The sequence below is a fragment of the Nilaparvata lugens genome, chromosome 9 (assembly GCF_014356525.2).
Source record: "Nilaparvata lugens isolate BPH chromosome 9, ASM1435652v1, whole genome shotgun sequence".
Classification (NCBI taxonomy): domain Eukaryota; kingdom Metazoa; phylum Arthropoda; class Insecta; order Hemiptera; family Delphacidae; genus Nilaparvata; species Nilaparvata lugens.
This window is the reverse complement of record NC_052512.1, coordinates 39,345,610-39,417,698: the sequence shown is the minus strand read 5'-3', so window position 1 is coordinate 39,417,698 and position 72,089 is coordinate 39,345,610. Positions and strand designations below refer to the sequence as shown.

Genomic DNA, 72,089 nt, shown 5'->3' with positions numbered 1-72,089 from the left:
ACTACCACCCCCGTACGGCAGCAATGGACTCATCTACGCCGAATTGTGCAGATGTTTTGGAATCGATGGAGTACAGAATATCTACATACGCTTATGCAGTGAAACAAGTGGAAGACCCCCTCAGAACCCTTGAAAGTGGGTCACATAGTGCTTATCAAGAATACGAGTACCGCGCCCACATTGTGGCCTCTAGGCATAGTCGAACAAATATTTCCCGGACAAGACCAAGTAGTAAGAGTGGCATTGATTCGCACCGCCTGCGGCCACCTCACGTGACCTGTAAACAAACTCATAGTGTTGCCAATAGCTTTATTTGGCACCCTCTCTCTGAGAGACATTTTTTGTAAATAGAGATTGAATATTATGTGTTCACCGCTTATGTGTAAAACTCATCGTAATTAATTATGTGCATTGTCTCTTCATCAAGTTTGTGCAATACTTTGTGTGTTACTTCTCATGTGCTACAGTTTCAAAATTATGAAACTCATGCTTTGTTTGGTGGGCGGAATGTTAAGAATACTCGAGAGATAAGAAAGACAGAATTGTTCATGCAGTCCCCCTTCCCCCGCTTCACCCTCATTGCTTTTGGAGAAGAAGGCTACTCCCTCCACAACCTCAGTCTTCAGCACTCGGCTGACCATAAACAACCATCTCTCGTACGTAAAGCTGAAAAGCTCTCGTTTTTGTTACCTTCACACAGCTCATATATCATACATGTTAACCAGTTCTAAATATTGCGGTCCTCCTAGCTCTCATGGAATTAACCACACAGAACTACTAGTGTTGTCAAAAAATATATATATTTTGAAAAAATATATTATGTTGTGTACTATTTCATTGGAGGCATATATTTGTCAAGTGTTGCTATAAATAGTGGTGCCAAGAAAATTTTCTGAACCACCATAGGCCTACGTAGTAGTCGTCTATAGTATTTCTCAATTTTTTGTGAGAAATGAAAATCGCTCAAACTCCGAGATCTTATGGTCTTTGATGCTAGTGTAGTTTAGCTTCTGTAGGACGATCTTTGGGGATTGGTATTGTTTTTAAGCCTAATTCTCGACAGCGATCCGCATACGCGCGAATTGGCTCATTCCGGTGTTGTTTAATCGCACTCAACGCGAATAAATGACTTTCAGGTTCTCGTAACTCTTTGAATCTTTCTAGAAGAACTTTTTCATACTCAACAAAAGTTGCTCCCTCGGATAATAATTCGGATGAGTGTTCAAACAGACAGACGCGGCCCCAGATGTTTTAAATTTGCATTATGAGCTTTTTATCGTTATCAGACCAATTACCGGACTGTGCTACAAATTTTAAATTTTGAATAAATTCCTCTACTGTTTTTCCACCTTCTTCACCTGAGAATGTTCTTACAAGTGATTGTAAACCTAAATCCTTACATATTAAAGTTGTTGGTCGAACCTGTTGACTGTTTGAAGCATTAACAGTGTCTAACTCTTGCTTTAATCTAGCTTTTTCTAAGTGTTCACGTTCTGACTGTGCCCTAAGTTGTCTCAATTGTTCTTGTAAACACTCTATTTCTGATCTATCTACATTTTGAACAGGTAGATCACGTGGTACTGGATTCATCTTGAAGGGTTGACTTGAAATCTTAAATATTTTGAATGGTTTCTCTGAAAAATCTTATTTCTATTAATCTAACAATTCTATTTCCATCTAAGATCTGATTATAATAGAGTAATCAACATTCACTTTCTCAATTAAATCTATTTTCCAATTAAAATGTTCTATTATTTTCTCGTTTCTAACAGTGAATTTTGTCCCATGACTCCGATCTGGTTCGATAGACATTTTTGCAGTCTATCCCACCGCACGCCACCAGTTTTGTAACCGCCCTTGATGGGGGTTGAAGATATCTTATTACTACTCCAAAGGAGTCATGGGAACTGGATAGACAACAACATTGTATTACCTAAAGAATTTCTCATTTATTATGTCAATTACTTGAAATTTAAAGAACGAAATATGCAGTACATTTTATCAAAATATTATTCCTACAAAAACTACCTGCCAATAAGATTCTGCTAACTAGAAATTTCACTATAACAAGAATTTTACTAATTAGGGTCTCGGCCGGGAGAAAATGTTTTATAAGGAGCTAGAAATTTTGGCACTTACCCAAAGCTATCACTCCCACCGTAATCCCAAACCACAAGACACTCAAGTATATCATAATGCCGGAAAAATAACTTAACTTTTTGCAATAAGGTATGGATTTTGATCCACTTGGTACCTCGGTTGTTTAACGACTGGAGGTTTTCCGTCCGGAAAACTTCCCCTTCTCTACGTCAGTGTGCCAGAAGGCCTAACTACTGCTAGTGGAAGAGTCGGTTCTCACGAGATTCGGCAAGCGGGTACTTGCCAGGTCTGCAGTATTCCTCTGGGAAAATATCTACAGGCTACCAAACATCAGCCTTGTCCTTGCCTCGTGGAGCCGCCTCATCCGTGAGAACTAGCAAATATCCCTGAATTTGCTGGTTCTCAGAGTAGTTTAGACATAAGTAAGCAGAATCTTATTGTCGCTGCAAAAATACTACTTACTCACTAAATTATATATTTTCTCACTAAAGTCCAACTACGAAATTATTATTCTAAATAATAATAATAATAATAAAATTATTATTCTAACACGGAAAAATCAATCAATGAATAAGTAATCAAATACTACCCATGTCACACTGGGAACACGAATCTTGAATCATATTTGCAAAATTTCTTTACCGTTCAAGAGATATGACCATTTGAAAATTCTATAATTGCTGCATCATAACTTACTCTGTATGGTATAGTAGCTGAGGGTGCCAAATTTTGTTTGGACATTTTACAGGTCCAGCTTAATCTATAGTCCAAATTTCAGCCAAATCCGAGATAATTCATGTTCCAGTGTGTATCACGATGCATAGTCAGTCTATGGTATCTCAATTTTTTGTGAAGAATAAAAATCGCTCAAACTTCGTGATCTTATGGTCTTTGATGCGAGAAACACGAATCTGGAATCATATTTTCAAAACTCCCACCGTTCAGGAGATATGACCATTTGAAAATATGCAAATTCTATGTTTGCAGCTTCATAACTCACTCTGTATAGTAGCTGAGAGTGCCAAATTTTGCTCGAAAATTTCACAGGTCAAGCTTTATCTATAGTGCAAATTTCAGCCAAATCTGAGATAATTCATGTTCCAGTGTGTTTCACGATGGTTTTCCTCGATTTTTTGTGAAAAATAAAAATCGCTCAAACTTCGTGATGGTCTTTGATGCCAGAAACACGAATCTGGAATCATATTTGCAAAATTCCTTAGAGTTCAAGAGATATGACCATTTGAAAATTTCAAAATTCCATGATTGCTGCATCATAACCCACTTTGTATAGAAGCTGAGGATGCCAAATTTGGCACGACATTTCTCAGGTCTAGCTTTATGTATAGTGTAAATTTCAGCCAAATCTGAGATAATTTATGTTCCAGTGTATTTCACGATGGTGTTAGTCCATAGTTTTTCTTAATTTTTAATAAAATATGAAAATTGCTCAAACTTCGTGACTATATGCTCTTTGATGTGAGTAACAAGAATGTGGAAACAGATTTGCAAAATTCCTTACCGCTCATTAGATATGGGCGTTTGAAATTTTAAAATTGTATGTTTGAAGCTGCATAACTCACCATGTATAGTAGCTGAGCGTGCCAAATTTGGCTCCGACATTTCTCAGGTCAGGCTCTATCTATGGTGCAAATATCAGTCGAATATGAGATAAATTTTGTTTCTGAAAACGCACGATTGTTTTTAGTCCATGGTTTTTTCATTTCTCTGGATCATCCAGCCGGGGGTGCAGGGGGCGGAGCCTGTCTATAGTGAGTTCCACGTTATAATGGCTGGGTTCTATTAGCAATGGTATTGTTATCCTTGTCTATCTTTCAACAAAGCGGATAGCGATATCTCTTCCTAGCTATGCTCTGGTGCCAAATCGGCTTTTGCCAATGTAGTAATGAATTAACAAAATATTTCATCCTTATTATAAAAATTCATTATGAGATTATTGAAAAATATAATTTCTTGCCCAATAGAATATAATCGATCATTTTAAACTAGAATGGACAATCTTCTTCTTCTTACAAAACAAGGATTAGGCTTTAACCTGTTCTGACTCACATCTAGCCAATTATTCAAATAAACATAAAAAAATCCTATTATTGCCAACGCTTGCGTGGTCTGCCAACATCTCTTTTGCCTACTGGCTGATAATTATAGACTTTTAATGGTATTCTTTCAGCTGACATTCTTTGAACATGCTCCCTCCATTGATGCTGATTCTCCTTAACTCTTTCATTCATGCTGCAGATTTTCAATTCTTTCCTAATATCTTCATTCCTGAAATGATCTCTTCTGTCACATCCCTTGGTTCTTCGGGGAAATCTCATCTCGGCTGCCTGCACTCTACTTTCAAGTGGCTTTGTAGTAACCCATGATTCACTACCATAGAGGAGGACTGGAGCGGCCATTACCTTATAAAATTTCATAATTGTATCTGTTCTAGCTTTTTTACCCAAAGTCCTGCTGATATTTCCACATATCATTTGGAACTTTCCTATTTTCTTCTCAATATCCAATTCATCTTTGTAACTAATGTCACTTCCTAGATATGTATATTGAGAAACTTGTTCCAAAACTGTATTATTAATAACAATTTTTGATCTGACCGGATATTTGCCTCTGAATGCCATAATTTTTGTTTTCTTATTTGATATTTTTAAATTATATTTCTGACCTATTTTATTGAGGATATGGACTGATCTTTGGAGGTCATTTTCATTGTCCTGCACTATCCAGAAATCATCAGCAAATAACAATGCATTCAGGTGAACGTTCTTTTCAAGTTCTATTCCTAAACCTACTCTACATTTCCATTTTTGGAAAATGTGGTTAAGATATATATTGAATAAAGTGGGTGATAAACTACACCCTTGTCTCACTCCTTGGTTGACTACCATTTCGTCCAGTCGTTTATCACCTGTATTGATTATTATTTGTGTATCATGGTACAGTGATCTTATAGCATTCACGAGATGGAAAGGATAACCTCTTTTAATCAAAATCTTCCACATGATACTTCTATTCACTCTATCAAAAGCCTTTTCGAAATCAATGAAAGCCATATGCGTTTCAAGATTAAACTCTCTCCTTTTCTCTATCACTCTTTTTATGGAGAAAATGTTGTCTGAACATGAGCGACCTTTTCTGAATCCACATTGTTCTTCATTCAAAACTGCCTCAGCGATATTTTTAACTTTACAATTCAGTATTCAATTGACAATTATTACATTATTACAATTATTACATCTGAATGGACAATTATTACATTAATTAACCTGTATCAGCTACCATCTACAGAAGGCATTGACAAGACAGAGGATCGGCAACGTTGTTTTCCTATCTCTCTCCACTGTCATTATAACGTGGACCTCACTATAGGCAGATAAGGCGAGTGAAGCGGATATGATAATACAGTGACTGGACCAGTAACTTCCAAGGAGCTCCAATAAAACTCAATGCTTGAAACTTGGTCAATTTGTAGCTACAATGTTGAAAATTGGTGTAATTTGAAAAGTGACAAATATACTAGATACCTACATTTGGACTATTCTATAAATCATTATTGGGACAGTTTTTGGCTGAAGCCCATCTGTATAAATTAATAAAAAATTGTATAATTGAATAAATAAATAAAAGCTGGACTGTATGAATTTACATGAATACATTATAATTATTATTGAACGAAAATCCCAATTAAATGCTGTAAATCACCCAGAAGACTTCAAGACTACAGCATTTAATTGGGAATTTTGTTTAATAATAACTAGTAGTTCTGTGTACAATAGACCTCGTGCTCAGTAAGTTACATTGATCTGTTATGTTTGCTCAAAATTAATAAATAATTTATCAATTTAAAATGTCTAAAAAATCCTACATAAACATAGAGCTTTCTGTCCTATCGTACCTTGACGTGTCATCCCGGAATGTGAGTGTGAGCGCTGTTATCAGGTCTGGCTGCCGTCGATACGCCAATCCAATCAACCCATCAGAGAACATTCTGTGTTGTCGTGCTGGCGAAAAATCGGTGTGTTGAAATTAACAAAATAATCTACCATAATTCAAATTCAAATTAATTTTACTGAGCCAAAAAAGAACATACAGGCCAAGTCAAAACATAAAAATAGACAGAATAACAATGTAAAATAAAAAATTTAAGCATATAACAATGGTAAGAATACATTTATAATACAACAGCAGAGTTCAAGTGTCATCATTCAGAAATTCATCTACACTATAGTAAGCCCTATTCACTAAGTATGCATAGAGTTCTCTTTTAAAATTTATTGATGGGGCATATAAACATTTTGGTAACTTTTTAAACAGTCTCAAACCAATTACACTAGGACTTTTGTCAGAGAATCTCAATCTGTGGTAATTAACAAACGGGTCCCCATTGCCACGAGTAGAATAACCATGAACATCACAATTCTTTTTCAATGATTTAATCTTATTAGCAATGTATAATACTACTCTGTAAATATGAATACATGGAAAAGTGAGTAATTGTAGTTCTTTGAATGCATTCCTGCACGATTGATTGTAATCCAGGTTTGCCAAATACCTTACTGCACGTTTTTGTAAAATGAATAATTTCTGACAGTTTAAACCAGACGTACTTCCCCAAAGTTCTACGCCATATACCAGGTGAGTGTAAATGAGAGAGAAGTACACACACCTAGCAATATCTCTACTCACAAATCTTACCATATACCGTAATACAAAGAGACCCCTGCTAATCTTACCAGCTACTTTATCAGCATGCTCATTCCATGACAATCTTTCGTCTACAGTCAAACCAAGTAAATTTACTGCATTAGCATTTTTAATAGCATTATCCCCTATCATGACTACAGGCTCGAAAGAAAATATTCTCCTAAAATTAAATTGTATAGCAAGGCTCTTGTCGGGATTAACGGAGAGAGCACATTCATTATAAAACTGCACAATCTCATTTGAACACAAATTGGCTTTCAGCTCCAGCTGGTCAATACTATTGCCATGGAGTAACAGAGTTGTGTCGTCAGCATACAATGTAATATCACAATCATTTGAAACAGACGACGGTAGATCATTTAAATACAAAACAAACAGTAGAGGACCGAGTATAGAGCCTTGAGGAACACCTTTTGTTACATTCAATTTCTCAGAATCTACAACTCTACCTCCATTCTTAATACTAACATACTGCATTCTCTTTGACATATACGACTCTATCAAATTATTTATAAGACCCCTCATACCAAGAGAGTGCAGTTTTTTCAGTAGAATTTCTTTATCAACACTACCAAAAGGTCGTGATAAGTCGAGCAGAACCCCCATAGCAGCTTTCCCATTGTCCATAGCCTCAATTACACTCTTAATAAATCTAGTTGCTGCTGTGATAGTGAATTTACCTTTAATGAATCCATTCTGACAATCATTTAATAAATCAAACTTTTGTAGGTGGTCAATAATTCTGTCATAAATCACCCTTTCAAAAATCTTGGATAAGACTGGCAGCACAGAAATGGGCCTATAATTTTTCATGTTTGCTCTGTTACCCTTCTTGAATAAAGGAATTATTTTTGCAATTTTCAATGCATCAGGAAACACACCACTCTGAAAGACTCCATTCAAAATGAAAACAAGAGGATCAGCAATCTCATCACTGCATGCCTTTAAAACCTTGATGGGAATATTATCGTAACCAACACTATTCTTATTTTTCAAGAATCTTTATTTTTATTTTTTAACAGTCATTAATGCTAAAGCTGACATAATGCTGATTTCCTACAAACTTCATTTCTCACTTTTCATGATTTTAGGAACCAGTTTCTTTTCAATAATATTTGTTGCAATTTTAATCATCAGATTAAAAAAGAAAAATGTAGAAAAATGTTTTCTATCAATAAATTCAAACTAGAATCATGGCCTCAGCCATTATAGCCTACTATAGAAATAGATAGTCTAAAGTAAGCCATGCCTCAGCTTATGGAAAGACAAAGTTAGTAGACAACTGTCTACGTTGATGGAAAGATACATGATGTTCAATGTTTTTGAACATGTAGTATTATAGTTCACTAGACAGCTGATTTATGATGAATAATTATTCTAAAGTCTGATTTTACGGTAATATTGGCGTTCAAAGGAGACTCCTTTTCCTTTTGTATTATCCTTAAAATGCAAAATTTCAAAAAACCGAATGTATAAGTCAACGCGTAATTCAAAAAGGATCATACCTGTCAAATTTTATGAAAATCTATTGCTGCGTTCAAATGAGGAACATAAATATAAAAATAAAGAGAAATGCAAAACCGTCGACTTGAATCTTAGACCTCACTTCGCTCGGTCAATTATTTATCAATTAGCATTTGAACAAATACATCTTCCAATTTATTTCCATCTGTAGATGAAAAACATCACTGTATATGATCAACATTTTTTAGTTTTATGGTGGTAACGGTATTGATAGAATAATTCAAATCCAAAAAATTGTAAATCGTAAGATTTATTATATTCACAAGTAACATATCCAGTGAATGAGTCACGTTATTAATGAAATTACAATAATAGTTCTTCTCACATTAAAGCGGCATTTACACCAAAGTTATTAACAAAATGATAATAACTTAATCCTAATAGGTTCTATTAGATTGAACATAACTTATCATACACATGATGAACATATGTGTTTGTCAAGTTCCATTCAATCTAATAGAACCTATAAGGATTAAGTTATTAACATTTTGCTAATAACTTTGGTGTGAACGCCGCTTATGAATAGTTTTGTTCAACGATGATTTCTCCAACAATATATCGGCTATATTGTAATAAAACATGATTAGTGTATGAAAATATTAAAGTAATAGATTTATTGAAATTAATCTACTTTTGGAAATATACAACAATATTAACGTCATACAGTCCTAGTCGAAGTGTGATAATGTGATTATTTATTCACCTAATTTATGTAGAATTACAATTTCGATGGAAAATGAACACCCTATAGTGAGGTTCATGTTATAATGACAGTATTTGATCAACTTTGGTTTTGCTATCCTAGTCTATCATTCGACAAAGACGGTGGTACTATCCTTTTCTAGGTCCTCAATGATGCCAATTATGTTTTTATGTGTAGAAATATAATTAATTAATACAGAGAATCGGCATCGCTATTCTTCTATCTTTATCCACTGCCATTATAACGTGGACCTCACTATAGACAATTATTGGTTGCCATGGAAAAAATTGTAATGTGAAATTTTCAGTTCAATATTATCATCAAAATGTTTATAGCTTTTGCTTCTTAAATGAGATTTTGTGTTTGAAAATAGTTTTCTTGATTTTAAAATTCATAAAATAGAAACTCAGGAAGTGAAAGTGCAAATTTTTAGTGAGAATAAACATGAAGAACCCATGACATAACCTATAATCTTGAGTGTTGATAGGAAATGACATTGGGTAATACAGCGAGGCAGAACATCCGAAAGGATCTCTCTGCCGATAAAAGCCATAAGAACAAATAAATAATATCGATGATAAAAGATGAAGCACCTCTCCTAAATGCTTCCTTCCTGAATAGCTTGAGTTTTTACATTCAACCTTAACTAAAAATGGACAATTTTTACAAGTTTCAACTAATTTTAAACACTATTTCAGTGAAGTATCAGTGTGAACAAATGTATTGAAATTAATGCACTTCATAAACATCCTTTACACCAGAGTTATTAACAAAATGTTAAATCTAAATCCTTATAGGTTCTATTAGATTGAACGGAACTTGACAGACACATATGTTCATCATGTGTATGATAAGTTATGTTCAATCTAAAGGTGCGTACAGCTTAGACCATTTTTATAGAGTAGACACGCTGGGAAGTCTAGCCTCTGTAGCCAACATCTACTACCAAATCCACCCATCTTGACGTCACAACCAAGCTAACAACAATGCATTGTTCAACAACAATGTAAGTTAAACACCACAAACGCTTACACAACAAACTATTGTGACGTCAACGTGGGCGAATTTGGCAGTAGAGATGTTGGCTTCAACGACTTTTAGTATGAATATACAATTGGCCGTGTCTACTCTATAAATGGTCTAAGACATACAGATATATGCGCCGCGAACATGAGCAATTCACTTTTAATCAGCTGATGCCAAGCTTTTTATATCTTACCGTTTCTGTAAAAATACAGATATAGTCAGCTGATTAAAAGTGAATTGCTCAAGTTTGCGGCGCGTAAATCTGTACGCACCTTGATAGAATCTATAAGGATTAAGTTACGGTATTAAAATTTTGTTGATAACTTTGGTGTAAACGCAGCTTTAAACACTATTTCAGTGAAGTATCAGATTGGACAAATGGATTAAAATTAATACACTTCTGGGTAAATACGTTTTTGGATGAAAATTGATTTAGAAAAACCATCCACTGAATAACAATGTGATTATTTTGGCGTGAATGTGTTTTTATACGAATTTACTTTTGATTGATTCTTTTTGGTTAATAGCCTACAATGAATACATAATCAAATGATAGGGAGAGAAAAATAAGGTACCGGTAACCTTGTGCTATTCCTCTCCCAAATTTAGTCAAGGCAAGACAAGACATGATCAGACACGTTTAGTCACAATACTTCACATAGTTGCTTATGACGCAACACACACTGATTAGTCATTGCAATTAGACATGTCTTCATAAGCAGCTATGTGAAGTATTGTGACTGGACGTGTCTGATCATGTCTAGACTTGACTAACTGGTTTGCGCCTGGCCTCAAGGACTTGATAAGTTAGGCTAGGCGCACACCAGTTAGTCACATGATCAGACACGTTTAGTCACAATACTTCACATAGCTGCTTATGACGCAACACACACTGATTAGTCATTGCAATTAGACATGACTACATAAGCAGCTAAGTGAAGAACTATTGAGACTAAACGTGTCTGATCATGTCTTGTCTTGTCTTGCCTTGTTAGGCTAGTGCCTAGCCTTAAGCTTGGCGCACACCAGTAAGTCAAGGATACCACCAGTAACAGCACAGTAACAGCACACCAGTAAGTCAAGAATAGCCTTGTTAGGCTAGTGCCTAGCCTTAAGCTTGGCGCACACCAGTAAGTCAAGGCAAGACAAGACATGATCAGACACGTTTAGTGTCTGACTTACTGGTGTGCGCCAAGCTTAAGGCTAGGCACTAGCCTAACAAGGCAAGACAAGACAAGACATGATCAGACACGTTTAGTCACAATACTTCACATAGCTGTTTATGATGCAACACACACTGATTAGTCATTGCAATATTGGACATTGTAATGTTAGTTTGTTGATTGTATAGCAATGTCAATAATAATATATAAATACTAGCCGTCAGGCTCGCTTCGCTCGCCATATCCGTCAAGCCAGAGGGCTCCGCCCCCTGGACCCCCGACTGGATCGTCCAAAAATGAGTTCAGCAGGCTCGCTTCGCTCGCCTGCATTTTTCATTTGAACATTTTTATCATAAGTTAGGACGATCCAGTCGGGGGTCCAGACTAAACGGATATGGCGAGCGAAGCGAGCCTGACGGCTAGTAATAAAATATTCCCAGGAATAGCTCTGATTGAAGTAGCAGTGCCCAATCAATTTTTCCGCGATAAATGCATTCCAATCTTCAACTTGGTGCCAACCTAACAAAGTCAACTCAACTTAATGCCAACCTGACAAAATTATTAATTTAGTTACCAGTTAACAACTGTTTCGAAGAGGTACTCTCTCTAGATTATAGTTCTATATTAACATATTATGGTATGGCCTTTTTTGAATTATAATTAAGAGAATAAGAAGAATATACATGCTAAAAGACGAAATTTAAACCCTTAAAAATCACCCTTAGAGTTAAAATATTGCCAAAAGATTTCTTAGTGCGCCTCTAAAGGGCCAACTGAACATACCAACCAAATTTGAACGTTTTTGGTCCGGTAGATTTCTAGTCCTGCGAGTGAGTGAGTGCCATTTCACTTTTATATATATAGACTGTTGTATCGATGGTAATATCAATATTATATATCGATTAATATCGACATTGGAATTATCAAGTAAACAGGTGGTTTGTCTGATTGAATTTATAAAACATTAAAATGCAATAATTGTTTCAAACATTTGGATTTGATTGCAAAACGCTGTAATCTATATTTGATGTTCCTGAATCCAATTGTAATAATAATTGATAATAGAAATTAAGTTTCAAAAAAAGAGTAACGTCTCAACATGTCTTCATAAGCAACTATGTGAAGTACTGTGACTGAACGTGTCTGATCATGTCTTGTCTTGCCTTGACTAACTGGTGTGCGCCAAGCTTTAACTTTAATCTTTTATAGCAGCAATATTTCTTCCATGGTCTATTCTAATCTTGATCCAAGATATTTAAAAACCTCAAGGACCCTGTTCCATAAAACTTATAAGTCACGTGATACAGGAGAATCACCATTCCAATTACATGCTCAATATAGCCGATAAAATCAGCTGTTCCTGTATTAAAGGACTTCTACGTTTTTATGAAACAGGGGCTTGGGGATGAATAATTTTTAAGGGCCGGTTTCCGAGCTCGGGATTTAGCTAAGTCCTAGACTTTAAACAGCAGGAGTCAGAAAATTAGCTTTCCAAAACGGGGCGTAGTCGCAGCTTTTATAACAGTAGTCGTAGTTTTTATTTTCTCATTTCTATAATTGGAAACGTTTTTCCTTGACAAAATAAGACATTCCTAAATAATTCAAAATAGCTGAAACTTTACAATATTTTCTCTTTATTTTCTTTTGTGTTCTATTTTCTAGTTTTTCGAAATTCAATTCAAACGTGACTATGACAATGACTGCGACTACGCCTCGTTTCGGAAAGCCAATTTTCTGACTCCAGCTGTTTAAAGTCTAGGACTTAGCTAAATCCCGAGCTCGGAAACCGGCCCTTATAGCAGCAATAATCCATTTTTAGTACTACATTTTATCAAAAACCTCCATGGAACGAATCAAAGTTTTTAGTTCCTAAATTCTACAAACTTTTCACTGTTTTGTATAAAAACATCTGAACAAAATTGAACCTACATCATCTTTTTCATCAAAGTTTTTAATTCCTACAAAGTTTGAACTTTTTTCAAAGTTTTGAAACTACATCATCTTCTTCATCAAAGTTTTTAATTCCTACATCATCTTCATCAAAGTTTTTAATTCCTAAATTCTACAAACTTTTCACTGTTTTGTATAAAAACATCTGAACAAAATTGAACCTACATCATCTTTTTCATCAAAGTTTTTAATTCCTACAAAGTTTGAACTTTTTTCAAAGTTTTGAAACTACATCATCTTCTTCATCAACGTTTTTAATTCCTACATCATCTTCATCAAAGTTTTTAATTCCTAAATTCTACAAACTTTTCACTGTTTTGTATTAAAACGTGTTAACAAAATTGAACCTACATCACCTTCTTCATCAAAGTTTTTAATTACTACATCATCTTCTCCATCAAAGTTTTCAATGTCTAAATTCTACAAACTTTTCACTGTTTTGAGTTAAAACATCTCAACAAATTCAACCTACATCATCTTCTTCTATGTCGTGAACCTAGTCTAATATTGTCAGTCTTGTCAGAATTTCTGCGCACCGGTTGAAAATGCATGTGGTCAACTGGAACAGGTCTCTTCTCCACGTTGTCACGTCTCTCTGCCACGTTGTCACGTCTCTCTGCGACGTTGCTACGTCTCTCTGCGACGTTGCTACGTCTCTCTGCGACGTTGCCGAGTTGCCGCTCTACTGGATCTCTCCTCGGAGGCGAATTGGATTTGACAACTTTCGATTCGATGGGAAACCGAATCGGAGATATCCTACGTTTCTTTTCGTCTCCTTTTCTCGAATTTTCTTCTTCCTTTTCCTGTCTCACATTGGACTTGGGTCTCTTCAATGGAATGGCTGCCACTTTAGTGGTTATCTTTGAATCTACCTCCTCACTCTTACCAACATGCATTCTCTTCGTTTTGTCTTTTCTCTCTTTCTTACTCTTCTTCTTCTTTTCACGGTCTTTGCTCTTCTTGTGGTGTTGCTTCCTATCGGAGGTTTGAATAGTTTCAACAGTGCCAATCTGTTTGTCACCTGCTTGAGCATCTGTGGTACTATCAGCAACTGTCGCCACTCTAGGACAGGCCTGCTGTTTCCGAGATCCCTCCCACGATCGGGATCTAGACCGACCGGCCACTGTGTTCAGTTTGTGACTGGGTTCTCTTTGATCGTTGCATTTTGACCGACCGGCAACTGGTGGGTCTGTGTTCAGTTTGGGACTGGTTTCTCGTTGATCGTTGCGATTTGCAGGCTGTTGAGGTGGTGATTTGGAGCGTGAAGACCACGCCCTTGAGTTGCCACGTCGCGATCTTGAACTGCTTCTGGACCATGAGCCACGTTTACGAGGTGGCTTTGACTTACTACTTGATCTGGAACGGTTTCTTGGTGACTTAGACCTAATCTTAGTATGATTTCTTGGCGACTTTGACCTACTTTTAGACCGATTTCTTGGTGACTTTGACCTACTTGTGGTACGATTTCTTGGTGACTTTGACCTAATCTTAGTATGATTTCTCGGCGACTTTGACCTAATCTTAGTACGATTTCTTGGTGACTTTGACCTACTTGTATTACGATTTCTTGGTGACTTTGACCTAATCTTAGTACAATTTCTTGGCGACTTTGACCTACTTGTATTACGATTTCTTGGCGACCTACTTCTAGTACGATTTCTTGGGGACTTTGACCTACTTTTAGAAAGATTTCTTGGTGACTTTGACCTACTTTTAGACCGTTTTCTTGGTGACTTTGACCTACTTTTAGAAAGATTTCTTGGTGACTTTGACCTACTTTTAGTACGATTTCTCGACGACCTCGACCTACTTCTAGACCTTGAATGCTTTCTTGGTGACTTTGACCTTGAATAATGCTTCCGGGAAGATTTCGACCGGCTTCTTGTTCTGGAAGAGTGAATTCGTGACCTTGAGCGATTTCTTGACCTTGACCGACTCCCCGACCTGCTACGTCTCCTGGACCTTGAACGTGATCTACTTCCAGAGCTCCATCTTCTTCTAGACCTTGACCTTGATCGAGAGTAGGAGCGTGACCTTGAACGTGAGTATGACCTTGACTTTGACCTTGACGTCCGGCCATGTGTCAACTTTTGAAAGTATTTATAGTACTGATGGTTAACGTCCATGTATGATGGATCCATATAGGGATGAAAGAAGCCTCCGCCACGTCCCCGATGAGGGAACCTTGGCCACCTGAATCCTCGTCGGCGTGGGAAGAATCCTCTGCCTCCTCGATCCACCATCATCTGCGGTGGCATCATTCTCCCGAACGGAAATCCAAAATGGCCGCCGCCACCTCGTCCACCTCGGCCGCCATTGAAGGGAGTGCCGTACCATTGGTTGGGTGGCATTCCAAACTGGGGAGCCATTCCCACTTTGGGAGCCATTTGTTCACCTGTATCCACTTCGTTGGCGTTTCTTAGTTTTGTCACTGCAAATAAAAAAATCATATATCAGTATATAATAGGAAAACAAACATTTCAAAATGCACAACTTATATCCTATAAAACATCAACTATATACAGGGTGTTAACGAACTCTTATACTAGTAGTTCTGTGAACAGTAGACCTCGCGATCAGTGAATTACATTGACCTGTTGTTATGTTTTCTCAAAAATTAATAAACAATTTATCAATTAAAAATGTCTAGAAAAAATCCTAAATAAACATAGAGCTTTCTGTCCAATATCGTACTGTGACGTGTCGTCCCGGAATGTGAGTGTGAGCGCTGTTATCAGCTCTGGCTGCAACTGTCTACAACGTTGATGGAAAGATACATTTTCAAGATGTTCGATGTTTTTGAACGGGTACTATTATAGTCCACTAGACAGCTGATTTATGATGAATAATTTTATAGTCTTATTTGTACGGTAATATTGGCGAATGAAGGAGGCTCCTTTTTCCTTTTATATTATCCTTGAAATGCAAAATTTCCAAAAACCTTGTATACACGTCGACGCGCAATTTAAAAAGGAACATACCTGTCAAATTTCATGAAAATCTATTACCGCGTTTCGCCGTAAATGCGCAACATAAAAACATATAAACATTAAGAGAAATGCCAAACCGTCGACTTGAATCTTAAGGTGCGTACAGACTTTCGCTCTGCTCCGCAACCGAACGTCACTCGAGCAGATCGATTGATGATCGACCGGGGAGCAAGAGTGGTTTGACCGGGGAATGCGAGAAGATCGAACATCTTCCGTTCATGATCGGTGCGACTGGAAAGCGGGAGCGGAGCGACTGCGGAGCGATGGAGGAACGAGGGCGGAGCCGGCGCGGAGCGTGTTGGAGGCAGCTGTACGCAGCTCACTTCGCTCGGTCAAAAAAGTCAAGTATATACAGGTTGTTATACTGCAAGTAAGGAAGCTGGTCTAAGTCTCAATGACAAGAAGACAAAGTACATGGTATTCACTAAAAATGCACCTCCTTTGGATGATCTCTCTGCTGGAGATGAGAGATTGGAGTGGGTGGATGCATACACATATCTTGGGGCCTGGGTAACTAACGCTGATCACTGAAATTTAAATTAGGATAGAGAAGGCACGTGCTGCATTCATCAAATTGAAGAGTTTACTTATATCAAGAGATATAAAAATGGATCTCTGAATTCGTCTCCTCAAGTGTTTCGTGTTTCCAGTTCTGTTATATGGCATGGAAGCATGGACCTTGAATAAATTATCTGAAAAGAGAATACAAGCCTTTGAGTTTTGGACCTACCGCAGAATGCTGAGAATCTCATATTCAGACCATGCAACAAATGAAGAGGTTCTCAGAAGAATGGAGAAAAGGCCAGAGCTTATGGGTGGAATTAAGGAACGGAAATTAAAGTACCTAGTCACATAATGACAGCTGTGCTGAATAATAAGTTCTATTTTTCCGGCTCTAAATTTTGTAAAATTATGTGAAAATGTTTCAATTATGAATGATTTGAGTGTAATATTTTTGTTTCCTATCCAGTTCCTCAACCTTCAAAATTCTTAGTTTTAGTTGTTTTTGAGTGAAAAAGAACTAAATTTCAGAAAAGTGGAATCATAACCTCATTTCGGACTTTTAAATTATTATCTAAATTTGGGAGAGAAATAGTACAAGGAGTATCCTTAGTTTTTCTCTCCCAATCAGTGTTTTCTTGTAAAAATTATAATAATAAAATAAAATAATAATAATAAATAATGAGGGGAACGAAATATGAAATATTGCACCTCATTATGCAATGAAAAATAACTGGCAAGAGATCAGTGGGCAGAAGACGAATATCTTGGTTGTGCAACTTAAGGAATTGGTTTCAGCAAAGACCTTTAAGAGATAGACCCACAATGCCTAAGCCTTCCCAATGATAGCTCTTACTTGAAATTGAAGCCCGACATTGGGGTATTTTATTATTTAATATTTAATAATATAAGGCATTGGTATGTAATAATCTTATAGGTTGCCCCCTCAATGGCCGATTTCAATTCCAAGTACGACACTAGCGCTGCATGTGAGTCTATGCATCTTTAAGGTCTTTGGGTTTCAGTGTACATCCAAAGACCTATTCAGAGCAGCTGTAAATAAAATAAAAATCGCCATCATGATAGCCAACCTTCGTACATGAAGAAGAAGTGTACAGGTTGTTAAACCTGTTCCAATAAGTCTAGGGCATTGTTCCTGGGTAAGAAAACAATCTAAATATCATATTTAAATTGTCCGGAAGTTTTCAGTTACTCACACAGCGGCCATTTTGCTTTTTCCACTCATTATTTTTTTTCTAAATAATGGTTAAAGATACGAAATTGATACTTTGCACAATCATTTATAACAAATAGACAAAGCTTCAAGAAAATTATGATAATTTTTCAAATTCATTCAACAAAATGGCAGCAATTTAAAAATTTTGTTTCTTAGATAACTCAGAAACCGTTGACTTTACAAAAAATAACAAAAATAACTTTTTTTAGTAAATTCAATTACCTATCGATTGGTACCTGATTTTTTGAGATTGGACCAATATTATCTGAGATATGACAGGTTTAGTGACAGGACACCACTGGGGGTTAGTTGCAGTTGCAGTGCATGCCAAGGCATGCGGCTAAAGTCTGCCACAACAATGCAACAATAACTTTAGTTGAGTTACTTTTGGAGAATTAAAAAACTTTCTTAAAAATTTATATTTTCCAAAAAAAATGTTTTATTCAATCAACAATACGATGAAAAATGTATCCTTTGAATCTCATGGATTTATCTCTAAGGATAGCCACACACCAGTTAGTCAAGACAAGACAAGACATGATCAGACACATTCAGTCACAATACTTCACATTGTTGCTTATGACGCAACACACACTGATTAGTCATTGCAATTAGACATGTCTTCATAAGCAACTATGTGAAGTACTGTGACCGAATGTGTCTGATCATGTCTTGTCTTGACGAACTAGTGTGTGGCAGCCTTAATGGATTTGAAATGTTCTGTCCCAAAAATTTAAACTTTAGGCGCTCATATCTCAAAAAGTAATGATCAGAAAAAAATGATTTCCTGAGAAAAGGTTTTCTATTTTTTCTTTTCTTTTCTATTTTGATAGCTTGATGATATACAAATCGAAAAACGTTGGAAAATATCCCCAGTAGAAAGTTTATTTTTAGCCTTTGCACAGCCTTAATACAATTTGAAAGGGTACTGACATAGCCTACTATAGATAGAAGGCCTGAACATGTTCAATATGGCAACGTGTGGTTCAGGTCGACCATGCTTTATTTGATATGCATAGATTCATTACTCATTTGATATTCATAGATTCATACACGATTGGAAAAATTGTATTTTGTAGAATCATTTGTATTATTGTATATTGTGAAATCATTTGCATTTGTTAGTAGGAATAGTCTGTATTTGATTTATGTCAATAATCTATATATATATATATATATATATATATATAATATATATATATATAATATATATATATATATATATATATAAAAGCGAAATGGCACTCACTCACTGACTGACTGACTGATTGACTGACTATCACTCACTCACTCACTCACTCGCAGAACTAAAAATCTACCGGACCTAAAACGTTCAAATTTGGTAGGTATGTTCAGTTGGCCCTTTACAGGCGCACTAAGAAATCTTTTGGCAATATTTTAACTCGAAGGGTTGTTTTTAAGGGTTTAAAGTTCGTCTTTTAGCATGTATATTCTTCTTCTCCCAATCTCTTAATTATAATTGAAATCTCCATATCACATGTTACTATAGAACTATAATCTAGATAGAGTACCTCTTCGAAACAGTTGTTAACTGGCAACTAAATTAATAATTTTGTCAGGTTGGCATTAAGTTGAGTTGACTTTGTTAGGTTGGCACAAAGTTGAAGATTGAAATTCATTAATCGCGGAAAAATTGATTGGGCACTGCTACTTCAATCAGAGCTATTCCTGGGAATATTATATTACTAGCCTTCAGACTCGCTTCGCTCGCCATATCCGTTTAGCCAGACGTTTAGTCTGGACCCCCGACTGGATTGTCCTAACATATGGTAAAAATGCTCAAATTAAAAATGCAGGCGAGCGAAGCGAGCCTGCTGATCTCATTCTTGGACGATCCAGTCGGGGGTCCAGGGGGCGGAGCCACCTGGCTAGACAGATATGGCGAGCGAAGCGAGCCTGACGGCTAGTGTGATTATAAATCCACAGAGATATGTAAAGATAGATTAAACTATTGCTATTGGATATCAATTCTTCTGTGATTTTTTGTATACTATTATGCCTAGATATAATTGAGTTAATGAACAAAGTTGAATGAATTATCATTATTCCAGAAATTTATTCATTCAATAACCTATTAATTCATTAGTAATATGAATTATCACTTCTCTTTATAAGGCCACTTTGAAATTATTAAACATGATATGAATCTTCAAGTACCGTACTCTTTATATTTTTTCTTCCAAAACACGACTAGTTCCAACTCATCTAAAGCCATTTTTCCTAAATAAAAAAGATGAGTTGGTACAAGTCTTGTTTTAAAAGAAAAAAGAATAAAAAAGGGTAGGATACTTGATGATGTGTTTTAATATAGATTGATGGATATTATTACGAACAAAAACTAAATGGTAGTAGAATATATTCCCTTTGATAAATATTATTGAACTATCGATTATCATTACGGTGTATTGTTAGTTATAGATGCACAAAAGCGAATGCATTAAATTCAGAAGTTTCTTAAAAAGAAGACTTTCTTAAAAAGAAGAATTTCTCAGTATTGGTATTTGATAAAGGGCGTAAAGCTGGTAGTTAATCGGGAGTCTACCCAAGTGAATTCACTTTTCTCGGCCTGAAGCTGAGCTTGACTGCGACGTTGCCAAGTTGTGCGCTCCAGCCTTTATCTAAAGTATGCCATGGTACTGATGATTTTCATTTTATTTCAATCCATTCCCACCAAGAAGAAGAAGGAGAAGAAGAAGAAGAAGGAAGAAGAAGGAGAAGAACCCACCTTTATCTTTAGCGAGATGATCTTCAATGTCACCGTCAGAAATGCTGAGCAGAGACGATTCAGATGAAGAAATTGAAGAGGTGGCCAAATTCAGCAGATTTGTATCCAAGGTATTTGCTGCAGTTCCAAGCGCATTTTTTGATCTCGATTCTGCAAATCAATTAGAATCTCTAAACATTTTGCACTGTAATCCATGAATTTGGCTGATTGAAGTTTTAGTTTTTAAGGAAATGAGGGGTAACTCAAACATTTTAAATGTTAACAACCATTGTGTGATACATAATTTTGAATGTCTTTCTGAAACAAAACAAAAAACATCAACAAAAATGTTCTATGATACTTTTATCCAAAATGGCGGCTGATTGAAGTTTTAGTTTTTAAAGAAATAATTGATAGAGTTCAATCAGCCGCCATTTTGGATAAAAGTATCATAGACCATTTTTATTGATGTCATCTTTCTTGTTCTAAAAAGGCCTTTGAAATGATGTACTACACAATGGGTGTTTACATTTAAAATATTTGAGTTACAACCCCTCATTTCCTTAAAAACTAAAACTTCAATTAGCCGCCATTTTGGATACAAGTATCATAGACCATTTTTATTGATGTCATCTTTCTAGTTTTGAAAAGGCCTTTGAAATGATGTATCACACAAAAGGTATTTACATTAAAAATATTCGAGTTACAACCCCTAAGTCACCCCCTTATGAGTGGTTGAAATTCAGTTGTACATCAAAAAGTAGAGTATTTTACTTAACCAATAACTTATCCTATAGGTTACAGTATTATATCTACAACAGTCTCCAACATATTGAAGGGTTCCCATACATATGATTCACTCTGTATAGATAATGCACAATAATTTCAAGATAATTAGAGATAACAGAAATTAGAATAATACTTCGAGTAAAAACAGAATTTACTCACTTCTATCTCTTTCAATCTTCAATTTCTTCACCAGTTTCTGTTTCAATTCAAGTTCCTTGAGCATTGCTACATCGTCTTGTGTCCTGGTATATGTACCCTGAAGAACAATGAAAAACAAAATGAATTGCGGGACAAGTATACTACATTAAGATAGACTGTGATCAAACATTAAGATGGACTGTGATATAGATATACAGAGTGTTCTAAAAAAAGGTTCCAATACGTGAGAGCGTGATTTCTCACATCAAAAGAAGAAAAAAGTTCTAATTAACATAGGTCCGAAAATGCTTAGTTACCAAGTTAAACAGGGTGAAAGATTTCGTCTGTATTTCAGTTCCCCTGTCCTACGGGTATTTGTTGGCTGTTGATTAAGATGTTAAATTCAGCGTACTTTATGTAAAATGAACTGAAAAATTGGATAGAATCGTTTCCAGACCTGTAGCTACAGTAATTTTCAAGATATGTTACGGAAAACGCGAAACTTGGTCCCGAAAAACAAGTTTGCCTTCAAGGTTTGAAATAGATTTACTATGTTAAATGTGCAATAAACACAAAATATTTTTACAGAACTTGTAGAAAATTTAATTTCGAAGAGAAAGATGTAGAATAAGTCTATAATAGACGAACGCAACCTTGGAAAAATAATCCTTAATTACATACAGAACGTATGAAAAATAGAGAGCTTAACAAATTTTGTCTATTTTTCACTCCCGTATGGGCACCTTTTTTCAGAACATTCTGTATAAAAGCAAAATGGCACTGATTCATTCACTCACTCACTCACACATTCATAATCAACAGAAATAAAAATCTACTTGACCAAATACGTTCAAATTTGGCAGGTTTGTTCAGTTGACCATCTAGAGGCGCACCAAGATCGGATTTGAAAAAAAAAATCCAAAGATACACCCAAAATCTGCGTTTTTCCAGCATTTTCAAGAACTAACTGGCAAAAATGTTCAAACTTGGTACATAGGCTCAACTGATGTATAAAAATCTGGTGTGGCGCACTCACACAACTTTCCTTGCCGTTAAGAAAATTGATCACCTGACGCTAGTGTTCACGCGCATTTCAAGTCTACTATTCTAGGATCTGAGCCAGCTGGTGGCAGGACTATTAACGCTGGAGACACACGAGGTCTGCTATCTCTTGATAGTGAATGATTTAATAGAATCAACAGTTGCCAACAGTTTGGAATTGAATAATCACATTTTCTCGAATTTCGAGCTTATTTTAAATTTTAAGTGAAAATGTTACTGAACATTAATTGTAGAGATTTTTATGCTCAATCTTTTCCAGAGATTTTTTGTTTAAATTGTATCTGAAGACTGATAATTGGGAATCTAAAATCAAACTTTGCATAGATGGGGCGAAGCTCCTGAAATTTTTACACATATGGAACTTGTGGCAGTTGATAGAGATTATCAATGACTATTCTAGGTATAAATTTGATCAAAATCGTTGGAGCCATTTTCGAGAAAATCTCGAGAAACCCTGTTTTTGACAACATTTTCGCCATTTTAGCCGTCATCTTGAATTGCATTTGATTGAAATTGTTCGTGTCGGATACTTCTAGTATAATGACTTTAAGTTCCAAATTTCAAGTCATTCCGTTGATTGGGAGACGAGATATCGTGTAAACAGACGCACATACACTCATACATACAGACACACACATACAGACCAATACACAAAAACCATTTTTTTGGACTCAGGGGACCTTGAAACGTATAGAGATTTAGAAATTGGGGTACCTTATTTTTTTTGGAAAGCAATACTTTCCTTACCTATGGTAATAGGGCAAGGAAAGTAAAAATGTTGTATTGGAAGTTAAGCCCCGCCCAATATCAGCGGTTTTTGTGTGTTTTCCCTGCGTTTTCTAGACCTTCTCAAGAACTAATTGACAGGTCATGTTCAAATTTCGTATAGAAGTTCAGCAAGGTTCTATATTTCTTAAGCAAATACATACTTGAGAGGGTTGAATATGGATGTCTGTTAAGTTCTCTATATCATTCCTGTTTCTTATGACGCAACTCACACCGATCAGGCTAGGCACAGACCAGTTAGTCAAGACAAGACAAGACATTATCAGACACAATAGGCCATATGAATAAAGTTGAGCATTTGCTTATACTTCTAGAATAAGGAGCATTTGCTTCATTTTCTATGAATAAACGTGAGCAAAACCTTTTGCTCATGCTCATCAAAAAAATAGTTTGTGCATTTGCTCAAAAGTAAAAGCTTTTGCTCAAAATTGTATGAATAAACTAGAGCATTTGCTCAAATTTAGAAGCAAATGCTTCAAAAAAGGTGAGTCTAGTCTAGAGCAGCTTATCACCTTTTGCTCATAGTAAAATGGCTCAACTAATTCTAATTCGTATGAGGAAGAGGAAACTATACCAGATACGATCACAACCAATTGTTGAGAACTATAAAGCTCTTATTAGATTCAACCATGATATATATCACCATTATCCATACAAAAGAATAAATAATACAAAAGATCACAACCAATAGTTGAGAACTATAAAGCTCTTGTTAGATTCAACCATGATATATATCACCATTATCCCTATAAAAGAATAAATAATACAAAAGATAGCTATCTGTTATAAAGATAGCCATCACAAAATAGGAGATAGGCATTAAAGAAGATGAGAGTGTGGACGATTATAAGAAGGCTATTGATATTATAAGAATATGCTGAAGATTGTTATAGAGATGGCATTTTTTCACGCTATTATTTCAAAATTATAAACTCAACTAACCTAAAACTCTATTCATAAATAGAAAACAGAGCAGACGACGCAAATACAAGCGGTGCACCTTACTTGCATATTTAGCGCTTCCCTGAGCTATAAAAACAAACTAAGGCTACAAAAGCGAATCAGCTGATGAAAAATCTCTAAAATACGTGAGCATTTGCTCCAGAGTTCAGGAGCATAAGCTAAGAGTATAAGGTAAAGCTTATTCCAAAGACCTTAAAGAGATATCTTTAAGGTCTTTGGCTTATTCATATAAAATGAGCAAATGCTTTTGCTTCTACCTTTTGCTCATGAGCAAAACCTTATGCTCCATGCTCTTGCTCATGAGCATTTGCTCTGGTTTTATTCATATGGGCCAATAATTTACATAGTTGCTTACGAAGACATGTCCAATTGCAATGATATGACTAATCAGTGTGTGTTGCGTCATAAGCAACAATGTGAAGTATTGTGACTAAACGTGTCTGATCATGTCTTGTCTTGGCTAACTGGTTTGCGCCTAGCCTTAGTTACAGTACCTTATGAAATCAGAGATTTGTATATTTTGAGAAAAGCAACTCTTACTGCATGTTAGAATCATGTCTGGTTATCGGTTTGAAAGTACTACTCGAAGTTTTGTATTATCCTATTAGCAGTTAAAGAATTCATGGAAATTTTTCAAAATATCTTCACATCTTCAGAAATAAAGATATTAACTTATTTGTGCCCGGTTGCAGAGTCGTTACATAAAATCAAACATAGCTATGTGAGACATAGTTTAAAATCACTGACATAAATGGTTGGTCGTTGCACAGTCGTTTGCCGAAGCCCATTTAGCTATATCTCGAATTAGCATCACACATAAGTCACACTGCAGCTCTATTCACTTTTTCCGTACATGCTTCTATCCAACCAATGTCTTGGCATCGGGCAAAGTTTCAATCGACATCACTGTGAACAGACCTGGAAGACCTCACATAAAATTGATAAACCATATGGCGACTCTTGGCTTTTGGCGAGATTTCTCACCATATTTAGCGATAATATTACAGATGGTTTTTAATAAACATTTTTCAAAAAAAGCTATAACAACGTTTAAAATGCATTTGGCGAGTGTAGATATTGGATTTAACAGCATGACTTCGGGCCCATAACTTAAATGACCGTTTTTAGCTATTGGAGACATAAATAAACTCTATTTCACGACTGTGCAACGAAATCATGTGTTTAATTGGGCGTTTTTAGTTTTATGGGAGCTATAGTTTACTTTGACATCTGTGCAACGAAAAGTGGAGTAATGGCTTCATAAATAAGTTAAATAACTGATTTTAACTTTATGTGACGATTCTGCAACCGGGCAATAGTATATCATTCTAAATAGAGTTCATAGTTGACCGAGCAAAGTGAAGTCTAAGATTCAAGTCGACAGTTTGGCATTTCTCTTAATGTTAAATGTTTATATGTCTATATGTTGCGCATTTACGGTGGAACGCGGTAATAGATTTCCATGAAATTTGACAGGTATGTTCCTTTTTAAATTGCGCGTCGACGTATATACAAGGTTTTTGGAAATTTTGCATTTCAAGGATAATATAAAAGGAAAAAGGAGCCTCCTTCATACGCCAATATTAGAGTAAAAATCATACTATAGAATTATTCATAATAAATCAGCCGACAAGTGATTACACAGATGTGTGGAGAAGCCAGTCTAATGCTGTATTTCCATAAGGTCAATAGCTGTTTCAATCAGGTACTTGTGGATGAGAAGGCGTGAGGTCTACAGTTCACAGAACTACTAGTATATCTATTTGTAATTGATGTTTTTTTAAAGTTAGAATAAATTTTTATTTTGATGAGTGATAGTAGCTTAACCTAGATTTTGATTTGGACTGTAGTATAAATTTGAAAAGGGACAGTTTTGGGCATACGCCTGTTGTGCCTCCTCATATAACTGTAAAAATAATTGTACGACTGAGAAAATGAATACTAATAGTTATGTGAACAGTAGACCTCGCGCAGTTATAAACCGCAGCCACCTCTTATACTGTCCATCAGAGTAAATCCTGTCTGTATGTCGTGTTGGCGAGATATCGGTGTGTAAACGGCTAATGGCTATCGGGGTTGGTGTATGAAAAATGTTAACATCAAAAGCTAATCTCCTTCAAGACATACTGGCAACAGGACAGCCCAAGTTCAAAGCAGAGAAAGTTCGAGAGACAATACTATGTTATTTTAGTTATTAATTGCATGCGCTATTGCACGCAATCAATAGTTCATATATTTATTTATTTATTTATTCACAATGGAGACAACGGGTTTCCCCAAATATGTCTCCTTAACAATAAAAATTGTACAGATAGAAATAAAAAAATAAAAATAATACGAACTTATGCAATAATAAATAATACAAACAACAATAATACCACCTAATTCAAAAATACAAAGATTTCAAATACTAATGAAAAAAGTTAAAATAAAACAAATTGGGAATTCAGAATTTATAAAAATTGAAGAATATAGCCTAATAACAAATAATAAACAAAAAAATTATCAATAGAATAAATAACATTTAAAACTGAACGACGTCTCAAACCATAAGCACATCCACACTGATACACCAACTATTTATTTGATCAGATCATGCTTACACAAGATTTAATTATCATATAACGCTTTCCGGAATTTAGCGCGAGAAAACCAGAAGACATCTAGGCGCCCAGACAAGCTGTTATATTAAGTTCTTTGCATCCTATTATTATTAATAATACATAAAAATTGTATTCAATGAGGCATGCAATGAGGCATGCGATTTATAGTCTACACAGCTGTTTATTTTATACCAAGTTACATTGAGATATTGAATTGCATGCGTCATGGCATGCAATTTATAATCAACGCGACAGCTGATTTATGATAATTCTATAGTCTGATTTTTACTCTAATATTGACGTATGAAGGAGGCTCCTTTTTCCTTTCATATTATCCTCGAAATGCAAGATTTCCAAAAACCTTGTATATACGTCGACGCGCAATTTAAAAAGGAACATACCTGTCAAATTTCATGAAAATCTATTAGCGCGTTTCACCGTGAATGCGCAACATATAAACATTTAAACATTGAGAGAAATGCCAAACTGTCGACTTGAATCTTAGACCTCACTTTGCTCGGTCAATAAACTATAAATTCTATCTTTCGTTACACATGCCTTTAAGGACTCGCCACACCAAGCTCGCCAGTACCGCCGAGGTAGTACCGCTGGTGGTAGTTTTCTCGGCTGAGCACGCCACACCGAAAAACGTTCGCTAGCGGTAGTCTCCGAGTAGTGAGTCTAGTAGTGGGGGGAGGGCGTGACTACAGCACTCAGCACTGCGCTACCTCTTCGAATCGCCTGCCATGTATTCAGGTTGAGCGCGCCACACTGAGCTCGCTTTGTCCGCCGTACTACCTCTCAGCGAACTTTTGTTGAATCGCCTAGCAGGCGGTCGTAGGTGGTAGTTCGCCGTACTACCGCCGCGGTAGCGAACTCGGTGTGGCGCGCTCAACCTGAATACATGGCTAGCGATTTTTAAAACTTCGCTACCGCCGCGGTAGCGAGCTTGGTGTGGCGTGCCCTTTACACTCCAGAGCGAAGCTCGGTCCCTCGATATTTAGCGGTTAAAGAATTTTGAATGTAAAAGACCAAGAAATTGTCAAAAAACCACAGATAAGGACAATAAATCTGTAAGATATACCTTAAATCTATAAGACAATAAATATGTGGTTTTTTGACAATTTCTTAGTCTTTTTCATTTAATATGAATAATTACCACATTATCAACTTCTCAACTACACAAAAAGGTTAAAGAATTCATAGAAATTTTTAGAATATCTTCACATCTTTAGAAATAAACATAATAATTTATTCAGACTTACTTTGTAAGGTCTAGATTTCGCCGATTTTCCAGATGCCTCCTGCAGTTTTAGTTTTGAGTCCTCCTGAAAAAAGAATTAAAAGAAAATATCAAGGAAAAAAATCTTGACAGAAAATGAAAACTAAAATTTTGATATCCCATAAACTTACAGATGGTGGTGTTAAATACTTAAAAAAAGTAAAAAGTTTTATTTTATAACATTGGAGACTGACATAGGAACTTATCAGTCATTAGCAAATTTTCACTGATAAAAACATGATGCCGACAAAGTTCTGATAATTAAATTACAAACTAGTGAAATAAATCTAATATCAAAGACGATTATGAATATGATATTGCTATTGGTCAATTGCTAATAAGTGAACTATAATATTATTATTGAGCGAACATCCGAATTAACATGCAATCAACTACCCAAAAAATGTTGTGCCGAAATTTCTTTTTTTTCGAAATTATAACTTTTCCAAGATAAAATTTTATTAGAGTGCTGGATTAACGTTGTGATTTTCTCACGGTATCGGAGTAGTTTCATGATGTCATTCCGCGCATTACGTAATTAAATTCTAATATTTCCTCTATTGTTTTCCAACGTTTTCCTAGAGTACTTAGAATTGTTGTAGACGCAAAATCATCATATAATGGAGTGAGTGGCCGTAGTCGAGTGGATCAGATGCTGGCTTTATGATTCAGAGGCCCGGGTTCAAATCCCGGCCCGGGCAAGATATTTATCTCGGGCCACTCCCGTGTTTCGGATGGACACGTTAAGCCGTCTGTCCCGGCTGCCTAAAAAGCAGTCGTTAGGTCATGTCAGAGGCCCTGAAATTGATCAGTTGCGACCTGAAAACTCTGACACCAGACCTGAGCCAGCCAGGTCACTCGATATTATTATTATTATTATCATAAAAAATCAGTTGAACGTCCATTCTATTGCTGAGTCTTCTACTTTGACTGAGGGAATTTAACTGTATTCTGTCCTTGTTAGTTTTATTCCTTTCTCGTTCTATTGAGGAAAATTATTGTTGTCCCCACCACGTCCTTTGTAATTTGGTATTTTTCAATGCATAATATTGCCAGCCCTGATACCTATTTTTGAGCCTGATTCGGTCGACTTGGAGACCTGAACAGGAGACCGATTTTAGATTCTGTGGAGTACAGGCATTATTTTCTGAGCTGATTTAATCATGACATATTCGTCTTGTTTTTCATTCTCTCCTGGAGACTAAAATTATATAATCGGGAATCATGTATTCTATCAGTTTTTATCGCTTATCTTTTCTCCAATAACTTATTTATGAAGTATTTTATTTAATTCAGAGCGGTTGACTGCTGCACTTTATTATTATTGTAGGCTATGGATTAGTGACAGTCGAAAACCCATTTAAGGGTGATTAATGAATATTTTATAGTATTGTTGTATTGTCTTTATTTTGATGATTCTACTTGTATGTATGTATTGTATTCATTAGATGATTTCATGAGAAATCATTCATTGAATACAATATTTAGTATGTTATTTATTTTAGCATTACTAAGTAGTTGTGACTTGTGTTGCAGGTTTTGTGTGTGTGTGTGTATTCTTGAATACTCATTCGAGGATCGTGCTGTAAATATGCCTTGCATTCGAACGAGGGCTTACGAATTCGCCGACCGAGATGGCCGGTGATATCGGACATCTGACCTTGCCGTGCGGGGCTGAAAGACGATCTTCGATCTGACGCCACTAGCCCGATGCCTGGAGGCCATCACCCTTCATCCTCATCCATCACCCTTTGGACACCGGACTCGAGGACGACAGATCTTAGATAAGTACTTGATACCCCCACTACAATATCAGATGTGCCCGCGTATATATGGTCTCTTAAAGACGTATTGTATTTGGTCTCTTAAAGACATGTGTATTCGGTCTCTTAAAGACAGGAATATCTGGTCTCTTAAAGACGTATTGTATTTGGTCTCTTATAGACATGAGTATTTGGTCTCTTAAAGACATGAGTATTTGATCTCTTAAAGACAGATTGATTATTAGATTATCCATGTAAAGATGTATTTTGTAATATTCTCTATATTATTCTCATTAATAATAATAATTTATTCTTTGCATGTACATATTTTACAATGTTTGGCAGTTCGTCAAAACAATAAAAACAACAATAAAAACAATAAATTGTTCATAAATATAAACAACAACAAAAAATACAAGAAGAAGAACAAGTCAATCAATCAATCAATTAAAAACAACCTGTATGAAATGAAAATTCAGGTGAAATGCTGTAAAATTAGATATGTAAGTTAGTTAAGAATAATATCATTATTAAATAAAGTCCAAAACAAATGCTGTACATTTCCTCATTGCTGTAAATTAGTTGAGATTTATGATATGACAGATATGGCAGAACCCCCCAAGAACTCTTCCAAACTATAAAATTCCCTGTTCATCAGCCAGTTTCCCAGGCATTCCTTGAATTCCCTTTTATTCTTCAAATTTGTGATTTCTTTAGGGAGAGCATTTAAAATCTTTTTAATCATATACTGAGGGCTTGTCTCAAAAAATTTAGTTCTATGGGTCTGAATTCTCAATTCTCTATTATTTCTGGTATTGTGTCTGTGGATAGATGCCCCAGTGAGCCAGGACTCTCGCAATTTGAATCCATACATTGCACATTCTTGAATATAGAGGCTAGGAAGAGTAAGCATTTTTAAACTTTTAAATGACCCTCTACAGGAGGTTCTTGGAGATTTCTTCAAAATCATCCTGACAACTCTCTTCTGCATCCTGAATACCCTTATTGAGTCCTGTGAAATCCCCCAAAACATTAAGCCATAGGTCAGGAGAGGCTGGAAGTATCCATAGTAGGCAGTCAAGCTCACTTTCTGACTCATTATTTTTGCTAGCCTTGATATTGCAAAGACAGCTTTACTCAGCTTTTTGATGAGGCATTCAATGTGCATCTTCCATTTAAGCCCAGAATCCACTTTTATGCCCAGAAACCCACACACCGCCGTAGACAAAACCTCTTCAGCCTCAATCCGAAAATTCATACATGGAGGAGTGCTTTGGCGTTGCAAGGAGAAATCGATGTAACAGGTCTTTCTCACATTAACTGACAAACGATTTGCCGTGCACCAATCCTGGATATTACCAATAACTATCTCTCCTTGAGTCTGCAGTTCTCTTATGTCCCCTCCCACGAGTAAAAAGTTTGCATCATCTGCAAAAAGGACAGTGCTTGCCTGTGTTATATTCTTTGGCAAATCATTGATGTACAAGGAGAATAGTATTGGCCCTAAAACTGTACCTTGAGGTACTCCTCTGGTCAGTTGCCTGTCTTGGGATCTGTATTTATAGTTCTTCACGTGACCATTTTCTGCTACAATTTCAACAACCTGTGATCTGTTACTGATGAACGACTTTAGCCATTTCAGAACTGGTCCCCTGAATCCATAGTATACCAATTTCTCAAAGAGCACATCATGATCCAAACTCTCAAATGCTTTTCTCAGATCCACAAACAACCCCAAAGCCTTCTTGCCTTCATCCAATGCATCATATACTTTGGATATGAGACTATTCATGGCATCTGTTGTTGACCTCTCAGACCGAAATCCAAACTGGCAGGGTGAGAGTAGCTTATTCTCACTCAGGTATTCTGTAATCGCCTTCTGGGCTAGCAGCTCATGTATCTTTGAGAATGAGTTCTGAACCGATATTGGTCTGAAATTGGCCAGCTCATTACATTTACCCTTTTTATACACAGGAATGACTCTACCCTGCTTCAATTTGTTTGGGTAAATGCCGGTGCTGAATGAAAGATTCACAAGTTCGGTCATTATCCTCCTGATTGGTTCAAAACACTCCTTCAGGATGCAGGTAGGAATATCGTCCAATCCACTTGTCATTTTGCTTTTGATCTTTCCTACAACAACTGACACCTGGTTTTCGGTGAAGACAGGGAACTTTTCTAAGGTAGTAGTAGTCTCTCCATTTTTCATAATCATATCTCTAAAAGAGTTTGACTTATCAAAATTTCCATCACAGCAACTCACGAAGTATTCATTAAAGGCATCCGCCATCTCTTCAAAAGTACCAAATGGAGATCCATTCACTTCAGTTGGATAAGTCCTTGTAGGCATGCTGGGGACAGTTTCCTTTCTTATCAATTTCCATATCAGCTTCGATTTATTGTCAGATGATGACATTACATTTTCTGCATGAGCACACCTTAATAGAGCTATTTGATGTCTGATCAATCTCTTCAAAGCTTTCAGCTCATTTTTGTAGGCATCATCCCTAGGGAAATACTTTGCAAAGAGGTAAAGATCTCTTCTAGCTTGGCAGAGGTCTCTGAGCAATGGTGATGGCCACCTCAATCTACCATTGGTCTTGATTTTCTTATTAACAATAGTAAATGAGTCATTGAATGCCTTGCAATATAATCTCAGGAATATGTTGAATTTATCATCCAATGAACCTTCAACTTGAAGAGCTCTCGACCAATCAATACTCATTAGTCTTTCCTTAAATACTCTTTTTTTGTGCTCCGAAAAGACTCTTACAGAATTAAATTTATCACACGCGACATCTGACATATTGAAAGAATATCTTATCAACTGTGCATAATGATCAGAAAGACCGAGCTCTATGACTTTGGCCCTTGAACTCTCAATCGAATCCGATATGAAACATAAGTCTATAAGAGTTGAAGATGATGCAGTTACTCTCGTGTGATCTTTGATTATGCTTTTTAGACCATATGACTCAAAGACAGATTCCAATTCGTTTTTTCTGGACGATTCCACTGAGAAGTCCACATTAAGATCTCCCACTAACATATATGCTGCGAACCTATTCACGACTATAGACAATACTTCTTCCAGGTGGTCAACAAAACGTTTGAAGTCATTATTTGGTGCTCTATAAAGGCATATTATCGCACATTTCATGTGAACCACTACAGCCACCTCGAAATCTACCTCACATGCCTGTTCAATATCCAATCTAGTGGCCGAGACCCCCTCTCTCGCATAAATTGCAACACCGCCTCCTTCTTTGCTACTTCTATTGAAGAATGAGATTAGGTTGAAGTTTTGTATTCTAACTGTATTACAACCATGAAGCCATGTCTCTGACAGACATAAGAAGTGCATGTTGGTCAGTTTCTCATCTCTCTCGACACTCTCCAGCTGCATGACTAGTTCCTCAGTTTTATTCCTCAGGCTTCGTATGTTGTAATGGACCAGGTTGAATTCGATTTTTGACTTGTCTTGCCTGCGAGTCACTCGAGTATAGCAATTTTTAGTGGAGGTTTTATTAGTACCATAATTGGAAATTATCTTATCAGGCGGATTAATTAGGTTTGTTTTCTTGTGGCTCGTCAAGTCTATTAGATTGTTAATGTTTCTCCCTTGCTGACCTCTGAAGGAGTTATCCAATCTGAAGAATTTCAACGTCTCAACAACGGGAATGCTATGATTACTGCCGGATAATTCATTACCTGTCACAAAGGATTTGGAGCTTCCCTTCCCACACTCAATTTCGCTCCTAAAAAACTGCCATCATGGAGAGGGATTGCTTGATCCATATTACCTGGCTTACTCATAGTATCTTTCTTATTAATCATTTCGAGAATTCTATCAGCTATGTAGTATTTCGCAAACATATTCAAGTGAAAACCATGGCGAGTGTGAAAACGCCTGCCAAGTTTACTAATCTCAATGACAGTAACATTTTTGAAATATTTACAAATCTTACGAATCTCAGTATTCACCTTTATTACAGCGTCATTAACACAAGACCATCTTGGTAGATCGTACCTAAAAGGAACATCAGTTATAAAAACTCTCGTGTGTCTCATTTGATAAAGTCTCTGACGAAGTGCTAACAAATATTTATCCATATCATTAGATCCAGATATAATTACTGCCGCATCCTGCATTACCAAATCTGAACATTCCTTGATACAATCCTTAGTAACATCCTGAAATTTAGCTCCTGGCTTGAGTATTGTTCTGATGTCATGATCACTCTTATCAGCTAATAAGTTACCTACCATTCTCCCTTGGCTACTTACAAAAAGTCTTATCTTATTCCTATATTTGGGTTTGGAGGTGTTCATATCTATTTCATTTGAAAGGCTCTTTTCATTAATTTTAGTCGGTATTTTTAATTTATTATTTTCTTTACGCTTTAGTCGACTATCAGGAAGAATACTGTTTGCAATGTGAGAATCAAATTCATTTCTTATCTTAAATGGATCTTCTAATTGACTGATACATTCTACACCCTTGAATGTTTTTTGTTTCAAATACTGAGCAATCGTGCTAAGCACTCTCCATCTAAACAATTTTGTGTCAAACTTTGTGAATTTAAGATTCAGAGCAGCACCTTTATCTTTATTTTCCATCCTCATTCTTACATACTTTTCTAGATGGAAAAGAACAAAAATTCCACAATCATGTGAATTTTCCTGCTTCAAACAGTCCATACCTGTTGCTTTTTCTACTTTTAAAGCTTGTTTCAATCTATCCAACAAAATTGACATGGGTTTTCCATTGAAGTTATTCAAAGAATCAAAATGGTAAACAGAAGAATCGGTAAAATCGTAGATAACAAGACTCCAGTGGGAGCCATTCCAACCAGAGTGCAAATTACTTTTACAGTTTAGATTATCATTGAGAATGAACGCTATATTTTTCTTTGCATATTTATCGGAATTCAGAAAAGAAGAATCAAAGTTACTATCATTAATTAAGAGTGATGTTACTACCGGATCAACAATCACAAGATCCTTGATATGAGCAAACATTTCAGAACAATAGGCATTTATGTCATTATCAGATAGAAGTTCATCATTCACAAAAGCACTCAATCTATCAATTAATGTGGACACCTGACTCTGAGCGACAGGTGAGTAGTTCCGCACAGCCGACTCCTCACTAGCAGCACCAGAAGAAGCGTTGCGACGCCGAGGCGAAAGTGGATCAGTGCCAAGAGAATTGTAAGCTGAACTGTTGTTGACTACATAGGTATTAATTGGGTCATATTCAGTTTGAGACGCCTTGTCAGCCACATTTTTTTCAGTAATACTCATTATCAGCAAATCATTTTGGATGGAGCGATCGACTGCTGCCTGCCACTCGACTCTTGAGCGTGTCAGTTGTTCCCTCAAAGAATCGTTTTCCCGCCGAAGCTCAGCAACCTCTTCACCATATTCCATATTAGGAAACTCAATGGAAGCTGGAGAACTGTGAGAGTAATATAAGCTACTATCAATATTAGACATGTTATGCATCTTTTGATCCCTAGTGGGGGTAGAAAAAGGATCCGTATCCTCTCTAGCGCTGCTATCATGTGAAACGAAATTCGAGACCTCAGATAATAATTTTTCTGTTTCATTGCTGTCTAAAGGATTGGATTTGGGAATAATTGACGATAAATGGTTGTGATGATGTGATCCTACCTTCAAAATTTTTGTTATTTGCTTATCTGTTTTCAAGGTAGCTTTACAATCTTTGTTTATACATCTCCAAGACAGATCACCTGAGACTAGAAGACGATCTTTCCTGTATGAAAACCCGTCATATTCAATTTTTTTATTACCTTTTGTAGTGTTCTTTATTTCAAATTCTATCACACTGACCATACTTGTAATCGACCCAAACGGAAAAAACTGCCGGTAATTAAACGCTAATAGTGTTCAATAGTATTGGAAGTGAAGCATAGAGAGGCAATCACAGGATAAAGCAGAATAACAACAGTTATTTATTATTGTGAATGCGGAGCTGATTATAGCATTTCAAGCCTCCCGCAATGTCCAATCAGAACTACATATAAACAATTCTACCAGTTGCTAGGATACTAGCTTTCCCGCCAAAATATTCGAAAGTACGTACAGCTGATTACACTTACTAACAGTAGAAATACAATCCAAATTCAGAAACAAACAGTCTTATCTTATCACTCGATAATGCCGAAAAGTCAATAGAATTGTCTCACCAGTGTTAAGATGGACTCACCAAGATAAGCACTCTGAAGAAATATACACTTTAATACTTTGAAGAATAACGTGCCCCGACAAACGACCGTCTACGCAGTTGAGCCGGCCAAAAACTTAGGTTAGGAAGATAGTCAGAAATGAAATCGTCCACCACCAACAATCACACACTGAGCACAGGGAATCCACTTAACAGCACAGCAGACCACCACTTAGTGATTTGTAATTTCGTAAGTAAAACTTATACATTCACAAGTAAAACTCAAATTTAACGTTTATCTACAGAGATACATGGAAGCCTGTTCACTCATCCTGCGCATGCGCAGTTCCCTCAATTATAAATTATTCCATAAATTATTATAAGAGCAGTCAGTACTCTCACATGTGATCTAAATCAGAAAATTGATTTCAGATTATGAAAACACAAATTGAAATTGTTAACCACTTTTATTATTGACCGAGCGAAGTGAGGTCTAAGATTCAAGTCGACGGTTTTGCATTTCTCTTTATGTTTATATACAAGTTCCGCATTTAAGGCGAAACGCAGCAATAGATTTTCATGAGATTTGACAAGTATGTTCCTTTTTGAATTTCGTGTCGACATAAGGTTTTTTAAATTTTGTATTTTAAGGATAATATAGAATGAGTCTCCTTTGAACGTCAATATTACCGTAAAAATCAGACTATAGAATTATTCATCATAGATCAGCTGTCGAGTGGATTATTAATTGCATGCAATTAATATCTCAATGAAACTTGGTAGAAAATAAGCGGTCGTGTGGAATATTAATTGCATGCAATTGTTAACTCGAATTATTTTCTCCCAACTTTTCTCTGCTTTCAACTCGGTAAGCTTTCAATGATAGTAGCATAGTTGTTTACAACAAATTATTAGCATTGTCGATACAACAACCCAAACAGCCATTAGTTGTTTACACACCGATATCTCGCCGACACGACAGGACAGGACAGAATTTGCTCTGATGGACAGTATTAGAGGAGGCTGAGGTTTATAACTGCGCGAGGTCTACTGTTCACTGAACTACTAGTTATTAACAGAACCTGGTTTCGTGACTTCACCAGCCAACATCTTCCTGATAATTATGGAAAGGTACTTTTTTGATCTCATTAAAAAGTTTCGATGTGTAAAGACTTTTGTAATTTTGATTTTGTTTCTAAAAACGTTTCAACATAACACAACTGTAATGATTTTAGATTACATTTTGTAGCGATATTCGTTAAGTTAATCTCTTTTAATAAGATGGAACAGCCATGCGACAAAAAGATAATCATTAGCTGCAGAACAGCGTAAGGCGTGTGTGTGTGTGTGTGTGTGTGTGTGTGTGTGTGTGGTGTGTGTGTGTGTGTGTGTGTGTGTGTGTGTGTGTGTGTGTGTTTTGTGTGTGTGTAAAATATCTTATCCTGGATAAAGATACGGTGACTTATTGCTACTGATTGTAACTTTCAAAATACTCTTGTCTGTGTCACTCTATGTATTAGTAGTTCTGTGAAAAGTAGACCTCGTGCAATTATAAACCACAGCCTCCTCTAATACTGTCCATCAGAGTGAATTCTGTCCTGTCCTGTCGTGTCGGCGAGATATCGGTGTATATATATATATATATATGCATATGCATACATAGGCCAAAATTAGAAAAAAAACATAATTTTACACTTAATATTTCAAATACCAATAGAATTTAGAATGTTCTGGAGCCACTGACACGCATCTTCTCCAGCATCATGGAGGGCCGACAGCCCTCCATGATAGGAGTGTTGTGGACACTCAGATATTAGGTGGTTCATTGATTGGATTTGTCCACATTGGCACAGAGGATCAGATGTGTATCCCCATGCTGTCATCAGCTCAGCACACCTTCCCACCTGCGTCCTGAACCGGTTAAGGCCACACCACTCTCTACGTCTCAGCTGGGTGCCAGGAACAATGTTATTAGGGTCATCCACAAGGCCTATCGGATATCGGTGTGAAAACGACTATTAATGGCTGTTTGGTTTGGTGTATCAAAAATTCTAACATCAAAAGCTAATTTCCTTCAAGACATACTGGCAACAGGCCAGCCCAAGTTAAAAGCAGAGAAAGGTAGAGAGAAAATACGATCACAGAATAGATAGGTACAGAATGGAAAGTATCGATCAAACGCCTATCCAACCAATGCTTTTTACATGTCACAAATCTTGAGTGCACCAAGACCACGGCACGTGACTGCGCCATCTTGTTAGAAATTAAAATCCTGGTCTTTTGATTGGCCCGGATCAGTAAAGTGATCCGAACCTCCCATCTATACTATTACAATGCTGAACTTTCTTACAAGATGGCGGATTTTTGTGCCATGATACTAGCAGACTTTCCATTCTGTATGTATTCTGTGATACAATGTTAGCCTACTTTCAGTTATTGATTATTGCATGCAACTAATAGTCCACACAACAGCTGATTTTTTACTATTGAGATACTAGTTGCATGCAACTAATAGTCCACACAACAGCTGATTTTTTACTATTGATATACTAATTGCACGCAATTAATAATCCAATCGACAGCTGATTTATGATGACTAATTCTATAGTCTTGACTTTTACGGCAATATTGGCGTTCGAAGGAGACTCCTTTCCCTTTTGCACTATCCTTGAAATGCAAAGTTTAACTCATATATACGTCGACGCGCCTTGTTTCAAAGTACTTGTATACCAAATTTTATCCAAATCAGACAATAACTGCGATTGTAACTGCGGTACAAACAAACAGACAAAAGCCGATAGAGTCGAACCTAAGACCTCAGTTTCGCTTCAATCAATAATGTTTTTTTTAATAAACTAGTAGTTCTGTGAACAGTAGACCTCACGCTGTTTTTTCATCCACAAGTATCTGGTGTCACCTGTTCTAGTTGATTCAGTTGAATCATTATTTACTCTTAAAAACTGTTATTTGTTTTCTCCAAGATCAAAAACTCACTTATGTTAACAAACTCAGTTCACGTTTGAATTTGTATCCCATATGATAATTTATGCAGTTCCATGATAATCTTTCCCTCTGATGAAAATATTTCTCAAATATTACAGAAAATTAATTTTTTTCAATCAGAGATATTAGCTTATATTTTATTCAGCATTATTTATTTCATTAAACCTTTTTTTTCAATCAGCTATTGAATTTGTTTCTCAAATGTGAGAATATTGATAGGCCTACTGATGGGCACGCATCATAATAACATGACTGCAAAACAAAATATTGAAAATATCTCTACCTTATAGAAACAGACACGGCTTCTCCAGACATCTGTGTAATGCATGCAATGAATAATCCACTTGTCAGCTGATTGATTATTAATAATTCTATAGTCTAATTAATCCTATCTTCAAAGTAGATAATATCGGAGTAAAGTATACAGTGATATCGGAGTGTGGAGAAAATTCCTTATCCTTCAATATTATCCTTAAAATGCAAAATTTCAAATAAAAACCTTGTGTATACATCGACGCGTAATTAAAAGAGGAATATTCCTGTCAAATCTCATAGAATTTTATCAACGCGTTTGGCCGTAATCGCGTTACATACAGACAGACAAAAGAAAATCCGAGTTAAAACATAGACCTCACTTCGTTCGGTCAATTACTACAGTATGCTGTGATTTATATCAATTAGATATGTTTTTTGTTTGTGTTTCCAACCTCAACTTTCTTGATGAGCTCGCCGAGCAGTCTGATAGTTTCTAGTTTTCGCTGAGCCATTATCAGCAGTCTCTCCTCCGAGGCGATCTTAGCGTTCATCTCCTGCGCCTCTTTTGCGCGCATCTTTTCCAGTTGTCGTAGTTTGCGCTTCTTCTCTCTTTCTCTCCTGCGCTGCAATTTATCCTCCTTCTCTTTCTGCTTCTGTTGTCTGTAAGAATAGAAAAGTAACAAAAATACAGGGGACATGGATATTTTAATATCAATATTCACTGAAATAGTTATTTGTGCAACTAGTGCGCAAAGTGACAGTTTGCTGAACCGAAAGAAACGTTTACGCCCGAGCCGTAGGCGAGGGCGGAATGGCTCCTTGAGTGCAGCAGAGGAACTTTGCGCACGTATTTCACATTTAATTTTTCCTACAGTTACCATTGAATATGAGAAGTGGTTAATTGAATGATTATGGGTAAAATGATGGCTGAATTCCATCAAATGTTTGTGTGTGTGTGTGATGCTGTTATTAATAGCAACCTTAATTCATTTAAAAATTGATAATCCAATTGAAGTTGAAAATTCTCAGCCAAAGTTCTCATTTTTATTCATTCAAGAATCAGAAAAAATACAGATGGAACAAAACTTCACATTCAAAATACACGCCAACAGCTTGTTGGCTGAACCGAGCTGCAAGATGGCTGAACACAACAAGATGGCTGAACCGACAAGCGCGCGACCTAGCGGGAAGAATCGTACCTAAGTTTGTTTCATCCAGCTAAAAATTACTGAAACACGATTCAGAAATTTAGCCTTTTGCTAAACGAGAAAAATGCTCAAATTAAACTGAAAAATATTTATAAAAATAAAATACACAACAGAGAATATTTATTGTAGTATTGTTATGTTTTTTTATTATTTTTATTTATATGAATATCGGACGGTAATCATTTAACCTCAAAATTCGAATTTTATAATGCATATTTGCTACTTTTCTCATTTCTTGGAGTTGAAATAATAATTATCAATAGAAAAGAACTATTATTTATTATTAAATGATGAGAATTCGTAAATGATGATTATTTAATTATGATTTAGATGAACATTTTTCTTGTTTTGGATTTCTAGATTGGGATTTTATCATAAATGTAGGGTAGCCATTGAAATGATTCTTATCTAAATCTACCCACAGTCATTTTTACCAACTTAATTTTTGTTCTCGTGCACTAATCCTCCATATAACCCACCAACTATTTTGTGTTGCCATGTTTCAAATCTGGAGTGCAGAAAAACATTTTCCCGCACTAGAGCGGAAAAGTGAATCTTTGCGTTCTGTAATCAGTGCAGGAATCATCACTTTTCAAGGTAACTGTAGGAAAAAGTAATAGTAAAGTGACTAAAGCTATAGAAAAGAGAGAGCATAAGAGAATATCCCATGGTAGGGGGGGGGGTTTATGTTCCAATTTTCAATGTTAACTTCAGGCGATATTAGTCCAAACATTTGAAAACAGAGAAGTTCTACCTTAAGGTGCGTACAGATTTACGCGCCGCGAACACGAGCAATTCACTTTTAATCAGCTGATGCCAAGCTTTTTATATCTGTATCTTACCGTTTCTGTAAAAATACAGATATAATCATGTTCATGTTCGAGTCGCGTATATCTGTACGCACCTTATGATTGTTTACAAACCAAATTGAATAACGAAATAACACTCACTAATCACTAAAGACTGTAAAATAATAACTTACTTTAAAAATTATGATATACTCTAATTTAGAGCTTGTTCACATTACAGCGATTTACGTTCGGTTGTCGCTCGATTGGCGAATCGCTCGGTTTGCCAGCCTCGTACACATGACAGCGATTCATGAGCGGTTTGCGCTCGGTTATAATAAATAATTACTAGGTACAACATCTATGTACTCAATCTTTATAACTATATTACTCTTTAACATATATTACTGCTCTGCTCGAAACCGCTCGGTTGACTGAGGACATGTGTACGCTCTCATGCCTGCTCTAGTATATCAAACCGCCCGGCAACCGAGCGACAACCGAGCGGTTGGACTGGAAACTACAACCGCCGCGATTCGCCGGCGACTACTAAAATCGAGCGATGCATGTGTACGGCACCATGTGTTTCCCTATACCTGGCAACCGCTCGGTTGGTGGACCGCGTGACAACCGAGCGTAAATCGCTGTCATGTTAACAGGTTCTTAGAAGATTTTTTCAAGATTCAAGATTCGTTTTATTAACCATCAGGCTACAATTATAGCATTAGGCAAGTCATAATACATACTTTTAAAAAGTAGTCTACACACAATTGAACAGAAAGTCGATACAAATTGAACAGATAAAGCATATCTACATTACATAAAATACATTCAATTCAGGTATTCAGGTATTCAGGTATTCCTCAAGTGAGTAAAAGGCATTATTTTTCAGATAGCTTACAATCTAAAATACAATCTATACAATCTTAAATTTGTTTGGAACCATGATATACCATCTCATGTCAACAAATCAGATAATTTTGATCAAGTCGATTAAAATTTCTAGATAATATTTCTCATGAGATGAACTGATTGATTAACAGCCCCCCAGCAGCAAAGTGAATCTGCTAAAAAGGTTTTATGGTTGAACGATTAAACGAGAAATTAACTTTTTTGGTGAATTTGGAAACGTCGCAAAAATATGTTTTTATTTTAAATATACTTATAATTTTTGATCAATTAAGGATAATTTTACCTTTCAAACCCTTAAGGTTTCTTTATCTTTTAGGTCGTGTTAATATTTTACAGCTGGCTATACGTCAGTTTACGAATTTCGGGGATGAGATATTTTGATTTTCCACAGACGCACTCGCTCAGTCACTTTTATTATCCACAGACGACGAAATTATCATCTGTTTTTCCATGGATGAATAATTATTATCCTTTTCATGAACTATTATTATCCTTCAGCAAGTTTTCCTAGGGATGAGACCTAGTGCAATCGAATTCTTATATCATAAACCTACTATGTTCCAAATTTCGTGAAAATCGTTAGAGCCGTTTTCGAGATCCGGTCACAAACAGATATACAAGCATCTAAACAGAAATTGCTCGTTTAATAGTATAGGATGAATAACGAGCGATATTATTTTTACTTTGAATATGCGAAAGGAATTTTTTACTTTAATCATTTCCACAGTCTCATATATTCGAAGTTGCGTATCTTGTGAAACACTTCAGTTAAAAAATCGAAAAAGTAGTCACGGTTGTAGAGAATTTTATCCTCTTTCCGCTCCCATGAATTGTTTTCCTGATTTCAGTACAGTTTAATAGTTACAGCTAATTGAAAAAATTATAATTTTCATTTTCTCATTTTTTCTGCAATTTTACTGTTTAAGAGTCTCTAAAACGAGTAAGATACATGATAGGAACTTGCGATTGGTCTCAAATGAAAGAGAATTACATGCTCTATAAGCTACGTTGCCTTAAACCCATCTTGCATGACTGTTTATTATCGAAAAACTGTAGAGACTGAGTAAATATCGCAAATTTCTTGACTTTTTTGAATCAAACGTATCTTACCTCAGGATTATATTTTTACAAAATTCATTTACCTCACATGAAAGAGGAGATTCTGTTCTTCAAATCAAGACCAAGTACCATTTTTTATCATTTCGGGTTACCGAGATATACAGTTTTGAATATAGAAATCGACAATTTTTCTGTGTATTTAAATAGGGACTAAAATACACTAAAAGTGGATTTTTTTATTTTTCCATCAAATTTCAAATATGATACATGATTTTGAACCGCCTTGACGAGCTGAGAAGAATGAACTGTAGTACGAAGAGATCTGATCCTTCTGTCAAAAGTTATAAGTGTTAAAGTTTTAATCCTTGACGTATCCTTAAGACGTAGGCTACCCCCCCACTAGGAAATACTGAAATTGAATGTCTCTAACGGGTGATTATCATAGAAAATAACCCGCGTGTGATGATTTCAGCCGAAATATGTATTTTTTTGTTAGGAAGGCCTTGAAAAGGTTAATGAAAAATTTGTATTTTGGCTGTAGGAAATGATTTTCTATTTTTGGATATATCGCCCCCCCCCACTACTAAATTCGAAAATTCCTAAGGAATCCTGTTCATAATGAATTGTTCTTACACGTGATGTATGTTTTTTTATCTTTACTAGAAAAATATCCATGTTGTATATGGTAGAAGTGGTAGGTTTGCATAATTTTGAGAACCCCTTAAAAAATACCCCTTTTTGAAAATTCATAGCTCCGGAACCAAAAATGGTAGAATCCTGCGCGACCACTCAATTTTTTGAAAATTTTATTCTCTTTAATTTTGCCGGGTATGATTTTTCTTGAGAAACTCAAGGTTCTCGAGATAAAATTGAAAAAAGTCCGAAATTTTGGGGGTGAAGCCGCCCTCTGGCGTGTCAGCAAATTTCAGATTCGGATTCAGCACCCCAAAATACATATAGAACCGTCGAGAAAAATTCTTTCGGGGCTGTTTCCTGAAAAACGACCATTTGACTGGACTAAAGTAGCTCTAAACAGAGAAGAGAAATAACCAAATAATGGTAATATAAATATATATTATACAGAAATTGCTCGCTTAATATAATAGGATAGGCCAATAGATTATTGTTTTTAGTAGGTTAATCTTCTCTGAGGCAATTTAAAAATAAAATAAAAGTGACAGTCTTGTTTACCTTTCAGCTTCTTTCTCGGCCTGAATCTTCTCCGATTTTCTTCGTTCCTCTTCTTCTTTCTCGTTATCCTCAGCTATCAGCTTCTCTCTTTCTATTCGTCTCCTCTTTATCGTAGAGTCGCTCATATGCTTTGTCTTATCAAAATCAACCTGAAATGATCGATATTAGTAATTTATATTATTATATTATTTTATATTATTACAAATATCGGGGACCGAGCTTCGCTCTGGAGTACAAAAGCATAAAAAAACTATTACAAAAGAAGAAATTATAATAATATTCATACAGAAATGTTCTATCTAATCACAGTAAATCGAGATTAATTCCCAAAATTTTCCCAAAATGCAAAAATTTCCCTTACAAAGGCCCAGTTGCACAAAAGCCGGTTAAATTTTAATCCTAATCGACTTCACGTGAACCAAATCAGAGAAGACCATTTCAAAAAGATGGATCTACTGGAATTAATCAGAATTGAAAATAACCCGGCTTTTCTGCAACCGACACTAAGTACCTGATTGAATGATTACAAAAGTTCAACAGCTGAGTCATAATTTTGACACAGTCGCACACACATGAACTCGCTCACTCACTTCCATCACCAACAGACGACGAAATAATTATTATCAGCTGTTTTTCCAAGGAAGAATAATGATATCCTTTTAATGTCCTTCAGCGAGTTTTCCGAGGGATGAGACCTAGTGCAAACGAATCTTTATATTATAAACCTACTATGTTCTGAATTTCGTGAGAATCGTTAGAGCCGTTTACGAGATCCGGTGAAATACAAACATATAAACATCTAAACCGATGGTTTTACAAAAACTTTAACTAAAATAACTTTTTTAGTAAATTTAATTGCCTATCGATTGGTACACTCAAAAATTTATATTTTCATTCAATCAACAATACCATGAAGAATATATCCTCTGAATCTCATAGATTTATCTCTTACCGAATTTGAAATGTTCTGTCCCAAAAATTTCAACTCTAGGCGCTCACGCATCAAAAAGTAGCCTAATGATCGGAAAAGGAATGTTTTCCTGATAAAACCCTTTCATTTTGATACCTTGATAATATACAAATCGAAAAACTTTGAAAAATATGACCAGTAGAGTGTTTAGCCTATTTTTAGCCTTTGCACAGCCTTAATACATCGCAGCTCGGAATGGACTAAGAAAACATAATCTTCAATAGTATCTTAAGTCACAAGGACGGGAAGGGGCCTTTTGCAGGCGAGGTGCCCCAGGACACCCCCGAGGTAGCTGCCGCCAAGGCTGCCCACTTTGCCGCTGTTGCTAAGGTAATTGCTCACATTTACCAGTAATAGAATTATGCCAATGAACCATATTATTATGATATGGCAGGGATTGAATGATTCAATTAATTACAATGTACAGAAGTCAGTTGACCTAGGAAGGATGATGTTTCTGGTCAAGGCGTTAGCCGAGACTAGAATTTCATTTGAGCACTACAAAAGACATTCACGTCCAAGTATATTACACTATTTTTGTCATAATAATCTAGAAAAGAATAATTGAGAAACAGAAAACATTAACTACTGCTTGTGCTCACATTACTACATGCATTCTTTAAACATAGCCTAGTTTACAAGTTCCGAATAAGGAATTTTGTGGAAGTTGACAAAACTTCCACCTGGAGCGCTAAAAGGCGATTTTTGTACCAGTTCCTTTGGCTCAACTCACACTTAGGCGATTCAGGTCGAGAAGAGACTGGACTCTAGTGGAGAGCATGTGTTTCCAAATGGTGACACTCAGACCAGTCGATTCTAGTCTCCGCGTATGTCACCATTTAAAAACACATGCTCTCCACTAGAGTCGAGTCTCTTCTCGACCTGAGTCGCCTAAGTGTGAGTTGAGCCTAATTCGGAACTAGGAAACATACTCGACTGTAAAGAAAACATATGATTGTATAAAAACCTTGTATATACGTCGACGTGCAATTTAAAAAGGAACATACCTGTCAAATTTCATGAAAATCTATTACCGCGTTTCGCCGTAAATGCGCAACATATAAACATTTAAACATTAAGAGAATGCCAATCCGTCGACTTGAATCTTAGACCTCACTTCGCTCGGTCAATAATTTTGACTATTGACTGCATGTCGTGTGAAATATATGAAAAAAATGTGTTAAAAGGGGAGCAGACCAAAAATAACTCCATAAGCCGTAATGTTAACATATGTACCTTTTTCTAGAGATCTATCCAACCGATCAACCTGATAACTTGAACGCTGAATAACTGACCTTTTTACATACTTTAGCACAAGCTTTTTAGTTTTCAACCATTTTTTCGCCAAATATGATTTTTTCTGAATTACTGCTCGAAAACACAGAAAATAAATCATATTTGGTGAAAAAATGGTTAAAAACTAAAAAGCTTGTTCTAAAGTATGAAAAAATGTATTTTTATTTAGTGTTCAAAATATCAGGTTGATCGGTTGGATAGATCTCTAGAAAAAGGTACATATGTTAACATTACGGCTTATGGAGTTATTTTTTAGTCTGCTTCCCTTATACATCACAGCTCGGAATGAATCATCTTTAAAAAAATATTTAGGAAGAGTAGAAACACTAACCTTGATGGTAGCCGAGAAAGCATTCCCAGGCTCCGGCATATGCACGAGTTTTTTTCCTCTAAAGGCATCCATCGCCTTCACGAACGCCACATACTCCTTGAACTGAACATAGGCGTCGAAGACTGCGCTCTCACTGTGCGAAAACATAGAGATACCAGAGATATTGGAGCGCATGCGCCTTCGATAGGGGTCAACTAGAGGAATATCAACCCCTCTAACTTCTCCGTACTGTTCGAAAACCTTCTTCACGATGTACTCGCTGGGTTGCGACGGGTCACTACGAGTGGTGAACCACTTGCAGGGCAGATTGGAGAGTTTGACGGTGTCGGGTCGCTCGCCGGGTTTCATCTCGTTCATGTGCTTGGCGTCGCGGAAGTAGGAGTCCCACGCGTGTCTCGTGGGGAAGTCGGGTGGAGCTTCTGCGGCGCGAACCTTCAATTCAATTCAAATATCTTTATTCAAATAATATACAGGGTGTTTACGAACTCCCTACTCTAGGGCATTGTTCCTGGGTGAAAAACATATCTAAATAATCCTATTATATTAACAAGAAACAGGGATCAGTTATTCTTATCAAAATATTTCCAAGAAAGATTGAAAAGAAATATAAACCAGCTAAAAAGATTAATTCTTACGACAGACATAATCTGGAGTTTCATAAACATAAGCCTTCCTACATTGGGGAAACATTTTACAATTGTTTGCCCCCGAAATTCAAGAACAGGAAAACGATGTTAAATTTAAAAATAGACTAGAAGATTTCCTAACAAAATTAAACCCTTTACAGTGTTGAAAAATTCTATACAACATAATTTCTTGCTTTTTATTGTATTATTTCATAATATTCTGTGATAAAGTAAAATTTGTTTATTTTATTGTATGTGACACTATTCAATGTACTATATCCTATTATATTAAGCGAGCAATTTTATATAATTATCTGTTTATATTTTCATATCTGGTTATTCATGTTCAACGGATCTCGAAAACGGCTCTAACGATTTTCACGGAATTTGGAACATAGTAGGTTTATGATATGAAAACTCGATTGCACTAGGTCTCATCCTTGGGAAAACTCGCTGAACGACATTAAAAGGATAATTCATCCTTGGCTGAAACAGCTGAGACTTTCGTCGTCTGTGGATAGTAAAAAGTGAGCGAGTGATTCTGTGGAAAATCAAAATATTGTATCCCCAAAATTCATAAGCTGACGTATAGCCAGCTGTAAAATATAAACACGATCATTTTAGATAATTGTGTTCTGTTTATCAATAAATAAAAATAACGAGCGAAGCTCGGTGACCCGATATTTTATTGATAAACAGAATACAATTCTCTATTTTCTACAGAATCACTCGCTCACGTTTTACTATCCACAGACGACGAAAGTCTCAGCTGTTTCAGCCAAGGATGAATTATCCTTTTAATGTCGTTCAGCGAGTTTTCCCAAGGATGAGACCTAGTGCAATCGAGTTTTCATATCATAAACCTACTATGTTCCAAATTCCGTGAAAATCGTTAGAGCCGTTTTCGAGATCCGTTGAACATGAATAACCAGATATGAAAATATAAACAGATAATTATACATAAATTGCTCGCTTAATATAATAGGATATAGTACATTGAATAGTGTCACATACAATAAAATAAACAAATTTTACTTTATCACAGAATATTATGAAATAATACAATAAAAAGCAAGAAATTATGTTGTATAGAATTTCTCAACACTGTAAAGGGGTTAATTTTGTTAGGAAATCTTTTAGTCTATTTTTAAATTCAACATCGTTTTCCTGTTCTTGAATTTCGGGGGCAAACAATTGTAAAATGTTTCCCCAATGTAGGAAGGCTTCTGTTTATAAAACTACGTCTGTCTAAGGATTAATCTTTTTAGCTGGTTTATATTTCTTTTAAAATCTCTCTTAGAAATATTTTGATGAGAATAACTAATCTCTGTTTCTTGTTTGATATTCATGACAGTGTCCTAGTTTCCAGAGGAGATTTGTCAAGGTCTTTCTTAATACATAAAATTGTCTCAAACACGTAAAGGATATACACTGTTATTATCCTTGAGGCCGGTTACAGAGCTCGACCGACCGTCAGTGCGTATGTACCATCCTTTCCATACGCATCCATACATCAGTTTTTTCAACTAACAAAATGGACGCGTTTACAGATTGTTTAATTGCAGCTTATTATCTTCGTAAACGAAAGATTAAAAGACGAAGATATCAAGTTCACCCGATGGTCACCAAAAGAGCATTTCAAGGGGAATTCAGTACTATATTTACATTATTGCAGTCAGGAATACTTGCAGTCACTTTAAGCTAGGGATCAAATAAATGTACATAATAATAATAATAATAATAATAATAATAATAATAATAATAATAATATAATAATAATATATGATTTTTCTAATTTAAAATTTATAAATGATTGAAGAAATGTATAGAAAAACTCTGAATTGAAATGACACTATTAATCGAATTCATTCATTATGCTATTCAATTCAATATCAGCTGATTGTCGAGCAGAGGTATCAGCACATTGATTATTATTGCGATCGGGCTACTGATCAGTACAGCTCTGAAAGCTTCTATTTGCTTCAATAGCGCGTCAGTCGACTGATGGAACGGATGCGCAAGAGCTCGACCGATGGTTTTCGTATGCACTGTAAAGCGCATGGTCCTGACCGTGCGCATGCGTGCCGTCAGTCCTGCTCTGTACGGATACATGGAATCTCTATGGAAAAGGCAAGCGCGACTGACGTACGCACTGACGGTCGGTCGAGTCCTGTAACCAGCCTAAAGGGGGAAAATGTAATCTAATAATTATAATTATCTAATTATAATTCAATTTTAAAAATTACTCTAATAACTGTTTTTTGAATTTTTAAAATTTAGTCCATGTTTTTGTTTGTGGTTGCTCCATATAGAAAATTCAAAAAAAAAAAATTGAATGGATGTATGCAAAATAAATAGTTTTGAGAGTATCTTGATTACAAGAAAAATACATCCTTTTAAGAGCGTACACACCACTCGATATTCTTTATAACACCTTTGCTGCAAGATCTGTCCATTTTAAGTGCTGATCGATGGCTGAGCCTAAGAACTTAGAAAAGCTAAACCTTGATATTTCTCTATTGTTAATTTCAATCACGGGATTTTCCCTTTGCTGAGCTGTAAAAGTTACAAAGTTGGTTTTGTTTGGGTTTTATTTATTAAACAGGGTGCCCCACGAAAGGTGTAACAGCCGAAGACCATGGACTCTACATTGAATTTGCAACAAAAAATGTCCAGTAAAATTTTCTTATATCGACCTTACTTTTCGAGATATTTTTGAAAAACGTCAATAACTAGAAAACTATTAGTCAAAATCTAATTGCAAGGACATGGTTGGAAAGAGGGAGAAATTTCCAATAAGATTCATATAATTTGTTCCCTTATTTCACGTTTTTGAACTTTTTATTAGTGTTCAAACTGTTTGAAATTTGGATTTGAACTCGACGAATGTACATTTTTCAACTTTGAACGCTTATAAAAGGTTCAAAAACGTCAAACAAAGGAACAAATTATATGAATCTTATTGGAAATTTCTTCTTCTTTCCAACCATGTCCTTGCAATTAGATTTTGACTGATAGTTTTCTAGTTATTAACGTTTTTCAAAAATATCGAAAAATCTAAATATCTCGAAAAGTAAGGTAAAATAAGGCAATTTTACTGGATATTTTTTGTTGCAAATTCAATGTAAAATCTATGGTATTTGGCTGTACACCTTTCGTGGGACACCCTATATATATATATATATATATAATATTTTGTCAAAACTAAATGGTTTATTTTGGATTGTTCCTCAATTTCTTCTTGGGATTGGGCCGATATTTCTAAATTAAATGACTACTTAAGTGACTCGCTGAAGCCTGAAATCTAGATTGATCTACTAGATCTATTTTATCAGATCAGATTTCTATTATTAGATTATTTCCTTTCAAATATTTTGTTAAAACTGGAAGGTTTTTTTTTGAATTGTGTCACCTGGACATATGGGAAATATATATGAATCATATATTTATCTCATATTGATCAGGATTTTAGAGTTTTTTTAATTAAAAGTTCAATGAACAGTACTTTTGTCTTTGAACAATCTTTGTCATCGACAGAAAGATTGTTTATTTTATTTGTTGTCAATATTAACGTAGCTTCTCTTTGTTTCTAATAACAAACAGAGTCGCCTGTGCGACAGATAAAAATATGTACTTGAAATGGCTTTCATGTTTGGCATTGACTGAGTTTATATTAATACCCAAAATTTAACTGCACCAATGATTAGGCTCAGAACTCATCTCCCTTAATAATACAATTATTTTTAAACTGCCCGATCTGTGACAGAATAACTGTATTATAAAACGAAACGAAATCTAGCCTTCTTCACTGGATCAACCGGACTTTACTCACAGTCCTAACGAACGAGCTCTGCCCAAAAGCTAAATTTTGGGTATTAATATAAACTCAGTCAATGCCAAACATGAAAGACATTTCAAGTACATATTTTTATCTGTCGCACAAGCGGCACGTTTGTTATTAGAAACAAAGAAAAGCTACGTTAATATTGACAACAAATAAAATAAACAATCTTTCTGTCGATGACAAAGATTGTTCAAAGACAAAAATACTGTTCATTGAACTTTTAATTAAAAAACTCTAAAATCCTGGGGCCTATTTCACAAAGGTACAAGTATTGTTATCAACCATGGTTACGAACAAGTACTTGTAGTTACAAGTTTACAAGTACTCACGTTTCACAAAAATTTATGATCTACAAGTTTACAATTTTACAAGTCTGCAAGTACTTCAATAGTGAACATAACCTATTTTCATGATGATTTCCTTTTTTCATCCTTATAAAAGTTACTTGTACTTTTCAATAATTACTTTGAGAATATTTGAAAGCAATATAATATTTTATGTACAGTCTAACTTCATTTATTGCTGAATTTATAACCTACACAGTAGGTGCTATTATGTACTCTGTTTATATATATAAAATGTACTATATATATATATATATATATATATATATATATATATATATATATTATATATATATATATAATGTATACTATATATACTATAGTACACATAACCTAAGAGGTAACACATTAATAACTATTTAGGAAATTTATTAAATTCAATTTCCTGATGCATATATTTTCCAAATAATGAATTTTAGAGGAATATAGGGGATTTTTGATTATTAGAAATATTTATTGAATATTTAAAATCATTTTAATGATCACTTGTAAATCCTTTACATAGCTTTCCACTTCGGTAGAAATTTCATAGTTACGAACAAGTAATTTCGACAAAAATTGTTGGCTACAATGAAAATCTTTGTGAAACACTTGTTCGTAACAAGCAAATCACTTGTAAACTTGTAGAAATTCATTGTAACTACAAGTTTACAATAATTCTGCTTTTCTGAAACGCTAGTAATCAGCTGTTCTCCAAAACCATGGTTGGCAACAAGACTTGTAACCAACTTGTACCTTTGTGAAACGGGCCCTTGATCAATCTATATATATAAAAGCGAAATGGCACTCACTCACTGATTGACTGACTGACTCACTCACTCACTCGCAGAACTAAAAATCTACCGGACCAAAAACGTTCAAATTTGGTAGGTATGTTCAGTTGGCCCTTTAGAGGCGCACTAAGAAATCTTTTGGCAATATTTCAACTCTAAGGGTGGTTTTTAAGGGTTTGAAATTCGTCTTTTAGCATGATTATTCTTCTTATTCTGTTTATTATAATTGAAAAATGTCCATACCATATGTTAATATAGAACTATGATCTAGAGAGAGTTCCTCTTCGAAACAGTTGTTAACTGGTAACTGAATTAATAACTTTGTCAGGTTGGCATTAAGTTGAGTTGACTTTGTTGGGTTGGTACCAAGTTGAAGATTGAAATGCATTTATCGCGGAAAAATTTATTGGGCACTGCTACTTCAATCAGAGCTATTCCTGGGAATATTATATTACTAGCCGTCGGGCTCGTTTCGCTCGCCATATCCGTTTAGTCTGGACCCCCGACTGGATCGTCCCCTAACATATGATAAAAATGCTTAAATGAAAAATGCAGGCGAGCGAAGCGAGCCCGCTGATCTCATTCTTGGACGATCCAGTCGGGGATCCAACTTATTAGTCTTGGATCCAGTCAACTCAACTTAATGCCAACCTGACAAAGTTATTAATTCAGTTACCAGTTAACAACTGTTTCGAAGAGGAACTCTCTCTAGATCATAGTTCTATATTAACATATGGTATGGACATTTTTCAATTATAATTAACAGAATAAGAAGAATATACATGCTAAAAGACGAATTTCAAACCCTTAAAAACCACCCTTAGAGTTAAAATATTGCCAACACGGATACACGGATATGGCGAGCGAAGCGAGCCTGACGGCTAGTATGAGATAAATATATGATTCATGAGATATATGAGATAAATATATGTCCTATATGACCAGGTGACAATTGTTCCTCAATTTCTTCTTGGGATTGGGTCGATATTTTTTTTACATTAGCCTAAATGACTCACCTTCAATGACTCGCTGAAGCCTGATATCTTGATCGATCTGCCGTCCAACCGCGCCAGCACCGCCGTCAACTTGCCCCTGCTCTCGATCTCTGCCTCGAATCTGATGAACTCCAGCGTGCTCTTGGTGACCCTGAGGGATGTGAACTCGTCCGGGACCGCCCAGTACTTCAGTTTGTCCATCACCTCGGTGTTGGATATCGTCTTACCGGGCAGCTTGGTTGTTGGAATTTGCACGGATATATTGAGGCGTGCAATCGGCTTCAGGTGGAGCTTGTTGGGACAAAACAGCTGCACCAAATCACTGGTGTCTGTGCAGGCTTGAATCACATCCATCTTTGACACTTAACAAACAATTTACAGTTGAATTAAGTGCATTTTAGCCGTTCCACCGAAAACTACAAACACACTACGCTACATACAGTTGGATCACGTTCATTTTTGCCACTTCAACTGAAAACGTTGAACGTTGAAGACGTTGATCGTTGAAAACGTTGATAGTTGAAAACGTTCATTAACCCAATTACTCTAGAAACAGTTCAATTATGTTCATTGTTGGCTGATTACGTTCATTTGGCTGGGTCAATCAAAAATGTTGAAAACTAACACAATTCCTCTACAAACAGTTGAATTATGTTCATTGTTGGCTAATTATGTTCATTGTTGGCTGATTACGTTCATTTTTGGCTGGTAAATCAGAAACGTCGAACACTAACCCAATCATTCTACAAACAGTTGAATTACAGGCAGTTCGACCACTAACCCAAATAACCTCCACACCGTACAGTTAATTTTACAGCTAACCCAAGAAATTCGAACAATACACAAATATATTTTTTATACTATTCCCATATCATGTAGACAAGTAAATACATAACTGAAAAATGAATTATGTTTCAAACAGTCTAGCCTTATGAACAGAATATTCTCCTATCCCAGGAGAAGTAATTGCCAGTAAACAGTTTATCCTGATAATAGTTTAGTCTTTAATTAACAGTTTACACTATGTATAGTCTCTGGTATCCGAATATTCTCAGAGGTAATTGGATTTGAGAATTTGAATAGGGTTTACTAATTCTTGATGTTTAAGATCCGCGTCCTACACACACATATTCTCATATCATTTAGACAATCACTGAAAAATGAATTATGTTTCAAACAGTTTATCCTTATGTATAGTCTCTGGTATCACAATATTCTCAGAGGTAATTGGATTTGAGAATTTGAATAGGGTTTACTAATTCTTGATGTTTAAGATCCGCGTCCTACACACACAATCATATTCTCATATCATTTAGACAATCACTGAAAAATGAATTATGTTTCAAACAGTTTATCCTTATGGATACGTCTCTGGTATCACAATATTCTCAGAGGTAAATGGTTTTGAAGATTTCAATAGCGTTTACTAATTCTTGATGTTTAAGATCAGCGTCCAACACACACCTTAGATAACGGCCAGAGCTGTGGAAACCCTCATTCAAGGGATGATTGTCGATTGTCCAGTCGATGAAGATTCTCCAGTTGACGATTTTCCTCTGACGATTCTCCGACAACACGATGACGATTCTCCAGTTGACGATTTTCCTCTGACGATTCTCCGACAACACGGTGACGATTCTCCAGTTGACGATTTTCCTCTGACGATTCTCCGACAACACGGTGACGATTCTCCAGTTGACGATTTTCCTCTGACGATTCTCCGACAACACGATGACGATTCTCCAGTTGACGATTTTCCTCTGACGATTCTCCGACAACACGATGACGATTCTCCAGTTGACGATTTTCCTCTGACGATTCTCCGACAACACGGTGACGATTCTCCAGTTGACGATTTTCCTCTGACGATTCTCCGACAACACGATGACGATTCTCCAGTTGACGATTTTCCTCTGACGATTCTCCGACAACACGGTGACGATTCTCCAGTTGACGATTTTCCTCTGACGATTCTCCAGTTGACGATTTTCCTCTGACGATTCTCCGACAACACGGTGACGATTCTCCAGTTGACGATTTTCCTCTGACGATTCTCCAGTTGACGATTTTCCTCTGACGATTCTCCGACAACACGGTGACGATTCTCCAGTTGACGATTTTCCTCTGACGATTCTCCAGTTGACGATTTTCCTCTGACGATTCTCCAACAACACGATGACGATTCTCCAGTCAGCAGATTATGTTGAAGACAACAGAAGTAACAAGTTAGTCTTTTTTACTGACTGAAATGTGAATGAAGACCTGAGTATTTGTAATAATTCGAATGATTGTTTGTTTTGAATGTCGAACCAGTAACAAGGCGATTCTAAGAGGCAGGAAACGAGTTTTCCAAGATTGAGCTGCACCAATTTTTACATGTCGATGCGCTTTGAATGTTAATTTTTATGGAAGATAAGATTTGCAACTAGTAATCTAGTTCGAAGACGGCAAAACGATGCTGGAGTGTAGATCTTCCTTCAACCAGTTCCTTTTCTTCTTTCACGTCGATTTCTTCTTCTTCCAAGTCGATTTCTCCTTTCAAGGCCAATTTCTCCTCCTTCTTTCACGTCGATTTCTTCCAATTTCACGGCGATCCTCGTTTCCACTCTTCCTTCAACCAATTCCTCTTCTTCTTCCTAGTCGATTTCTCCTTCTTCCAAGTCGATTCCTCCTTCTTCCACGTCGATTCCTTCTTCCGATTTCACGGCGGTTTCCATTCTTCCTTTCAAAAACAAAACGCACCACATCACAGAGGGAGAAATTACACATTATTTCGTGATAATGCAACTTTTATATCGTTGTTGCTTCAGATCACTTTAGGATGGCGAATCCAGATAAAATAGCATGAAACCTGAGCGACGTTATCAGTTTCAGAGAAAATGCTGAAATATCTGTAACTAGATATAAGATTAGTAAAACAACAATTTAAAATTAAATTAGAAGAGCAACTCATTGTCGTTTCTAAAATTGAAAAAAATATTTATTGACATACTGGCATCAAATTGCATCATTTTATTGCCACAAACACTTTACAATTTAACAATTTTATTATTAAACAAAAATCCAAATTAAATTCACCCCGAAGACTTCTGCTACTGCAAATATTGATAGCAGGGTAAACAGCTAGATGAAAAATCGACGAGCGCTACTATTCAAAAATTATTTGTCAGCCCAGGAATTGAACTCAGTACCTCCTAATTGCCGGTCAGGAATGCTTACCCTTACACCAAACTGACAATGTCTGGATAGCAGCGCTCATTTTAATGCTCAATTACATCACTTAAGGCTGTGCAAAGGCTGAAAATAAACTTTCTAATGGTGATATTTTTTAATTTTTTTCGATTTGTATATCATCAAGCTATCAAAATGGAAAAGTTTTCTCAGGGAAACATTTTTTCCGATCATTACTTTTTGAGATATGAGCGCCTAAAGTTCAAATTTTTGAGACAGAACATTTAAAATTCGGTAAGAGAAAAATCCATGAGATTCAGAGGATAGATTCTTCATGGTATTGTTGATTTAATAGAACAAAAATGTTTTGAAAATATTAATTTTTGAGAAAGTTATTCAATTTAAAAAAATTGACATTTTCAGAAAATGTTTGTTTCATTCAATCGTCAATACCATGAAGAATTTATCCTCTGAATCTCATGGATTTATCTCTTACCGAATTTTAAATGTTCTGTCTCAAGAATTTTAACTTTAGGCGCAGAAAGTAATGATCGGGAAAAAAATGTTTTCCTAAGAAAACTTTTTCATTTTGATAGCTTGATGATAAACAAATAGAAAAACTTTAAAAAATATCACCAGTAGAAAGTTTATTTTTAGCCTTTGCACAGCCTTAAGTGATATGTAATTGAGCATTAAAATGAGCGCTGCTATCCAGACATTGTCAGTTTGGTGTAAGGGTAAGCATTCATTTCCGGCAATTAGGAGGTACTGGGTTCGATTCCCGGGCTGACAAATAATTTTTGAATAGTAGCGCTCATCGAATTTCCATCTAGCTGTTTACCCTGTTGTCAATATTTGCTGTAGAAAAGTGTTCGGGGTGAATTACAGCATTGGATTTTCGTTTAATAATAATCAAATCAATTTATTGCCACAGACAAACACTTTACAATTTGTATTGGCCACGTCAATATTACAAACTATATTAGAGATTATAAATCATAAGCAATTACCAAGCATCTGTTGTACGCTATAATAGGTTATTTCTCATTGAGTGTAAAAAAATGGACTAGGATATTATTCCAGTCAATATAGACATAAAAAAGGGAGTGTGCTTGCAATTTATATTGTAGTTCTGATTTTTTAATATATTATTTGGGTACATAAGAGAAGTCCAGAACCAATTTCTTCATGCAAAATTTCCTTGTGCTAGATACAGGATGGCCCAAAAACCTCGTATTTTCGGCTCATTTTCCAGTTTTCAGCTATTTTTGCCAAATCTCGTAATCAGACAGAAAAATTTACGCGCGCCTTTTTTTTCAGATTATAAAATTCTGAACAAAATGAGATCATTCGGAACTCTCTATCTCCAATGAGTACTGAGTTATGATTTTTCAAAAATGAGTGGAATTTGAAGAAAAAATCAATTTTGATAAATTTTAGTTTTTGATCAACAATATCTCCCGACTGTTTCCATTTAGATGTATAATTCAAGATCCCTCTGGGCGTATTTTTGTGCTCTACAATCTAAGATTAGGTAAAGAGCTCTATCTTATATAGATTTCCAGGTACACCTGACAACAATGCTCCTTGTATTGTGAAAAATTTTGAATTATACATCTAAATGGTAACAATCGGAAGATATTGTTGATCAAAAACTAAAATTCATTTTTTCTTCAAATTTCACTCATTTTTGAAAAATCATAACTCAGTACTCATTGGAGATAGAAGGTTCTGAATGATCTCATTTTACTCTGTTGTATATCCATACTTTTTCACTGTTAAAACTAAACTTGAATTTAAAAAAACACTTTTGAAGTGAAAATACACTTACTTTTGTAGTGACGATCGTTTCGACATGTTGTTGGTCATCATCAGACTGTGGGAATGACGTTGTTCGACCAACAACAGGTCGAAACGATCGTCACTACAAAAGTAAGTATATTTTCACTTCAAAAGTGTTTTTTAAAATTCAAGTTTGATCTCATTTTATTAAGAACTTTATAATCTAAAAAAAGGCGAGAGTATATTTTTCTGTCTGATTACGAGATTTGGCAGAAATAGCTGGAAACTGGAAAATGAGCCGAAAATACGAGGTTTTTGGCCATCCTGTATCTAGCACAAGGAAATTTTGCATGAAGAAATTGGTTCATGACTTCTCTTATGTACCCAAATAATATATTAAAAAATCAGAACTACAATATAAATTGCATGTACCAATCAATCAATGCATAGTGACTGAACTATATTTCAAGTTTAAAATTTTCAATACAGTATTTAAAAATACAGTATTTTTCAGTTATTAGTGGTCATTTAGTAAAGTATTCTTATTTAATTTGGTTCTCAACTTTTCTAAATTCTAAATGCCTAGTTTATAAATATTTTGGACTCAAAAATCATGAAGTGTAAACATAACCTATTTTTGGACAATTTCTATCTAAATTTGGGAAAGGTATAGTTTTGGGCTTCAAGGTTGTTCAGTACAATTTTTTTTTAATTGGATAATCTTTTATAATATAATTGTTAAGATCATTATAAGAGTGAGAAAAAGTGGCAACTGAAATTTTTAAGTGGTCTAATAAGCGAGTTATGGGTTGTTGAAAGTGCTAAAACTGGCTTTACACCAAATTATTAACAAAGTGTTAATAACGTAATCCTCATAGCGTTAATATTTATAGATTCTATTAGATTGAACGGAACTTGACAAACACATATGTTCATCATGTGTATGATAAGTGTTATATTCAATTCAATAGAATCTATAAGGATTAAGTTAATAACATTTTGTTAATAACTTTGGTGTAAACCCAGCTTAACTCCGTTTTCTTTCCAGATCATAGCAGGTTTTGGAATTTCCATTCGAGTTTTTTTAATACATTCAGTACATCATTGGCTTTGTTCTAATATGCGTTTTTTCGCGATTTATGCCAAAATAAACTAGTTATCGAATTTACAAAAAATGCTACGTTTTTATTTATGAACGATATGGGGATACATTTTTTGAATTTTCAAACTAATCACACTATATGAGGTCCACGTTATAATGGCAGTAAAGAAAGATACGAGAAAAACGTTGCCGATCTTCTGTTGCCTATCGTCTATAGACGGTAGCTGATACAGATTTATTGATGCAATATTAACGGTTCATTCTCGTTTAAAATAATCAATTATATTTATTAAACAATAAATTATATTTTCCTACAGTTACCTTGAAAAGTGACTGTATTCAAGTGACTGAATACAGAACGCAAAGAATCACTATTCCGCTCTAGTGCGCAAAGTATTACTTTGCGTACCTACTTTTAATACTTTGCATATTATTTGCAGCCATCCCAATCAGCTGTTGACATTGTTGGCGTGTATTTTGAATGCGAATTTGTTTTATCTATATTTTTTCTGATTTTCAAATAAATAAAAATGAGAACTCATTAAATTATACATTTTGAATATTATTAATTATTCATTATTTCAAATAATATTTTTTTCATTCATAAATTGATTGGTTGAAAAACTATTTAGAAATTAAGATTTACTCAAAGTTATTCAAATTTTCAAATTAATTTAATTTTTAATTTGAATAAATTATCGATTATTGATTTTTAATTGGATTATCAAGTTAAAAATAAATTAAAATTGTTAATAAAAAATTATACAGACAAACATTTGATGGATTTCAGCCATCATTTTACCCATAATCAACCACTTCTCATATCAATGGTAACTGTAGGAAAAATTTAATGTGAAATACGTGCGCAAACTGTCAACTGTCTGAAATTATTGAAAATAGTTATTTGTGCAACTATTGCGCAAAAGGACAGTTTGCTGCACCGAAAGAAACGTTTACGCACGAGCCGTTGGCGTTAAGCGAACAGCCTGTTTATACTGTAGGCTTCAGTATGTTTCAGTTATCAGTGCTGATTTGGTGAAGTATTCTTATTTAATTTGATTTTCAACTTTTCTAAATTATAAATTCCTGGTTTATAAATATTTTGGACTTGAAAATCATGAAGTGTAAACAAAACCTATTTTTGGACAATTTCTATCTAAATTTGGGAAAGGAACAGTTTTGGGCTTCAAGCCTGTTGTTCCTCTTCCAATCATTCATAGTTGAGAATTATATTGTATCTATCAATTTATAAATAAAGATTAGGTTCCAACAATTTAAAATAGAGGGAAGAGGGAGTGGCCTAAGTTAGAGAGAAATTTATAAGATGAGATTGTTTTATACTATGCCATAGTCGAGTGGATAAGATGCTGGCTCCATATGTCAGGCTTGTGTTCGAATAGGGCAAGATATTTCTGTACTGATAAGTATAAGGCTCAACTCACACTTAGGCGACTCAGGTCGAGAAGAGACTCGACTCTATAGTGAGGTCCTCGTTATAATTGCAGTGCAGAAAGATGGGAGAAAAACGTTGCCAAGTCTCTCCATTTTGCCACTGAGTGTACACAGCTGTTACTCAATTCATCTCATTAAATTTGATCTAATAATAATTATCATTTCCTTGATAAAATAATCAATTTAATGTCAAATTAATCAAGAATATATATTTTTTCATAATTTGGTTAAAAAATTTGCTTCCATAACTGAGATCAGATTTCATTTTTATACAAACCTGAATGGCGGCTAATTTAAAAAGCTGTGATACACCAATCTGAATTTCAAAACAAAAAAATTAAGTTATTTGGTAGGTATTCTATTTCAATTTCTTTTAAAAATAATGGGAAAGTAGGAATCCTATTGAAAATGAGTAATTTCAATGGAAATAATTCTGAAATAACCTTTCAACATTATCTATACCGGTACGAGTAGGTCTAACCTATATGTGTAGGCTCTAACTGAAGTATAGGATGGTTAGTTATCTACTTTTGTACAGTCACTGTCAAAAGTAAAAATAAAATATTCTGGAAAACAGACAACATTGCAAAGCAAGAAAGAGATAACGCTATCTGTTTTGTTGTATGATAGAAAAGGACAGCAACAGTATTGTCAATCCTAGACTGCCATTATAACGTGGACCTCACTCTAGTGGAGAGCATGTGTTTTGAAATGGTGACGTCGCGGAGACTAGAATCGACTGGTCTGAGTGTCTCCATTTGGGAACACATGCTCTCCACTAGAGTCGAGTCTCTTCTCGACCTGAGTCGCCTAAGCGTGAGTTGACACTAAAGGTGATAAGTCAGTTTTCATGATTTTTCAGAGTAGTCCGGGCGCAAATGTCGTGAATAGGAAACTTTGGAAAGATTCTACAACACTGTGCCATTAATACTAGTGCTTGTCTACTGGGAATACATATAAAGGGTGGAAAGTAAAATATTGTCCCCGAAAAATTTATGTTTTAAGTTTTTGAAATTGAATAAATAATAGAGTGTTCGAGATGATTCTCTCGATCATCATTGTTTGGTTAATTCTAATCACTTTGGTGGTAGAACCAATCCGATATCTCTCACAATAACTGAATAACAAGCGATATAACAATTTCTGTCAATAATGACCGCCATCTTGCATTTTTCAATGATGTCGAAAATTTTTGTTGTTTCCATCATCAATATTCTTATTCGTCTTGTTGTAAGGAAGAGATTGAGACCATTTTCAAGTCTCTATCTTGAAGTAGTCATGAAAAAATCGATTTTATAGTTCCAGCTTGTTACCTCATGGGTATGGAAAAACGCACCAGAGATAATGCAGGGTTTTCTTTGGAGGGCGCTGGAGAACTCATTTTTTGACGTGCAGCGCATGAAGATATATCGTTCCAAAGTTAAAAACACGCTCTAAATTTCATAGATTTGAAATTTCTCTGTATCTCTTGCACAAAAAAAATTATAATGGAATGAATTTTGAACAACTTTAGAAAAACAATTTTTTTTGGGCTTTTGAAGGTTATAACTGAAAAAATATGCGTTTTAGAGGAAAATTTTATTGAACATAAATTGTAGAGGAAGATTTTAAAAATATTTTCATCTGAAAAAACGGTTGAATATCTTGAACGGTTATTGAAATACAAGCGATATAGCAAAACCCTGAAAAATGTTGGCGGCCATCTTGTTTCCGAGGTGTTTGCCTGTGATTTCGACTTATCATCATCACGATCCTTATTCTGCTAGATCTAACGAAGAAATGGAGACATCTTCCACGGCTGTTACTCAAAAATGACGACGGAATGACATTTGCACCCAGACTAGAGAGCAAAAACAAAGTTCAAAATTCCTGTATGAATTTAAGAATCATTATTGAAAGTATTAGAACACTAATTGTTGCTCTACGTTATTTCTCCATATGATTACTGTGTCCAATAATGGTTTCCCACATATTGACATTTTTTATACAGGGGTGAACAAAAATGTGTACGACTTAAACCCTTTGTATCAAAGTATTTTATGACTTAACCCTTTTTGACCTTGATTTGAGTTAACTTGTATCATTTCTATCAGTACCCTATTGCCGCGTCTTGAAGGGAATAAGTTGACTTGTATCATCCAAATCGATACCTATTTCTTTTCTGAAAGTTCTAAGTTGGCTTGTATCATTTTCACCAATACCTACTAGTAGTTCTGAGAACAGTAGACCTCACGCAGTATTTTCATCCACAAGTACCTGATTGAAACTGTAGACCTTATGGAAATACAGCAATAGACTGGCTTCTCCACACATCTGTGTAATCACTTGTCAGCTGATTTATGATGAATAATTCTATAGTCTGATTTTTACTCTAATATTGGCGTATGAAGGAGGCTCCTTTTTCCTTTTATACTAGTAGTTCTGTGAACAGTAGACCTCACGCAGTATTCTCATCCACAAGTACCTGATTGAAACTGTAGACCTTATGGAAATACAGCAATAGACTGGCTTCTCCACATATCTGTGTAATCACTTGTCAGCTGATTTATTATGAATAATTCTATAGTCTCATTTTTACTTTAATATTGGCGTATGAAGGAGGCTCCTTTTTCCTTTTATATTATCCTTGAAATGCAAAATTTCCTAAAACCCTGTATATACGTCGACGTGCAATTAAGAAAGTAACATACCTGTCAAATTTCATGAAAATCTATTACCGCGTTTCGCCGTCAATGCGCAATATATGAACATTTAAACATTAAGAGAAATGCCAAACCGTCGACTTGAATCTTAGACCTCACTTCGCTCGGTCAATTAAGCTGCGTTCACACCAAAGTTATCAACAAAATGTTAATAACTTAATCCTTCATGATTCTATTAGATTGAACATAACTTATCATACACATGATGAACATATGTGTTTGTCAAGTTCCGTTCAATCTAATAGAATCTATAAGGATTAAGTTATTAGTATTTTGTTAATAACTTTAGTGTAAACGCAGCTTAATTGACCGAGCGAAGTGAGGTCTAAGATTCAAGTCGACGGTTTGGCATTACTCTTAATGTTCAAATGTGGATATGTTGCGCATTCACGGCGAAACGCGGTAATAGATTTTCATGAAATTTGACAGGTATGTTCCTTTCTTAATTGCGCTTCGACGTATATAGAAGGTTTTAGGAAATGTTGCCTTTCAAGGATAATGTGAAAGGAAAAAGGAGCCTCCTTCATACGCTAATATTAGAGTAAAAATCAGACTTAAGAATTATTCATCATAAATCAGCTGACAAGTGATTACACAGATGTGTGGAGAAGCCAGTCTATTGCTGTATAAATCCTTTATACCAAAAAGGGACAATTTTTCTGAAAGAACATGAATAAGAACAATTTTTCTGAATAAGAACATGTAGAAAAGTCAAAATCGACATTTTGTGTGACTTGACCCCTTTTTACTTATCAGTACAAATTTTCTCGGGCCACTCCCGTTTTTCGGATGGACATGTTAACGTCGGTCCCGGCTGCCCAAAAACAGTTGTTAGGTCATGTCATGTCAGACTCTGAAAATGATCAGAGCGATCTGAATATACCAGACCTGAGCCAGCCAGGTCACTCGATATTATTTAAAATAGAGAACATACCTTATTGAAAGCAAAGCAGTTTGTGGTACAGAGTAGCCTAGCCTATAGTGTAGAATGTATGGGGCTGAATGAATTGAAATATTGAGCTAGGCTCGTAAATTTCTAGTGAATTGGTAAAAAATAAATAAATATAAAAAAAGGCTCGATTTTGATCATGATTTTGCCCACAATCCTTTTTATTCAACTTGTACCGTGTTTGTCTTTCCTTCAGTACCGTACTTTAGTAAGGTAGTTTATAACTTGTCTTGTCTTATCATAATTTTTGAACTAAATCAAGTAGCTTGGACAGATGCTATAGATAAATTTTCCGTTTCAAATCGAATAGTCCCATGAAGGCTTATTCTTTTCATGGCATAACCTTTTAAACATAGGCTATTGAATAACAATATAGCAATACAGTCACACCCAAAAACTATTGTAGCCTATTTTAATTATTATTTTCATTTGTAAAACTATTTCTGTTATTTGGCAAAAAATAAATTATTAATTTCTTAAATACCTGATCAATGTTTATAGATTGAAAGATGAAACAAGTTTATAGGTAAAATTACAGATCTAACTGTTTAGTTAGTCTGGTAAAATATTGTAGGGTATACCCGCTAACTTGGTGTAACCAAGTGTAAGTCCAGTGCCAAATTACCTGTCATCAAATTTTTGGTTGGGATCGATTTAGTATGTTATTTTGAGCACAAAATCACAAAAATTAAACGGCGGTCACTATTGTTTTTAAAATAAACTAAGTTCAAAGTAGCACGATTTTTCATGCAATAAACTATAAGTAGCAGCCATTTTGAATATCGAAATCATCAAATTATGATACTTCTAATCTAAGTTTTCCTAACCTAAAGCTTTTCCTAAACTAAGCTTTCCTAACATAAAGCTTTTTCTAACCTTAGCTACTTATGGCTGCTACTTATAGGTTAATGCATGTAAAATTGTGGTACTTTGAACTTAGTTTATTTTAAGAACAATAGTTTACCGCCGTTTAATTTTTGTGATTTTGTGCTCAAAATACTAAATCGATCCCAACAAAAAATTTGATGACAGGTATTTTGGCACTGGACGTACATTTACACCGAAAGATAAAATAAGTTTAACCTATAGGTAAAACCACAGATTAGGTTATAGCCTAGTCTGGTAAAATATTGTATGGTACGCTAACTTAATTGAAACAGTAAAAACTATCGTATGCCTTTTGCCTTTAATAAAACATTCAATAGCTTTTATGTTTTTTAAACATTGCGTATAACTTTTTTCTGGCTTTTTGTACTATAATCGTAGCTTGTAGTTGCTAATATAGGTTATCAAAATTCCTGATCATTATCAGATTTGGAGAAGAAATCGTTTCAATATTAGAAACTGAAGTGATTATTAAGTCACCTTAAGCAACTGTAGATATTGATGTTCATTATTATTTTTAAATAATAATAATATTCGAAATAAATAACTTATTGAAATTTTATACTAACCTTTCAACACATCTAATTGTTTACCTCTTACAATATTTTTACAACACTACGTTCAACGTCTGAATTGAAAAACTATAAAGCACAAATATTGGAGCAGTCTCGACCAAAAAATGTTAAATTGAATTTACCAACTTTAACCAATAGAACATTAAAATTAAAAATGTTAGCACAAGCCTAGCTTTCTTTTTGGTTATAAATTGTGATTTGTGAGGTGAATGACACAAGAAACTTTCATCTAAGGAGCGCAACTTGCTCTCGTAATGCGCATGTGCTGGAAAATGTTTCAATGGTAAGCTGAGTACCGACAAGAGTCTGCTCGGAGTGAGGCATGCGACTATGAGCATGAGTGTTTGCCCGGCGATTCACTGTGCGCCGAGGCATGTGGGTGAGCCGCCAAAACCCTGTTGGTATTCTGTCATGCTGAAATGAGACTCGAGTTGGCTGCTATTTTATAAGCCCTATCAACTAACATGAGTCTCATTTCTGAAGAAAAATTGCCAATAAGCTAAAAATAAATCTGTAATACTATTGGGAAAAATGTTTTTTGTTGAATTTCTATCACAATTTTCTCAAAAGTGACTTGACCGATTTTTTTTAAATTCATACTCTGTATAGTTTATTTATTAGCTCTATCAAATGGCATGAGTCTCATTTTCGGGAAACTAACAGGGGGTCCATCTCATCCTTGAGAAATGGACTTTGTAGCATCCTTCTCGAGCATGAGGTAGTAACAATATTATACAATAGTATGATCGTAGATCATGCATGAGCTAGGTAGGTAACAATATTATACAATAGTATGATCGTAGTTTTAAATTTGTAGCCGCCAATCATTATTTTGTTATTCCTCTGAATTATTCTCATTCAAGAATGAGGCTCACAATTCAATGAGCAAGGAAAGTTGTGTGAGTGTAGCACACCAGATTTTTAAATCAATGACTTAGGCTCAACGCACACCTACGTGACTCAGGTCGAGAAGAGACTCGACTCTAGTGGAGAGCATGTGTTTCCAAATGGTGACACTCAGACCAGTTGATTCTAATCTCCGCGACTGTCACCATTTGAAAACAGATGCTCTCGACTATAGTGAGGTCCACGTTATAATGACAGTAATTGATCAACTTTGGTTTTGCTATCCTAGTTTATCATTCGACAAAGCCGGTGGTACTATCCTTTTCTAGGTCCACAACGATGCCAATTATGTTTTTGACAGTGTAGAAATATAATAAATTAATGCAGAGAATCGGCATCGCCATTCTTCTATCTTTATCCACTGCCATTATAACGTGGACCTCACTATAGAGTCGAGTCTCTTCTCGACCTGAGTCGCGTAGGTGTACGTTGAGCCTTTTTCTGCCAAGCATGAGAAGGATATTAGAGATACCAATTTCTAGGATCTCATGTTAGTCTCCTGGAATCTGGCAACAGAGCAAAGCAAGAGAGAGATAGCGCTATCCACTTTGTTGAATGATAGACAAGGATAGCAATGCAATTGCTAATAAAACACTACCATTATAACGTGGACCTCACTACATGGTAGTATAGTGAGGTCCACGTTATAATGACAGTGAATAAAGATAGAAGAATAGCGATGCCGATTCTCTACATTAATTAATCATATTTCTATACTGTCAAAAACATAATTGGCACCGTTGTGGACCTAGAAAAGGATAGTACCACTGGCTTTGTTGAATGATAGACAAGGATAGCAATACCATTACTAATCAAACACTGCCATTATAACGTGGACCTCACTACATGGTAGTAGGTGAGACAAGGAAAGTGAAAAAAGTATAACATTATGATTAGAAATAAATAAATAAATTGCTGCTTGACAATCTCAAGCAGTGATCTCAAAAATTGCCTGACTCTCCTGTTACAATCAGAATTTGTCTGCTGTCGATGCTGGGTTTAATAACAATTAATGAATGAGGGGAGAAATAAGAAGTAGAAGAAGAAGAAGAAGAAGAAGAAGAAGAAGAAGGAGAAGAAGAAGAAGAAGAAGAGAAGAAGAAGAGAAGAAGAAGAAGAAGAAGAAGAAGAAGAAGAAGAAGAAGAAGAGAAGAAGAAGAGAAGAAGAAGAAGAAGAAGAAGAAGAAGAAGAAGAAGAAGAAGGAAGAAGAAGAAGAAGAGGAAGAAGAAGAAGAAGAAGGAGAAGAAGAAGGTGAAGAAGAAGAAGAAGAAGAAGAAGAGAAGAAGAAGAAGAAGAAGAAGAAGAAGAAGAAGAAGAAGAAGAAGAAGAATAAGAAGAAGAAGGAGAAGAAGAAGGTGAAGAAGAAGAAGAAGAAGAAGAAGAAGAAGAAGAAGAAGAAGAAGAAGAAGAAGAAAAGAAGAAGATATTGAGAAATGGAAAAGAGGAGGGAGAAAGAATAAACTTGTGATGGGGTGCCTGGGACGTAGCAACCCCAATTATTATTGTAAGCAGCCCCGCTGGAAACAGTGATTAATATTCATTGAATATCAGGCGACCCGTTCACCTGTGAACACCCATCCGCCTGTGGGCGGGCTCCACGTCTCCAATCCTTATCGCTCGACGACAAGACAGCTTAATTGACAATTTATTTCTAGTTGCTGTTGCTTTATGGCCGCTAACAACGATTCATCGTTTACATAGTCTAAAACTACTTAACCCGAATTAAATATCTTTCGTGCTTCTATAGTGAGGTCCACGTTATAATGGCAGTGTTTGATTATCAATGTTCCTGCTATCGAATGAAAAAGACTAAGAAATTGTCAAAAACCAAGGGTTTATTGATACTTAGAAAGACCGGTTTTGGTTATTACACCATTGTCAATCTCTATCTTGAAACCGCTCTTTCTAAGTATCAATAAATCTGTGGTTTTTGACAATTTTTTAGTCTTTTTCATTCAATAAGATAATTACCATAATATCAACTTCTTAACTACACAAAAAGTTACTGCTATCCTTGTCTATCATTCAACAAAGCGGATAGCTCTATCTCTTTCTCGCTTTGCTCTGTTCAAATCAAATCGAATAGCTTTTAATCACAAAAAAATAATACAAATTATTAAAATCCATTTGAACAATCATTAAAAAGTGAATACTCTCCACAGAAACTTGAGTCTGTTTTCAAGTTGATTGAGATAATATTCTCATATTTATTTGTACATAAATTATCATAGAGAAACAATAGCATAAGTAGATATGCCATGGTATAGGGCGTTTATGTCGCAACTTTTACTGTTATGTCAAGCCGATTACTGTCGATTATTGTTGATTTTTACTGTTTTGACCGGGTAAGAGTGTATGAACGGCACAATATGAGAGACTACCAGCGTCATAAAGCTTCACGGGAAAGAACTACGTGGACTATCGGCTTGAGATAACAGTAAAACTTGCGATTGTGCCGTTCATACACTCTTACCCTGTACAGTAAAAATCAACAATAATCGACAGTAATAGGCTTGGGATAACAGTAAAAGTTGCGACATAAACGCCATATACCATGGGATATCTTCTCACGCTATTGTTTCTCTATGATATTATGATTAAAACTATTGTAATTGAATCTACTAACATTCTTGAGCAAATCAAGAATATGAATTGCACACAATGAAATTGACACAATGGTGCCAGATAATCTTTAAATAATGTGGAATTAATAATCAATTTACAAAATATTTCTTCTTCATTATGAAAATTCATTGTGAGATTATTGAAAAATATAATTTCTTGCTTGATAAAATAATAATGATAATAATATAATAATAATAATAATAATAATAATAATAATAATAATAATAATAATAAATGTTTATTTCCCAAAAAACTAAAACTACAACATCAATTACAAAAATATTAGATAAATTACAATATTACATACAATAGTTAGTTACAATAGTTAGTTACAATATAACTGACTATTTTAAACTAGAATAAACAGCTAATATTACATCAATAAGCCTGTATGTGCTACCGTCTATAGAAAGCTCATAAACCGGCTCTAATAGTCACTTCCAGTCACATATTTAACGCATTGGAAAATAAAAATCTGGTGTGGCGCACTCACACAACTTTCCTTGCCGTTATGAAAATTGATCACCTGACGCTAGTGTTCACGCGCATCTCAAGTCTACTTATAAACAAAGATCTGAGCCAGCTGGTGACAGGACAATAACGCTGGAGACATACGAGGTCTGCTAAGTCTTCATAGTGAATCATTTGATAGAATCAACAGTTTGCAATTGGATAATCACATTTTCTCGAATTTCGAGCTTATTTTCAATTTTAGGTGAAAATGTTACTGAACATCAATATTGTGGAGATTTTCATGTTCGATCTTTTCCACTCAAAAGTTTTTGTTTTTATCATATCTGAGACCTGATAATTAGAAGTCCAATATAAAAATTTGCATAGATGGGGCAGAGCTCCTAAATCTTGTGGCAGTTGATAGAGCTTATCAATGAATATTTATGGTATGAATTTAATCGAAATCGTTGGAGCCGTTTTCGAGGAAATCGCGAAAAACCCTGTTTTTGAGAACATTTTCTCCATTTTAGCCGCCATCTAGAATTGCATTTGATCGAAATTGTTCGTGTCGGATCCTTATATTGTAAGGACCTCAAGTTCCAAATTTCAAGTCATTCCGTCAATTGGGAGATGAGATATCGTGTACACAGACACACATACACTCCTCATACACACACACACACACACACACACACACACACACACACACACACACACACACACACACACACACACACACACACACACACACACACACACACACACACACACACACACACACACACACACACACACACACAACCTGCAACACAAGTCACAACTACTTAGTAATACTAAAATAGATAAAATACTAAATATTGTATTCAATGAATGATTTCTCAAGAAATTATCTAATGAATACAATACATACAATTTACATAAATATTAAAATTAGAGGAATATTATAGGTTTTAATTGTAGAATTTAAAATCTGAATTGAATGGGATTATGAAAAGAAATTACTAGTTAAAAGAATGATGAACAGTTACAGAGTTGCAGTTGATGTACAACCAGTGAGTATTTCAAACTTTACTCACGATTACAAAAGGTCAGATATATAAATGACTGTATCAATAAAATAAAGGATAGGAAGAATTGTAATATACTCCATTTAGTATAACTTTGTTGTACATTAGGTATCTCAGATGTAAGACTAAAAGATTGAGTAGAATATTTGAAAACGAAAAATTGTAACCTGAAATATCAAAGTAATATCAACATTATAAAAATAAAGACAATACAACAATACTATAACATATTCATTACTCACCCTTAAATGGATTTTCGACTGTCACTAATCCATAGCCTACAATAATAATAATAAAGTGCAGCAGTCAACCGCTCTGAATTAAATAAAATACTTCATAAATAAGTTATTGAAGAAAAGATAAGCGATTAAAAACTGATGGAATACATGATTCCCGATTATATACTCTTAGTCTCCAGGAGAGAACAAAAAACTGTCTGGAAAAGACATTATTCAATCAGGCCAATGAATAATTAAGCTCAGAAAACATGTCTGTTATTAGCATGTCCTATTCCACCATCTAGGTTTCCTAATAATTGCGAAGTATTGCTACAACGCGGACTAGCTACAGTCGGATATGGGTCGGGGTGAGTAGCCGTACTGACAGG

General features: G+C 35.3%; 2 protein-coding genes across 3 annotated transcripts in view; one reads left to right on the top strand and one right to left on the bottom strand.

Moving 5' to 3' along the window:
- The window catches only part of LOC111051540, a 1,614-nt gene extending 1,267 nt beyond the window's left edge, over positions 1 to 347 (top strand). The window contains exon 1 of the mRNA XM_039435332.1: positions 1 to 347. This exon is cut by the window's left edge and continues 1,267 nt beyond it. Within this exon, the coding sequence (XP_039291266.1) occupies positions 1 to 347 (347 nt within the window).
- Positions 348 to 13,173: 12,826 nt separating this feature from the next.
- On the bottom strand, positions 13,174 to 66,629 carry LOC111062090 (A-kinase anchor protein 17A). 2 transcript variants are annotated; one of them, XM_039435855.1, is made up of 9 exons: positions 66,425 to 66,629; positions 53,834 to 54,174; positions 47,231 to 47,662; positions 44,634 to 44,782; positions 39,928 to 40,135; positions 28,248 to 28,310; positions 21,590 to 21,686; positions 20,663 to 20,812; positions 13,174 to 15,619 (listed from the first exon to the last, which is right to left on the bottom strand). In XM_039435855.1, the coding sequence occupies exons 2-9, from the start codon at positions 54,164 to 54,166 to the stop codon at positions 13,662 to 13,664; spliced, it is 3,390 nt and encodes a 1,129-aa protein (XP_039291789.1). In that variant the 5' UTR covers positions 54,167 to 54,174; positions 66,425 to 66,629; the 3' UTR covers positions 13,174 to 13,661. The 2 variants fall into 2 exon arrangements, with proteins under 2 accessions (XP_039291789.1, XP_039291787.1); XM_039435853.1 differs by lacking the exon at positions 66,425 to 66,629 and having other exon boundaries at positions 53,834 to 55,172.
- Positions 66,630 to 72,089: the final 5,460 nt, after the last annotated feature.

Excerpts from the sequence above, each read along its gene's own strand:
- LOC111062090 (XM_039435855.1), bottom strand. The coding sequence starts at position 54,166 with ATGGATGTGATTCAAGCCTGCACAGACACCAGTGATTTGGTGCAGCTG. Across the intron at positions 28,311-39,927 it reads AGCTCATCAAGAAAGTTGAG|GAGGACTCAAAACTAAAACT; the intron begins GTTGGAAACACA and ends TTCTTTTTTCAG. Across the intron at positions 21,687-28,247 it reads CGAAATCTAGACCTTACAAA|GGTACATATACCAGGACACA; the intron begins GTAAGTCTGAAT and ends ATTGTTCTTCAG.